The sequence below is a fragment of the Ustilaginoidea virens genome, chromosome 5 (genome assembly GCF_000687475.1).
Source record: "Ustilaginoidea virens chromosome 5, complete sequence".
Lineage (NCBI taxonomy): Eukaryota > Fungi > Ascomycota > Sordariomycetes > Hypocreales > Clavicipitaceae > Ustilaginoidea > Ustilaginoidea virens.
Window position 1 is genome coordinate 1,425,488 of NC_057320.1, and position 71,790 is coordinate 1,497,277.

Sequence of the window (71,790 nt, forward strand, 5' to 3'; positions counted from 1 at the left end):
TAATTAAGACCTCTTATAGCCCTCGAAAATAACCTTAATTAGATATATAGGATAACAATCGGGCGTATAGATATGCCAATATGTAACCGATATAAATATAGTATAGACTAGAGTCGGTATACTTTAGGCAGACATAATAGAATCTTATCGAAGCCGGTCGTAGTGCTATCAGCTAGAAGGAATTATATCGCAGCTATTATAGAGTAGAAAAATTTTATCGCTAGCCATCGGTCAGGAATCTATCTGCATTAAGGCTTCTTCCTTTATCTATTTCTCTTTTATATTTCTTCCTCTCTCTCTCTATCCTTATGCCTACCGTTATTAAGGCTATTATTCCTAATAGTAAGTCTATAGCATTACTACCATCATAAGAATCGTCCCTACTAATAGAGTTATACTATCGAAAGTTCCTAGATCGTTTATATTAGGTCTGCATAATAAATCGTCCGGTACTAATAGGTATTTAGGTCCCCCCCCCGTTTGCTATTACGTTAGATTTATCGCTATATCATCCAGAGGACCAGTAAATAGGAATACGCCTATCGCCTAGGGCCCTCTTATAACCCCATTAGGTCTATCCCTAGTATCTACTAAAGACCTTAGAAGTGCTAGGCACAGAGGAGGTTCCTAGCTAGAAACGCTATTACAGCCGCTACAATCTATACCCTCCTTAGGATAGTTATATATTTCCCCCCCTAGCTCTAAGCTTATTATTATTTCCGACGATAATAAGAGTTCGGCAAAGCCCTTATCGCCTAATGCGGGGGCCCTATCATCCCCCTTACATTCTTCCGCCCCTTTTTATATAAGAGTCCTATTATCAATAGAGATAATACTAATAAAAACTTCTTCTTCGATAGCCGTTACGCCTAAGACCCTATTTAGAGCACTATTAGCTCCCTCCTCGTCTATACTTATGCCCCGGATATCTTCGCGCGCGAGGAAAATACTACCCTCGCCTACTACTAAATCGTTATATCGGCGGTTACGAAAGAAGCGTACTATAGGAGAGTTCTTTATTTAGGGGGATTCTAAGGGATTAAGTGCTAACGATATTAAGGAGGTAGAGTATGCCTATATCGCCTGTATGCAGCATACTATAGACACCAGAGAATATATCGTCTGCATATAGTCCGGTCGCTCCTAGGCTTATATTCGATACCATTAGAAACATAAGATGTATATCTAGTGCGAGTATATGATATCGATAAACCCCCAACTGCGGCAGGTAATAAAGCGCATCGTCTGTATGGCATAAAAGAAATAAAGTATTAAGGAGGCCGCCTATCCGAAGGTAAGAGATATCCTAGGCCAAAAGGCCTGTCTTCGCCCTGAGTTTAATATGCTATATCGTCAATAGGATAAACTATAGGCTATAGCGCAAGAGTATACTATAACGGCCCTTTCCGCATACGCCCCGGCTGCTAACATCGGCGGGTCGACTCCCGCTGCGCCTATAACGACTATTATTCCCTCTGCCTCGTCTACCGGGTCCTAATTATTATTTTATCGATCGCGAGAAGGACTAGGGTGGCGCCTAGTGGTTAGGCTAGTCTTAAGGTCAATAGCAATTTAACGATAGCGGTCGACTGCTATATAGTAGTTATTATGGGAGACCCTAAGTCCGATGATCTTATCGGCCATCCTGGTATTTAATGCGGAATAGAGGTATTCAAGTTTTACTTCCTTAGGCCAGCTAATTCCTCCTATAAGCGCTAGTTTTTCTTTAAATTAGACGAAAAAAGTAGCAAAAGGTTCTTTAGGGCCTTAGCGTAAAGAGTGCTTAAGTTTAGTAATCGCGCGGTCCTATCGATACAGGTCCTCAAAGAGATATTAGAGGTATTTAAAGAACTTCACTATATTATAATCGCAGGCCTCGCTATTCTTAAAAAAGGCTGCGACTTATAATTAGACCGTAGAAGATAGGTTTTAGAAGATAAATATCCACTACGTCTTTTCGTCCCTAATAAAATCCTTATCGACCTCAAGCTTATATTGCATAAAGGTTCGCTAGGCGGTAAACATTATCTTTTTGCCATTAAAAGGGTCCCCTATTGGGATCGGCTTACGCTTAAGTTAGGTATAAGCCGCATCGAGAGTGGTAGGGGGGATGGGTCCGCCCTATTGTATTACTAGGACCGGTTAGTATTCCGGTTAGGGTTTGCTTGCCTATTCTACGAGATAAGCCTATAAAGAGTTCATCTGCGATTGAATCTATTGCATGCCTTTAGAAAGTTACTGCATTTAGGTGTGTGTATTACGTCGGGGGCGCTACTGCCCCGTGCCGTCTGCCCCCGTCTTATTGGGCGCGCTTATTTCGATATTGTGTAATGCTTACATCATTGGTTCTATAATATAGAGTTATAATAGCAAGGCTGAGAGAGTCTATTTAAATATAAAGGACTGGCCCTAGGGCGACTGCAAATAGGCGTTAATGATATATATTAAATAGACTAAAGAGGAAAGAAAAGGATCTAAGTAGGAACCTTCTATCTAGTCTATTTATATCCCGATTATAATACGTATCAGAGTCCTAGTATAGTCCCGTGACTCCGTCTGTTGCCCTTTTTAGGCTAGACGCGGGCGCAGCCCGAGTCCTAGCCACATTGTGGCGCGGGCGTAGCCCGAGCCCGTGACACTAATTATTAAAATAGAACCCCTTTCTTTATTAATTTAATTAAAGGGTCGATAAGGCAGGAGAAGTTTAGAATAAAATCGCAGTAGAAGTTAGTAAAGCTAAAGAAACTATAAATGCCTTTTAATTTTATAAGTGCTTCCTAGATCTAAATAGCTTTAATCTTTTTAGGGTTTAAATAGATTTCCTTTCCGGCTATTACGATATATCTTAGGTATTAGACCTTTTTTACTATAAAGTTATATTTATTAAGATCTGTTGAAATCAGCGCCTTTTTAGCTGTATTTTGGTACTGGTCTCGCCACCATACGACGTTTCTGCGTTGAGATATCGCGGTGGCTATACCAGGCGCTATGGTGGGGCACAGCGCCCCACAACGCCGATTACAGTGGGCCGCAGCGCCGGTCACGGCACCGGCACAGCGCCCCACAGCCGGCCACAGCGGCCGGTCACAGCGGGCCACAGGGCCCACAACAGGCGGCGCATTTCTACAGGATTACCAAATAGGCAAACCTTGCTAATACCAGCACTTTCGGCCTTCTACATACAGTCACCCGCTACACCGGTCATTTACGGCAGACCGATATAGGGCTTCCGGCCCGTACGGCAGGCTGTTATAGGGCATCCGGCACACCGCTATAAGCCACTGGGCTTGGTTGGGTAGGCATTGGGTAGGATATTGGGCACAATTAGGCAGACCGACTTTTCGTCGGGTTTTTCGCTATTTTTGCGGTTTTTCATTATTTTCAACCACTTTTTCAAGATGGTAGAAATATACCCAAAATTCCCTCTTTCTAGCTAGAATAGTCACCAACAATTAGAATCAGATTTCCCTGACATCTTTGCTCTGGTCAACCTCTTATGCGCTTTAAATCTTTAACCAGCTCTTTGTTTTATTCTGCAACGCCTTGTACGCCACTGTCGGTATCCAGTACATTTCCAATAGTGTTCTGAATCACCATTTTGCAATAGGTTATGAGCCCGGTGTCTTAAGGCTTCCAGCTTAAGACTTTTTTACGCTAACTTAGGATTTTAACGCATTTAGCAGCTAACCTTCCAGAAATCTACTAATAAGGGACTGATCATCCTAGATTTAGGAACCCAGCTACCACACCAAGCTGCAATACATCCTTTTTGCAATAGGATTTTCTAAGGTTATTCCTTAATGCAGCTTTCTTCTAGATTTTTTTTATCTAGATTTTTAGTCTTGATTTTCTTCGCATTTTTAAGACTTTCCGGCACCTTTTCTCTTCCTATAATGGCCAGTCAGAACGTTCCTACCGCTAATAACCTAGGCTACTAAGTCCCTGATACGGCAGAGGTAGAAGAATCTAATAATGATTAGGAAATTGCCCAGCTTAAGGAAGACCAATAGGAAATAAGAAAAGAATTTAGTTATAAATTTAATCGAATGAACTCTAAAATCGATTTTTTGGCTGATAAGGTGGGCACCTTAGTAGACAGACTAATCAAGCCTGCTGCTAGCCTACCATCCTAGGATATAATGGATGTGGATACCTTCCAAACCCCTATGGGTAAAGGAAATAACCCACTATTACCACCCAAAGCCTAGTAATAACCCCTGCCGGTTCCATCCAGTATTAGCAGCCAAATTAGCGCTATAGCTATTAAGGAACTAGCTAAAACAGCCAACGGATTCTAGGAATCCTAAAAGCTAAGGGGGGCATCTAACTTCGACTAATAGAAATAGGCCCTTATGATTCAACTTAGGGCACTTAATATCGCTAAATTTATTAAAGATCCTTCTATTACTAGTAAATTTAACGACTTAGAGTAAGCACTTTTACTATTACTTATCAAGAATAATTGCACAGAAGGACTAGCTGCCGCTATTAACTGGTGTACTAACCTAGAGTCAGCCTTTATATTACTCACCAAATAGTATTCTCACTTATCAGACGTATAGCGGACCCACCTATACCCTGCCTTCCATTAATTAAATTTTATAGGCTATAAAGGTACCTTAGAATCTTTCAACGCCTCCTTTAATAGCTACCTATCTAGGCTGCAAATTTTAGGCTCCTATATACAACCTTTCGACCAAATCAGCCAATATTTATATGCTATAGAAGGGGTCTTTTTTCAGTGGGCAGAATAGCACCGCATAATAATAAGAATCGCCTATACTTAGGGAAATATATTAAATATTAACCTGCAATTTTATATAGTTGATTTACTGGAAGAATAACGCATTAAAGGATCATCAGTAGTAAGGGCTACCACCCACCTCGCAAAGGTCAAGGGTGCCGCTACTAACGCTAACAATAGTAGCAAGCCGGCTAGTAACAATACTAGTAAGGGTAGTAAAAACACTACCACTAATGCTAATAAAAAGAAATAGGGGTCTTCTTCTACCTAACAATAAGGGTCTTCTTCAGCTATATAAGGCAAGCCGGAAAATAAAAAGAAGAAAGAAAAGAAAGATTCAGCTAATAAAGCAAATACCCTATAAAAGACTGAGGAAAAGACTATTGATTCCTTCGTACTAAGGAATTATAATACTCTAAGTCTTACACCCAGTAAGATAGCCTATTCTTCCTTCCAGGACCGCAAATATATGCAATTTCTAGCTACCAGCTATAGTATACAATCCGGTGGGAAAACGCTAATAGATTCTTTACTCTACGATACTAGTTCTACGGTGCATATTATTAACGATAAAAAGCACTTCACCTACTTCCAATACTATACCGGAAACAGACCAGTCATTAGCACAAATAGTGGCCCAATTAAGCCCAATGGGTAAGGCATAGCGCGTTTTACCGTACTACAGGCCACCAACCCACCTTAGTGGGGCACTTTAGAACTTACTAACGCCCTCTTTATACCAGCTTTTAATATTAATATCTTTAGCGGCATTAAATACTATCTAAATCATAGCAGTATTCAAGGCCAAAGCCTAGTTAATAGTAATAATAAGTACATTAGGCTTCTTAATTTTAAGAAGTATGGCTTCTTTTTACAATAGAAAGGGATAGATTCGCCGTTTTTATACTATTCCAGCCAAAATCACCTAGCTACACACAATATCTCGGTCGAAATACCTACCCTAGCTAACCCAGAAGAATACAAGGAATATCCCCTACTAGAGGATTTACCTACCCTACCAGCTGATTCGGACCTTCTACTTCTACTAGCTAATTCGCAAGAAATCCTACTAGCTGACCTACCAGTTAGTCCTGGTTTTTCGGTGGTACCAATAGAGGCTGCTATTCCTAATATAGCTTAACCACTATAAAGGGCCCCGGTCGCCCTTAACCCTACCCTAATACTAGCTGCTGATATAGAATATCAAAAGCTGCTATTATTAGCCGGACTTTAGTATATCCGGCTTAGGCACATCGGAATCTAACTTTTAAAGAAAACCTATGCATCAACCATAGGGTTACCTAATCTCAGTAAGGTAAAAGATTCTGACTTTAACTGCATCGCCTATAAAAGGGCAAAGTCAATTCGGCGTTTTACATTAGGGGCTATACCAGACCCTATGCATTATTTGGATATTATAGAGGGCGATATCTTCCAAATCAACCCTCTACTATATAATAAACGCCCCATTTGCCTTATCTTAGTTGACCGGAAATTACGCTTCTGTTAGGTGTATTTACTACCTAATAAAGAAAGACCCACGGTATTCCTAGTATTATAGGGGTTCTTCCAAAGTCTTAGGAATCACTACGGTAAATCAGCTATTGAATTCTACTATAATAGTGGCAAGGAAATCAACGATATCATTATAGCCTAGCTAGCTCTTAAGGGTATAGATTTTTTAACCTCTTCCCCTTATATTTATAAGCAAAATGGGTTAGCAGAACGCTCTATATGGGTCATTATTGACCGACTTAAAGCTACTATACTTTAGTCTCGGTTACCTTCTTACCTTTAGTCTATAGTAATTCTTAGTATTACTACCTTAGTAAATCTAATAGTAGTCATAAACCGTTCCTCGTCACCTTTCGAGGAATTAAAGAAGGATTTTCCGGAAATTACATATTACTACCTACCCGACCTTACTAGCTTTAGGGCTATTAGTGCGGCTATAGAGGTGCTAATCCCTCCAGAAAAACGGGTTATTAGCTATAAGCTAGCCCCCCAGACCGAGTCAGGTAGGTTACTAGCTATGCTAGGTAATGGCACCTACCTCGTCTACATCCTATATCGCCGGGTCGTCACTAAGACCTCTTTCATTACTTTCACCTATTAAAATAAAGGTATAGGCCCTATTTTAAGTAGCCTAGAGGGCACTTTTGATTTCCAACCGCCTTCTAATTTAGAAGGGGTAAATATCGACCAAATTACTCTAGAAGAGCCTATCTAGAAGTCGCCTCGCCTAAATATGCCTATTTCAGGCTTAGCCGAGGGCATAAGCCTACCATAGGCCACAGATCCAACACAGCCCACAGGCCTACCATAAATAGGCCTAATACAGCATACAGATCCACCACAACCAGTGGGCCTACCAATTGGCCTACCATAGCACTCTGTAATATTTCCTAGCAATTCGCCGTCTTTCGATTCCAAATCGCTTCAGCCTAACTCAGCTTTTTAGCTTAGGCAAGACAGTCCTTTTTTACCGGCTAAAGAAAATACAGCCTTTTCCCATATAAAAAGGCTGCAAATACTAGGAAATACAGAAAGCTCTCGTCACTAGGAATCTTAATCACTGAGATTTTCCGAATCCATCATAAAAGTGGGTATACCCCGCACATATGAAAATTCTGACTCGCCCCACATAGTAAATTTTCAGTAGTCCGAATCTTAAAGCCCCATACACACTAATTTTCTACGACTTTCCGACATAATAGATTCTGCCTTTTCGCCCGGCTTCCTAGTAAATGCAGTATTTCGCTATAGTAAAACGCTGCCTATACTAGAATATCTGAAATTCGAGAGTCTAGATATCGCCTCAAATAAGAGACTATAGGAGAAAATATTTCGAGTATCAGAAAAAGTGCCTATTCAGCCATACCAGGTTAGGGCTACTAGGGGTAGAATTCGAGGAAGAATGCAGCCATAGATATAAGACGTATAAGGTATCCTAGGTTATAGATACTATAGGTCACTTTTGGACCTATAGGCTGACTAATAGCCTAACCTACAGACTGACCAACAGTCTAACCAATAGTCTGACCCATAGACTGACTAATGGGGTGCTTTCCTACCCACCTAGCCGAAAAACGACTAGATTTTCGGATACCTAGGCAGCCCCCCAGAGGCTCCCACATAGGATTTCCCCCCTTCCTATGCTTTTTACCAGCAAATATACGATATTTGCTGTGCAGTAAAGATTAAGGCTGCAAAACGGGCCCTAAAAGGTGTGCCTAATAGCTGGAAGGAAGTCTTATACAGCCCACAAAAGGATAGCTAGGTTAAGGCCTTATTTTTAGAATTCGAGCAATTAATCGATTTAAATATCTTCCAATTTATTCCTAAGACTAGTGTTCCTACTAGTAGGAAAATATTACGTAACCGGCCTGTTTTTTGCGTTAAGAAAGATGCGAATAATAACCCGGTTAAATATAAGGCACGATTAGTTATCAAAGGCTTTATGCAGGTATCTAGGCAAGACTTTACGGAGACCTATGCCTCTACTTCGATCCCACTAATATAGAGGATTATCCTTGCTCTTACTGCTGCAAATAATTAGGAAATAAAGCAGATCGACTTTATTAGTGCCTTTCTAAATAGTGAACTACTGGAGACGATTTATATAGAGATTCTAGCTGGTTTTCTAGAATTTGCAGAAAGCCTACTCTTACCTAACCCAGCCTTATAATCTGACCAGCAGCATCGTCGATTTCTAGCCTTACTTACTAAAGTTGGATATAACCCCTCTGCATCACAAGTTATACTATTAAAGAAAGCCTTATATAGGCTAAAATAAGGCCCTCGCAAGTAGCAGTTACGGTTAAAAGACCTTCTAGTGCAAGAGGGTTTTAAGCCATTACTTTCTAATGCTGCCGTCTTCTATAATAAAGGAACGCATACCTTTATTATGACCTATATGGATGACTGTTTGATTGTCGGTCCGGACCTTAGCTATATTGACCAGCTTAAGGCTAAGTTCCATAAGGTTTATACTATAGAAGACTGAGGACCTGCCTCTTTCTTTCTAGGAGTACAGATTATTAGGAATAGAGAAAAGGGCCTATTATAGCTGTACTAATCGCAATTTATTGCAGAAGTCCTTGAGAAATTCAACCTTAAGGACGCATAACCGCATCTAATTCTACTATAGCCCGGTATACTCGCTAAGTCTAAGGCTGATAATACGCCGCTAGATACTAGTAATCAATACTTATTCCAGCAGCTGGTAGGGACATCGATATGGTTAATAATGATGTCAAGACCTGACCTTGCCTTTCCAACGCAATACCTATCACGATATATGCAACAGGCTTCCACTACACAGCTTAATGCTGCTAAGGGCGCTTTTCGCTACTTAGCTGGTATGGCAAATACAGCCATTTATTACTGAGCCGCTAAAGCTACCGTAGTATTAGCTGTATTTTCTGATAGCGATTTTGCTGGATGCCGGCTGACTTCTAAGTCTACTGGTGGTTATCTTACTACCTTGAATGGTAGGCCTATTAGCTAGAGGTCAAAATAGTCTTCGACTGTGGTTTTATCAACGCTTAAAGCCGAGTCTGATGCAATACTTAAAGCGATTCGCGAAGTGGAGTGGATATCTAATTTATTTAAAGAAATCCAGGTCGATATTTAACGCCCGATACCACTATACTGCGATAACTAAGGGTCTATTTCTAATGCAAATGACCCAAATCAGCATGCCCGCACTAAGCATACCTTGCTTAAATTCCGGTATATACGTAAGAAGGCCTACGGTGGCCTGGTAAAAATATCTTATTTACCCACGATAGATATGCCTGCGGATGGACTTATTAAACTACTCCTAAGCCCGAAATTCCCTATATTTCGGCAATTATTAGGGCTGCAATCCCTATAATTTTTTCTTCTTTTTTACGGGACTTCTTTCTTTTATTCTAACGCTAGGATTAGCTATATTGCTAATCAGAGGGGGTGTTGAAATCAGCGCCTTTTTAGCTATATTTTGGTACTGGTCTCGCCACTATACGACGTTTCTGCGTTAAGATATCGCGGTGGCTATACCAGGCGCTATAGTGGGGCACAGCGCCCTACAACGCCGATTACAGTGGGCCGCAGCGCCGGTCACGGCACCGGCACAGCGCCCCACAGCCGGCCACAGCGGCCGGTCACAGCGGGCCACAGGGCCCACAATAGGCGGCGCATTTCTACAGGATTACCAAATGGGCAAACCTTGCTAATACCAGCACTTTCGGCCTTCTACATACAGTCACCCGCTACACCGGTCATTTACGGCAGACCGATATAGGGCTTCCGGCCCGTACGGCAGGCTATTATAGGGCATCCGGCACACCGCTATAAGCCACTGGGCTTGGTTGGGTAGGCATTGGGTAGGATATTGGGCACGATTGGGCAGACCGACTTTTCGTCGGGTTTTTCGCTATTTTTGCGGTTTTTCATTATTTTCAACCACTTTTTCAAGATGGTAGAAATATGCCCAAAATTCCCTCTTTCTAGCTAGAATAGTCACCAACAATTAGAATCAGATTTCCCTGACATCTTTGCTCTGGTCAACCTCTTGTGCACTTTAAATCTTTAACCAGCTCTTTGTTTTATTCTGCAACGCCTTATACGCCACTGTCGGTATCCAGTACATTTCCAACAGTGTTCTGAATCACCATTTTGCAATAAGATCTAAATTTAAGCCGGCCTTTTATAGTTATCGAAAGACTTTTTTAATACGCCCTATATAGTCCGCCTTTAATCCCTTAATATAGATTAAAATATTATTAAAGTAGGTAATTATAAAGTCTCTTAGTGTATTCTCTAAGGCCTTATTAATATATCTTTAAAAGGTCGTAAAGGCCTTAATTAGGCCAAATAGTATAATAAGCTATTTAAATAATCCGAATCGTATATAGAATATAGTTAAATATTTATCGCCCTCTATAATATATATCTTATGGAATACTATACATATATCAACCTTAGTAAACTATTTTGCCTAAGATAGGGATTATAATATCTCTTTAATTAAAGGGAGGGGGTATTAGTCTTAAGCCGTAACCTTATTAAAGGCCTGGTAGTTAATGCAAAAATACTACCTACTATTCCCCTTTTTAGCTAGTAGGATTAATACTACTACTAATAAGGAGCTCGTTTAGATTTATTTTTTATCTATTAGATTAATTACTTATCTCCAAACCTTAAGTAATTAATCTTATAGTATATTATATAATAGGCCCTAAGGTAGGTCTAGCTAGCTTCTATCTATAGTCTTTTTAAGCCGGATATAGTAGTCTAATATACCTTAGTGCAAAGGGAGATTAAAAGCCTTCTCCTTATTAAAAAGATCGGCAAATTCCTATAATTCTATTAGGAGTACTTATAGCTTTTACGATTATAAGGCGGAGTCTTAATAAGGTAATAATATAATACAGAGGATATATATTATCTCCTATAAGCTTATTGCAATAAAAGAAGTCGATTGGTCCTTAGAGTATTTTGCCTACTTTAATATACTATAGAAGATAGAGCTAAAGATATTTACTATAGTTAGACCCTATCGTTTTCTTATTGATTCCTTAATAATAAGGCTACTTATTAATCTAATCTTTAATTAGTACCGTTTCGCCTATAGTATAATATTATAGTATTTTATCTAAGGCATCCTAAAGATAATATCGCAGGTAAAGCCTAAGATAACGTAAAGTATAACTATAAACGGCTATCTATTAATATTAATCGCTATATAAATAATATAGGTGATAGAGGAATATATTACCTTATATTCTCCTAAACGGCTTTAAATATCTACTACCGTTCTAATTTCCCTATATTATAGTAGGCAGATAGATTAGAGGCCTAACTATTATATTATCTTTTCGCTTATAGTGCTATAGCAGTTATATCTTAAGTCGATTAAGGTATTAATAAAAGTATAGGATTTATATAAGATTAGTATTAAAAAGGGGTATTTATTTATTCGTTTTATAATCTCTTTTAATTCTTTCTATAATTAGGCTAGGGTCTATATATATATCTTAAGCCTTCTAACGAGATTAAGTTTAAAGGCTATTCTTTTTTTTAATCTTTATTACTACTTTTAATCTTTACGATTTATAAGTCTAGTAAAGCCACCTTAATTATATTTAGCTAGATTATTAATAATAGGTAGTATATATTCCTCTAATGCTTAGAAGAGCCGTATTAAAGATAAAGACTTTTCTTTTTGCGTTCTTTATATTATTCTATAGAGACCTATATTGCTTTAGGCGAATTACTTTTTGAGTTTAGCTTATTAATACCCGATATTTATATATCGCCTTTAGAATCCTAGGCGTAGGTTAGTTAAGAATAGGCTAAGCCCGGTTAATAGTTAATAGTTAGGCTGGTCTCGATATTAATAATAATTTATTAGTAACAGTCTACTATTGAGTAGTAATCGTAACGGGAGACTCTAAGGCTAATAATCTTATTAGCTATATAAATATTAAGCGCCAATTAGAGATATTCTAGCTTAACTTTCTTAAGCTAATTAAAACTGCTAATAAGCATAAGTTTTTCCTTAAATCGCATAAAAAAGGCGGCAAAAGGTTCCTTAGGGCCTTAATATAAAGAATACTTAAGCTCGGTAATAATGCGATCCTACTAATATAGGTCCTTAAAGAGATATTAAAAGTATTTAAAGAACTTTATTATATTATAATTATAAGCTATACTATTCTCGAAGAAGGCTGCGACCTATAATTAGACTATAGACGATAGGTTCTAAAAGATAAATATCTATTAAGTCTTTTTATCTCTAATAAAGTCCCTATCGACCTTAAGCTTATATTATATAAAGGTCCGCCAGGCTATAAATATAGCCTTTTTGCTATTAAAGGGGTCCCCTATTGGGATCGGCTTATGCTTTAGCTAGGTATCTTAAGCAATAGGGAGGGGGTCGTTTTATTATACGATTAAAGCCGGTTAAATAGTATTTTAAGAGCTATTTAATTAGTTCGCAAAGAGGGTCTATAATAAGGCGGCAATAGTAGTAAGGTATTATATATTAATCTGTATCTACGCCTCTATCTATTATAACCCTAATACGAGCTGCTCTACTCGGGTATATATATTACATCGGGGGCGTTATAGTCTTAGGTTGTCTATACCTATTTCTCTAGGTGTACTTATCTCGATATCTTATATAGCCTGCATTATCGGCTCTATAATGTGAGGTTATAATAGTAAGGCTGAGAGAGTCTATTTAAATGTAAAGGACTGGCCCTAGGGCTACTGCGAATAGGCGTCGAATAAATATATTAAATAGACTAAGGAGGAAGAGAGAGGACCCGAATAGGGGGCTCTCAATAATCTATTTAACTATGCGTTAGTACGGGTCGGGGTCCTGGCGTAGTCCTATGACCCTGTGCCGCTGACTCATATAACCCTACCTAGGCTAGGCATAGGCGCAGCCCGAGTCCTAGCCATATTATGGCGCGGGCGTAGCCCGAGCCCGTGACATATATTAGGGTTCTAATAGGGGTATAAATATTTTTTAAGTTAGTCTCCTATTAGGCGGTTTCTATTATAAAATTTATAGCCTTTTATATTCTTCCTAATACTATTAGGGGGATATAGTCCTATAGCTCTTTTATAAAGTCTTTAATAATATTAGCTATAGGTTATATCCACCTTTAGGTAGGCTCGGCCTCGGTCTAATAATACTATATGCTATTTATGATCGTAATAATCGGGTTATAGTAGCTATATATAATACTGCCTCTATTCCCTCTATCGATATCTATTATTTTATTTGCGCCTGCCGCGCTTACTCCCTAAATGCAATACGCTATAGGCGAGGGGGATAAATAGACGAGAAAAAGCGATTAGAAATATTAGAATTGATTTTAGAGGCGGTTCTATGCCGCTACCTAGGTGCGGGCGAAATCGCGAAAGTTTTTTTTTACGTATGCTATAGAGCACTATATATAGGAGTAAAACTCGCTCTTATTAGATAGTGATTAAGAACTGTTATGCACCTTCGCTAGTGAGCCCCGCACACCGCGATATAAGGTACCTCCTAGGTACCTTCCTCCTGGTTGAGCGACTGCTTACCCACACAGCCACTTCTCCCTGTGCCCGTCTCCTTATCCTGCACCTCCTTATTCCCATTTTGCTTCTTCCCTTACACACCCTCTTCTTCTCTAAGTCAAAGGAACAAGAAATCGTAAGACTTGCGTTGTTGTCGGCAGGCGCTATATCTTGTCACTCTCTTTTATTTTCCTTCGAGAGCTTTACCTCTCGCTACCATTTTCCCATTTAATGCTCTCTTGTTTCATCCTTTCAGTGTGACCAGAAGGAAATCAGGTCAGATTTGCTCTCTGTCCGACCAAGTTGTCCACATACGCAGACTCCTACTTCCGCTTCTGAAGTTTTCGAACACAGTCCACAATTCGCACTCTGACGACTTCACATGGCTATTTCCGATCGAATTGACTAAGGTTGGGCAATAATGTCGGGCTATCCAGGTGGTCAAAATGACCACTATGATGATGGCTACGGCCACCCTGGTGAAAACCATGGTAATGCTGATGCATACTATCAAGACGATCAGTATTATGACAATGGATATGATACTCGTGGCGGTCAGGGTGCGCAAGGGGCACACGGAGGAGAAGGCTACTATGATGAATCGTAGGAATATTTTCTCTGTCCAGCAATTAACTTCGTCTAACGATCTCTGTTGTCAGGGGCTATTATAACGCGGATCCTAATAACCCGTATCACCAAGACGGCGGCTACTACGATGGACATGACCAGTACCAAGATGAATACTACAACGGTCAAGGCGGCTACTATGAACAAGACTATAATCAAGGTTATGGTGGTCGTAGTGGCCGCCAAGGCTCAGAAGAAGACTCGGAGACTTTCAGCGACTTTACAATGAGGTCAGACATGGCTCGTGCAGCTGAGATGGACTATTATGGCCGCGGCGATGAACGGTATAACAGCTACGGAGATGGGCAACGCGGCTATCGCCCTCCTTCTTCCCAAATTTCGTACGGTGCCAATCGCTCATCTGGTGCTTCAACCCCGAATTATGGCATGGACTACGGCAATGCCCTCCCAGCAGGACAGCGATCAAAAGAACCGTACCCTGCCTGGACCTCCGATGCACAAATTCCGTTGTCGAAAGAAGAGATTGAGGATATCTTTCTTGATTTGACCGGAAAATTTGGCTTTCAGCGGGACAGCATGAGGAATATGTACGATCATCTTATGACCCTTCTAGATTCCCGTGCTTCTCGCATGACGCCAAATCAGGCTTTACTTTCCCTCCATGCCGATTATATCGGAGGTGACAATGCCAACTACCGGAAATGGTATTTCGCTGCTCATCTGGATCTAGACGATGCTGTTGGATTCGCCAATCGCAAGACCAAGGGCTTGCGACGCAAAGCGAAAAATAAGAAAAAGAAGAAGAATGCGGATGAAACGACTGAAGCAGAGGCTCTTCAAGACTTAGAAGGCGATGACAGCCTCGAGGCTGCAGAGTTTCGCTGGAAGACGCGCATGAACCGAATGTCTCAGCACGATCGACTGCGCCAAATTGCACTGTACCTACTGTGCTGGGGCGAGGCAAACCAAGTGCGGTTCATGCCAGAGTGCTTGTGTTTCATATTCAAATGTGCTGATGACTATCTCAACTCTCCAGCGTGTCAGGCACTTGTTGACCCCGTCGACGAGTTCACGTACTTGAACAATGTCATCACACCTCTCTACCAATATGTTCGTGACCAGGGATATGAGATTCTCAACGGTGTATACGTTCGTCGTGAGCGTGACCACAAGCATATTATCGGATACGACGATTGCAATCAACTCTTCTGGTATCCGGAAGGTATTGAACGAATCGTCCTGCAAGATAAGAGCAAGCTGGTCGACGTTCCTCCCGCTGAGCGTTACATGAAGTTGAAGGACATCAACTGGAAGAAGTGTTTTTTCAAAACATACAAGGAGTCGAGATCATGGTTTCACCTTCTCGTGAATTTCAATCGAATTTGGATCATTCATCTTACGATGTTCTGGTTTTACACCTCCCATAATTCACCATCGCTACTGTACGGCCCCTCGTACCAACAGCAACTCAATCAACAACCTCCCGTTTCCAAGCACCTTGCTGCTGTCTCCATAGGCGGCGGCATAGCCTCGCTTATTCAAGTTCTGGCTACACTTGCTGAATGGGCCTATGTCCCTCGTCGATGGGCTGGCGCGCAACATTTGACCAAGCGGCTTCTATTCATCATTCTCATATTGGCAATTAATATTGCTCCTGCTGCCAAGGTACTCATGTTTCCTACCAAGACCAGCGCCTCTGGAGGCGTGGATATTGACTACATCATTGGCATCGTCAACTTTATCATTGCGATATTTACCTTCATTTTTTTCTCGGTGATGCCTCTTGGAGGCCTCTTTGGCAGTTACCTAACCAAAAATTCCCGGCAATATGTTGCTAGCCAAACATTCACGGCTAGCTGGCCGCGATTGAAAGGCAATGATATGGCCATGTCGTTTGGCTTGTGGCTAACTGTCTTCGGCGCAAAATTCGGAGAGTCGTACGTGTACCTGACGCTTTCATTTCGAGATGTTATTCTATATTTATCCATTTTTCACCCTGTATGTCTCGGCGACTCAATTATTGGTCAGATCCTTTGCAAGAACCAGAACTACGTTCTTTTGGGTTTGATGGCGTTCACGGACTTGATCTTCTTCTTCCTGGATACCTATCTCTTCTACGTCCTTCTGAACACGATTTTCTCCATCGCTCGATCATTCTATATTGGTTCTTCAATCTGGACTCCATGGAGAAACATCTTCTCACGCCTACCCAAGCGTATCTATTCCAAAGTCCTGGCCACCACCGATATGGAGATAAAGTATAAACCAAAGGTTCTAATTTCGCAAGTTTGGAATGCTATAGTCATCTCGATGTATCGAGAGCACCTGTTGGCGATTGATCATGTACAGAAACTCCTCTACCATCAAGTTCCATCTGAGCAAGAAGGCAAGCGGACACTACGGGCTCCAACTTTCTTCGTTTCCCAAGAGGACCATTCTTTCAAGACTGAGTTTTTTCCGAGTCAAAGTGAGGCAGAACGTCGAATCTCGTTCTTCGCTCAGTCATTGTCGACCCCTATACCGGAACCGCTTCCTGTCGACAACATGCCAACATTTACAGTCATGATTCCTCATTATAGCGAGAAGATCCTTCTTTCTTTGCGTGAGATTATTCGCGAAGATGAGCCGTATTCGCGTGTAACCCTCCTGGAATATCTGAAACAGTTGCATCCACATGAGTGGGATTGCTTCGTGAAGGACACTAAAATTCTGGCCGACGAAACTGCACAGATGAACGGAGAGCCCGAGAAGAACGAGAAAGATACTGCAAAAAGTAAGATCGATGACTTGCCGTTTTATTGTATTGGGTTCAAATCATCTGCCCCGGAATATACTTTGCGGACCCGAATCTGGGCGTCACTTCGCTCACAGACTCTATACCGCACCATCTCTGGCTTCATGAACTACAGCCGAGCGATCAAGCTTCTTTACAGAGTCGAGAATCCGGAAGTTGTACAGATGTTCGGCGGAAATTCTGACAAGCTAGAACGAGAGTTGGAGCGAATGGCTCGGCGCAAATTCAAGATTGTTGTGTCAATGCAACGTTACTCGAAGTTTAAAAAGGAGGAGATGGAAAACGCTGAGTTTCTGCTTCGAGCTTATCCCGACCTTCAAATTGCTTACTTGGACGAAGAACCTCCTTTAGCGGAAGGTGAAGAACCCAGACTCTACTCGGCTCTCATTGATGGACATTCCGAGATAATGGAGAATGGAATGCGGCGCCCCAAATTTAGAATCCAGCTTTCTGGCAACCCTGTTCTTGGTGATGGCAAATCCGATAACCAAAACCATGCTCTGATATTCTATCGTGGCGAGTACATTCAACTCGTTGATGCTAATCAAGACAATTATCTTGAAGAGTGTCTGAAAATTCGCAGCGTCCTTGCCGAATTTGAGGAAATGAAAACAGATAACATCTCGCCATATACGCCCGGTGTGAAAAATGAAACACCCACCCCTGTTGCCATTCTTGGTGCTAGAGAGTATATCTTCTCCGAGAACATTGGCATTCTAGGTGACGTTGCTGCCGGGAAAGAACAGACTTTCGGCACCTTGTTTGCAAGAACGTTAGCACAGATCGGAGGCAAGCTTCATTATGGCCACCCTGATTTTTTAAACGGAATTTTCATGACCACGCGTGGTGGAGTTTCCAAAGCCCAGAAAGGACTGCACTTAAATGAGGATATTTTTGCCGGAATGAACGCTATTCTCCGCGGAGGTCGTATCAAACACTGCGAATACTATCAATGTGGAAAGGGTCGCGATCTTGGTTTTGGCTCTATTCTCAACTTCACTACAAAAATCGGAACTGGTATGGGTGAGCAGATGCTTTCTCGCGAATATTACTATCTTGGAACCCAATTGCCTCTGGATAGGTTTTTGTCGTTTTACTATGCACACCCTGGCTTCCACGTCAACAATATGTTTATCATGTTGTCGGTGCAACTTTTCATGTTGTGTTTGCTCAATTTTGGCGCATTCAGGCATGAGACAATTCCTTGCGACTACAACAACCAGAAGCCCTCAACAGATCCTCTCTATCCCACGGGATGTGCAAACACAGACGCAGTTATGCAATGGGTGCAACGCAGTGTTCTTTCCATCTTCTTCGTTTTCTTCTTGTCATTTGTACCCCTTATTGTGCAGGAGTTAACCGAGAGAGGTGTATGGCGTGCCCTCGTACGCTTTATGAAGCAATTCTGTTCGTTGTCTCCGTTTTTTGAAGTCTTCGTTTGCCAGATTTACGCGAACTCTGTGCAGCAGGATCTTTCATTTGGCGGCGCCCGCTATATCGGTACCGGACGTGGTTTTGCAACTGCTCGCATTCCATTTGGAGTCTTGTACTCCCGCTTCGCTGGCCCCTCAATATACTTCGGCGCACGGTTGTTAATGATGCTGCTTTTCGCCACAGTTACTGCTTGGCAGGCAGCGTTGACATATTTTTGGATTACTCTATTGGGACTTACTATATCACCTTTCCTTTATAACCCACATCAATTTGCCTGGAATGATTTTTTTATCGACTACCGCGATTTTCTTCGTTGGCTGTCCCGAGGTAATTCTCGAAGCCACGGTCAATCCTGGATTGCTTTCTGTCGCCTCTCACGCACGAGAATCACTGGATACAAACGCAAAACTCTCGGCGAAGCTTCAGCCAAAATGTCTGCCGATGTCCCTCGCGCTGCTATAGCCAACATCTTCTTCACCGAGATTCTTGCACCTCTCTTGCAAGTCGTTGTAACCTTGATTCCATATCTGTTCATCAATGCCCAAACTGGTGTTAACGAGACGAACAACCCCGATGTCGCCAAAAAGTACCTAAAGCCAACCTCTTCTCTTATCCGAGTTCTCGTTCTTGCGATAGCACCCATTGGCGTAAATGCTGGAGTTCTTGCTGCCATGTTCGGCATGGCGTGCTTCATGGGCCCTGTGTTGAGCATGTGCTGCAAAAAGTTTGGCAGCGTCTTAGCTGCTATAGCTCACGCTGTAGCTGCTGTCTTTATGCTCATATCATTCGAAGGCATGTTCTTTTTGGAAGGCTTAAATTTCGCGCGTACACTAGCAGGCATCATCGCTATAATTTCTATTCAGCGATTCATCGTGAAGCTCATTGTCTCGGTGGCACTGACCCGTGAAATGAAGACTGACCAGTCCAATATTGCATTTTGGACAGGCAAGTGGTATTCTATGGGTTGGCACTCGATATCGCAGCCAGGCCGCGAGTTTCTTTGCAAGATCACTGAACTCAGCATGTTCGGTGCCGACTTTATTCTGGGACACTGGCTGTTGTTCATGATGCTGCCAGTCATTCTAATCCCACAGGTGGATAAGCTCCATTCAATGATGCTCTTTTGGCTTAAACCAAGGTACGATACTTGCTATGCCTCTGCTCCACGTGATCGAAATGCATTCGGGTGTCGACTGACCATTGAATAGCCAGCAAATACGACCCCCGATTTATTCTATGAAGCAGTCAAAGCTACGACGTCGGCGGGTGGTTCGATATGCCGTCTTATACTTTGTCCTACTAGTAGTTTTCATTGGACTCATTGCTGGTCCTGTGGCCCTGAAGAAGGTTCTCAGCACAAAGCAACTTGAACAATTTTACGACAAGGCTATTATTGGAAATTTCGTGCTGATGCAACCGAATTTCCTAAACCACGACGACACGCAGGCCAGCTCTGCAACTGGCACAGGCGCTGAAGGGTACACATATCCATCAGGATATGGACCCTCATCTTCATCAGGTTCGGCAGCCGGGGCGACATAGTAAGCTCCCAAGTCCTCAGCAAATCTGAAAGCGGAAGATGTCGGGGGAATCAATTGGCGTGGTTTTCATGCTGCTTGGTACCTGGGATAAGCCGTGACTCGTGGCTTAACGAACGCTATTAGGCGATCTTCTAGTTATCTTGTTGTCTTTCTCGTTGACGCTCTTTGTACAAGCGTTTTAGAATGTATGAGATGGGAAACTTCGCACTCAGGGAACAGTTTAGTTTACTTGTTTTTGAGGTCGAGTAGATGACGTACTTACGTGACGTACTTATGGCACTGTTTAACTGTATTCATATTTGCATAAGCTGCCGCCAGAATTCTGATCCTGAGAGTGAAATAAGCTTATCGCCCTTTGCCATTATCACCCCGAAATCAGAGTATCGCCGCTGGGGACTTGAATTTGTTCTGCTGGTCCTTAAGGCGGACTGATTAAGTAATATTGGGCCAATCAGAGCCCGTATGAGATCTACGCTTCTTTAAATGGTTTAGCGTAAGCTTTCCGGTTTTCGGATGGGCATTTGGATCTGACTGATAATCTGACCCAAACACAATCACCGCGAAGAGACGACAAACAAGGGTGCTCTTGATTCGAAGTCCGCGATAGGTCCGAGAGATACATAAATTGAAATGTCGCCGTTCGCCCTGGGCGAAGCCATTCCCTCGGACACGGCACACGTAAGCTCACCTATATATACCATAGACCTACAGAGCCATCAGTTGACACAACACAGGCTGTAAGCGTATCGCTACCTACATGGCAAGCCAATGTTGGTTACGAAGAGGGAGAAAAATGGGTATTGAATCAAATGGCTACTGGTTATCCCAGGTGCGAGCATACGAACAACATATCGTTCCATCTTCTAACGATCGATCTATCAACTAACAAGATCTACGGTCTCAGATTTTTCATCCATAAAAGCATACAACTGTTCGCCCTCGATATCACATCTACTTTTGGGAAAAATGGACTACAGGCCATGCTATTTCCGACGCGACTGGCAGCCAAGCGTTGTGTCGAATTTGTCACAAATGCCCAGAGCAATCTTTGCGATGCAATGGACGTTATTGAGTTGAAGTTGGATACATCAAAGATATCAAATATCTTAATTAAGAACCTTTCACCAACGTTATCTGCTGTATTAATGCCGGATAGTGCATTTATCATTGCCAAACAATACTGGCAGCACACCGGAGATGGTATTTCGAGCCGCCAAGCTGAATTCTGTCATAGCTTATTCAGGGATGGACTTCTTGTCACCGCAACCGAGGCAGACTGCCTGAACGCATCAGCGGGAGCTAAAAGGATGGTGATACGGGGGCCTAAACGGTATCACCGGTCTGGTTTCAATATCACGGCTCATACTAGACCGACCTTGAACGCGCAAACAGCGAACAAAAGCGAAGAGTCGCAGGAAAGCCTTCGTTTTTTAGAAGAAAGATTTGGTCGAAATCTGGACCTGGCGTTTGTGGAATGCGCCAAGTCTGCCATCCGTAGACGAATCGCAGGGTCTATAGTTCAGGATTTGAACATGCGAAACGAGGCACTGGCAACAAATTCAAGGGGCCGGCTTGTCCTACGTGAGAATGACATTTACCTGTTTCCAGCAGGGATGAACGCCATTTTTAATGCTCATCGTGTGCTGCTTTCAGCCAGAGGACAGCTCAAAAGCATCAGCTTTGGTTTTCCATATGTCGATACGCTCAAAATTCTTCAAAAATTCGGTCCGGGATGCGAATTTTATGGCCACGCTTCATCGGCTGATCTTGACCACCTTGAAAGCCTCCTAAAATCCGGGCAACGGTTCCTTGCACTTTTCTGCGAGTTTCCAGGCAATCCGCTTCTCATATGCCCAGACCTCAAGAGAATTCGCCGGCTTGCTGACGAATTTGATTTTGCGGTTGTGGTTGATGAAACGATTGGAACTTTCGCAAATATCAACGTGCTATCGGATGCTGATATAGTTGTGAGTAGCCTGACGAAATTCTTCTCCGGTGACTCCAACGTCATGGGGGGGAGTATAGTATTCAACTCGAATAGCAAGTACTACAAGGACTTGAAAGACGCCGTGGACCATATATATGAGGACACTTATTGGCCTGAAGATGCTGTTTTTATGGAGCGAAATAGCAGGGATTTCCAGAACCGGTTGAAGCGCATCAACACGAATGCAGAGGCTATTTGTGCAATCTTGCAGAAGCAACCCACCGTTAATAGTATTTTTTATCCCAAGCTGAACACCTCCAAGCATTACTACGATGATTATAGATTGCCGAATGGAGGGTATGGAGGATTGCTTTCAATAGTCTTCCATGATAAGAAGCAAGCACAAGCCTTCTATGACGCGATGGAAATCGCAAAGGGACCAAGTCTTGGGACAAATTTTACACTCTGTAGTCCCTATGTCTTGCTTGCTCACTATCAGGAGCTTTCATGGGCTGCACAGTTTGGAGTAACCGAAGATCTGGTTCGTGTGAGCGTCGGCTTGGAGGATACGGTCTCCCTCCAAAAGACCTTTTTAGAAGCGTTGAAGGCAGCCGAATCAAGTATAAATCAGAACTGAATATTGAGTTATGATGGCTCTTCGGTAGCTACGGTTTTACTTCTTGTCATAGATACAGTGCATTGGGTTATTCAGAGCTTCATTGGGCTATCGCTCTATTGTACGGTCGCTGGATATGGGCTATTTTCTAATGAGCAATACTGCAGAATAATCGACTTACCCTCGTCTCTATAGGCCCTTTGAAGGTGTCGTCCGGAGAAAAAACCGAGCAAGACTTTCGGAAAGGTGAGGCTGAGTTTTTTGGATGCGGGTCGAATGTCCTGTGTTGTTAATACACAATAAAACAAGACTCTCCCACGTGCGTGAGTCAACACCATACCAGTCATCTTTATGATTCAATGAAAAAACTTCTTAAAATACTAAGCCATGTATTACATGATGACACAGTCATGATGGGTATATCCGGGACCGTAGTCCTCAACACCTCGTTCTATTTCGTTGGATCGTTTCTTTTCCTTTACTTCTCGGGCGAAATATTTTTTCAAGTATTTTTCAAGTACATGGTCTAGATTGTCTGGCTACTATCAGTAAAAGAGGATGCAGAGGTTGTGCGCTATGAGAGAGTGTGGTATACCTGCTGATGCGGTCATAATAACATCGGCACGACACAACGGACAATGTCTTTCGTTCTGCCGCTGTATCTTGACTACGCATCTAATGCAAAACACATGCTGGCAATCTAATCGCACAGGGCGATAAGCCACAGAAAAACACACAGGACAGAGGTAGTCATTCAGTTGAGGCACCACTGCGACGAGCTCTTGCGACATCTGAGCACACACATCCTTCGCAACGTCTCTTGACAGAAAGTTATCGGATGGCATGGCAGAGCGGAATGTTTGCGATACACCCAGAGACGTTCTCTTATCAAATTCTTGAGGCCTCTTGGTTAGAAATGGTTACAACAATATGAAAGTATATTATGTGTGCTGACTTACTTTTCAGAATTTTGACAATTGCAAGCCTGTTCAGTTCTTGGAATTGCACAGTTTTTAATAGGCTTAGGTTCAGATTGACGAACTTCGAGAAAGCCGCCTGGCTCTCTCGAAGTTTGAACTCCTTCACAAGGTGTCTTTTCTCCACTTCAGCCTGGAACCACTGAAGCTGCTTCAGCGCTATTTGGCTTGATCTTGCACCACTGTCTCTCTCGTGGGTGCCGAAAAAAACCTCGGCATCAAGGTACAACTCAAAGACGCGACGCCATCGAGCAAGGTCGCTCTTTGACAATCGACTGGGCCGGCAAACGAGTGAGACTTCTTTCCCAAGCGCTATCACATCTGCAGTCAGTCTCCGCTGTTCCAGAACCTGGAGAGCAGCAAGGTCGTTTACATCACTCTGTAGCATGTCAAAAAACTCGCCATCAAAGACCAAGGGTACTTCAACTTTTTCATATATATCCTGGATAGACTTTTCGCCCTGGTGTGAAGAACCTTGTGTAAACGATGGTGGGACAGATTCAGATGGACGTGTCGTGTTCACCTGCTCGTCGAGTTTCAATATGTCAGTGAGACGATGTTCTGAGGCGAGTCGCTCAAAGAACCTTCTAGATGTCGGTGTGAGGGATGCATCAACGGCAACACCATCTTGCATGTGGACGTAGACAGTAAGCTTTGGGCGGACAAAATTAGAGCCATTTGCAGCTGTGTGGGGGGATCCCAGTCAGCATGGCATGTTTAGATGCCTCGTTGTTGAGGACAACGCATAGAATGATTTTCGGGCTGCATACTTTTTAGCTTATACTGAAGGGCGACTGGTGATGTCGTGGTCGGGTCCAACAACGCCCGGAGCGTGTCAGGATCGAGACCTAAGTCCTGTAGCTCTCGTTGCACCTTCTTTAGACATTTTTTTAGCTGACCGTATGGAATTGCCCTTTCAATCCAATGAGTTGGAAAGTCTATAATGCGAAATGGTGTCAGCGCATGATACGCATCAAATAAGCAATATCAATTTGCTGCAATGGGGCGAAATGGATGCGCAACGGAGTTGACAAACTTTGGCTGGCGAGGGTCACTCTGAAGTCTCGGGCGAACTTCATAGTGACGGCTCCCCATGATATGGCGATGGCTAGATTTAATATTTAGCCATGTTCTAGAGTTGCTACGTGATGTTTTAGCTGTGATTTTTAATCAGAGGCCAGGAAGAGCCCGCTAGAAAAAGATTGACTTCACACACCAAGAAGTCCTGACTGGCCGCCCCACATCCTGCAGCAGTGCAAGTGCAGAATGAAGGTGACTGAGAAATATTGGGGCTTTGTCTTGTTCAGCCCCTTCTCTGACACGGCATAGCCTCAGTACTACTGAATTAAATAGACAAGTATCGGCTGAAGACAGCTAATCCCTTGTCGTTAGATTGCAGCTCAGGTCCCTTGAAATATGGGTGCCGGCCAGTCCGCGCCAGCAACACTGACGACTAAAAGATGTTATTACGAACTGATAGGAGTGGGCAGGGATGCTACTGATGTTGAGTACGTATGATGACCAATGGAACCCCCAGAGCTTCTCGCCAAGTATTGACCTTCACAAGAATAAAGAGAGCCTATCGGAAAAAGGCTCTGGAACTACACCCAGATCGAAATCTCAACGATATACAGGACGCAACGACAAGATTTGCGGAAATTCAAGCAGCATATGAGATCCTGTCCGATCCCCAGGAACGAGCCTGGTATGACTCCCATCGCGATGCTATCCTAGCAGGACAAGACGATCCTGGCGATAGCCCGGAGCCCAGGACCTTCCACAATGTCAGACTGACCTCAGCTGAGGAAATTTCAAATTTGATACGAAGATTTAATTCCGCTATACCATTTAACGACGAACCTACAGGATTCTTTGGGGTTGTGAGGGAAACATTTGAACACTTAGCACTCGAAGAACAAGCGGCGGCGGCATATGGACAGACGACGGACTACGCCACATTTGGATCTTCCGAAGATGACTACGATTCAGTCGTCAAGTTGTTCTATACCTCTTGGTCTGGATTTTCCACCCAGAAATCATTCTCGTGGAAGGATAAATATCGCGTATCTGAAGCCCCCGACCGTCGCGTCCGTCGGCTAATGGAAAGAGAGAACAAGAAGCGCCGAGAAGACGCTATTCGTGAATTTAATGATTCTGTTCGGTTCTTGCTCACCTTTGTTCGGAAAAGGGATCCGCGGTATCTCCCGAATATACAATCCGAGGCAGAGCGGCAACAGTTCTTGCGAAATGCAGCTGCATCACAAGCTGCTAGGTCACGGGCAGCCAATCAGGAGAAATTTGGGACGTACGAGCGTCCTGATTGGACACACCAACACCATGACGAGGAACTTGAAGGTTTCTTTTCCGAAGACGAAGAGGAATGTGAAGTTGAGATTCTCAACTGCATTGTTTGCAGTAAATCTTTCAAAAGCAGCCAACAACTAGAGGCTCATGAGCGCAGCAAGAAGCACATCAAGGCTACTCAAAACTTTTGCAGACAATTGGAGAACGAGAGCATCAGTTTTGAATTGAATAATAAAGCTGTCCAGAATCAGGACGCCGGGCAAGCTCAAAAGTCGTCCATTAGTCAGGAGACGCAATGGATCGAAACTAAGAGCGTCATAAAGTCTTTAGCCTTTGATGACGAACCCGAGCTGAGCCATAAATTGAATCAGTACGCAGGTGCAGATGAACTAGGACAATATGGTGGGCAATCATCCAACTTGCCTACTAAACAGGTCGACAATGAAAAGAATGGCAAAGAAGACTCGCCCAGGGGAGAGGCAGAAGTTTGCCTTGCTAGCGAAACTTTGACGGATCACCCTGTCTCGCATGCTAAATATGAGTCAACTTCTCTCGTCGACGGTTTCAAGCCTCAACCTCTGTCTACGCAACCAAAGATAGGAATGGCCAAGTTGAAGCGACAAAAGAAAGCCGCCAGTCAGCTATTGAAGGCCAACGGAGAGGTAAAGTTTTGATGTGCAAATATGGATTGTCCTCGTACACTAATGACACCTCACTAGTCAACTTGTAAGGTCTGTCATGCTGCTTTTGTCTCCAGATCAAAGCTGTTTGATCATATCAGACAGAAAAACCACGCAGCTTCAGGTCTGGAATCAACAGAGTCATGGAGTAGTGGTTTGAAAAAATCCTAAAAGAAAATTTCAGGGCCTGACATCATATCTGTCATCTTAAAAGTCGCGTTAGAAGTAATTCATCCTCACTTCCTTTTCACACATCTTGTCAGTATAAAGGAAAGGGATGGCAATCCCACGATAAAAGCAAATAGATCAGGATACATGTGAGTTTCGTGAAAATGCGGATGTCTATGTAGCATCACCGGTGTATAGATCTTCGTCGTCACTCAAAGGTTCAACTTCGTCAATTGCGGACCTCCCAGTAGCGTCCCGCACTTCATGTGCAGGATAAGAATCAGCCACATGAATTATTGTTTTTCCCTGGACATGTTTCACACGCCTCTTCCACTCTATCCAGTCTTCCTGGGATTTTATCAAAAAGCCAATCAGCATGCTCGGATCCATTTCTCGAACGTGAATCCTCCTTAGACGTGTCGTGTGGCATGTATCGATATCTTCTACACCATAGTGCGATATATCCGAGTGAAATGGCAGTGCGTTGCAAGTGTGATGGGGGTCTAAATAGAAGAGAAAATGACCTTGAGACCCAACAAAATAATGTGACGAAGACGGTCGGCCACTTTCCTCATGGTCAGTCTGAGTTTGACACTCCAGTGCATAGACATAGGTCAAGAGTGAAAGAATACTTAGTACATACCCAGCTATCCCTACAGATTGCGCCATTTGTAGGGATGCTATGACTGCCTCCCAATACACGGGTGTTATCTTATCGATTCCTAGTCTTGTTCCTACCAGGATTAAGGTCGGATGGAAGCATTTTCCATCGAGATTTGCAATCTTCATGAAACAATCTTCGTACACATCAGGGCTATCACCCGTGGAGTAAACTCGTAGAGGCAGTCCTCGTGAATTGACTAATTCTCTATACAACGCGAGTCAGCTGCGCTCAGACTAAAGGACTTTGAGTAATTACTGAATGCACCGGGCGGTAGCAGATGGGCCGAACCACTCGCCCGGATATTTGCCACATATAGCTTCGCCACAGCGAACGAAATTGTGAATAGAGTAAGGAGCTCGACTGTCATCGGCAAATTGAGAGATGAGGCGTCGCTCTTCATCCGGGAGCTTTCCCCGGCGCCAGTCTGCAAGGTCAATAAGTATTCACGAATATAGCGCCAGCAGAAATTTCAACTAACCTCTCCCCAAGTCCATGATAGACATTGTATTTGCGAGTAAGCTCTGTCCAGACCGAATCATACATCCCCAGCCACTGTCCGAAGTAAAACCGTTCTGCTCTTTTAATTGCCCTTTGATCCTCATAGACAAAGATAAACTTGAAGCAGCTCTTGGATTATCGGACTTGTGTATTATTCCAAAACTTGAACGATAAGTCATTCCGAACCTCGCTTTGAAATCTTCCATAAAGGCAACAGGCCAGCCCGAAGCAGTAGCGTTTTGACTTTCGTACATGAATGAAGATGATAAACTTTCCAGAGAAGAGTGAATTTCTCTTTCTTGTGCTTCAGTATCTGTCGATGTAGTGGTAGTTGTTTCTTTCTGCGGGTTTGGATTTGGAAGGATTCGTTCGATGGAAAAATCTTGAAAAGGCTGATCGCTTGGCGACGAAGCCCTTTGTAATGACCCTGTATCGCGTTTCTCAGAAAGAGAATACGCACGGCCTAGGCACCAAACAGGCTGGTCCAAAGCCGTGTCGTTGATAGGTTCAGGGTCCCAAAATATTTGAACGAAGCGACGATATTTGCCGAGATCTACATTTGCCATAGCGGATTCCATGCTTAAAAAACGCCAGTGTATTCAACCAATAGGAAGGTGAAGTTAAAAAGAGTTAGAGTCGATAGCGTGATCGGAGGGCTGAGTATTCGCGGTGTGCAGTCTATTAGCCCAAAGATTCGTGTTATATTCGCATGTGAAGAGAAGTACAACAATAGGGTCCTACTTGGGGATGTCAACGGAGCCAGATGCATTCATTCACTCCTCAGTTTCTCGAAGTCTTTGAAAAAGTGAAAAACAAAATGGATGAGAGGACCTTGATTTTGAGTCTGACAGAGGAGCTTGATGGGATAAGGAACACGATGTTGCAAAGAGTGCGTGCGATGTCTTCCAGGCCAGTACATCCACCAGGACGATCACGATCCTACTTAGAATGGGGGGAGGATCTAGTGAAGAACAGAAGGTTTCAGATAAGTGAAATGGATTAAAAGTAGTCAGTGTTGTAGGAGGATTTGCAAAAGTTATCTTTCAAAGTGCGCATCGAATCTTTTGTTAAAGAAGAGTTAGAGTGCTGGGTTGCTGATAACCACATGACGTGAGAACATGACGGTCTAATAAAGCGGGGCTATTAAGCACCACCACCTACTGCACATTTGGTTCTTATCGATAAACCATAACAATCAGCAGTAGTGGGCTATTACCTCAGAGTTTCAAACCTCGCCCATATCCGGATTTCGCTGTCTTATATTTGTCTTGATTGATATGCAGAAGTTCCGGACAAAATCATGGCAAAACGGAAGAAAGGACTGTCAGCTAGGAACCAGAAAAAGGGCGGCTTTTTCGTGTACCCAGGCTCTCATGTTCAACCGAAGCTCAGTAGAGATAGCGCAACGTATTTGTCCTCTTCCCTCGGTATGTTGTTACATCTTTGTTGTATTGTAGTAATGCTGCCTATATCGATATCGCCAAATTCTGACATTCGCTTTCAAGCTGAGTTCACCTTGGTTGATGAAGCACAGCAAACATCTTCGCATTCACTTTTTTCTTCGAACGAGCATACCAAACTCCGAAACAATCCAGTGCAATTCACTAGCGCCGGCCAAACCGAGCCTTTGAAAGGTGACTGTATAACTAGAGAAATTGCCACCAACGGCGATTTATCACCAACAAGCCTGACTGGTCGCCAAATTCAGTCAGAGATGAGATGCCAAGCGAGCGGACCACTGCTCAATAAGTGTACCAAGTCAATTAACAGCCATGATACTTGCGGGTTTCGTTCATTTGCATCATATGAGTCTTCGGACCATTTTGATAGGGTCGATGACAGGAAGTCACGCGCTTTCCATCGAGATGCACCGTCTGGTTTACCACGGCGGCAAGCGTCTGTGTGCAGCGCATCAAGCGAAGAAATCATTTTATTCCGCGGAAGAAACTCAAGAAGGAGCTGCCCATCGGCGGCAGGTTCTTCAGCAGAAGGAAACACATCTTATGCAAGATTCGAAGCGAAACCGAAAAATTCACGAATACAAGTCGACAGTTCCGTATGCCAACCGACTAATCAAAATTCTCTTATTTCGTCGGCACGCCAAATGCTGAACACACGACGCATCAGACGAGCACATGATGAAGATTACTTGGATGATTATATCAGTAATATGCAAGAGACCGGAGAGCTAGATTATCTTCTTGGTCGAGTAGACCAGAAGCACCGGAATCTGATTGTCAGCGATGAAGATTCTTGTTTGGTCTCCTCGCGGCCAAACCACAGAAACGATTATATTGATCATGTGAGTAAAACTCGTGACGTAAACCCTCGAGCACATGGCATTAGTAGCTCATCGCCCACCCAGGCAGCCGATGCTGGCAATGAACGTCCAAGATCCCGCAGTCGTTATGACGAAGACATGACCGTGCATCCTATTCTAGCACCAAGTACGAGTTCCAGTTCCTCGACAGGCATTCTTCAGCAACAATCCACTGAATCAAGCGGCTCAGGTGGTCATTTGTATAAATTCCCGTTATTCCGTGGACAAGTTGACTTTGAATCCCCAAATTGGGAGCAGCCAATCATATGTCGTCCGAAACGAGGTAAAGGAACGCAGCAACAGAAGAGAGTGTTGTATCGCAATTGCGATTCAGACTTAGAAACACAGTTGCAGACGTCTTGGGAAAATGACCGGCTGAAAAAAAAAGAACGGAAAAAACAGCGAGAGGAGCTCCGCGCATTAGGCATACTGGGGAAGAATGCTACGTTAAACGATCTCAGTGTGAAGTATTCTTCAGGTATGAATATGGAAGAAATCGGAGAGGAACTAAGAACATTTTTTCAAAATGGCGACGAATTGTAAGTCTATTCTGATATGCTTTGCACCACCTTCCGCAGCAGAGTACACGGCTTAATTTAAACTCGCCTAGGATATCTTTTCCACCTATGGACCTACATGCTCGCAAGATTATTCACGAACTGGCCAATAGATTTAATCTGAAATCGAAATCAATCGGTAAAGCAGACCAGCGTCGCCCTGTGTTATATCGAACGATTCGGACATTGCCGTACGCAGAGGGTGCATTTAACCAGGCATTGGGCCGAATTCAGCGTCGCTTCATACCACGGCTGGATACAAAGGGTAAGAGAAACAAGAAGTCACAAGTCAGCGGGGGATCAAACAAAACGGTCGCAAATTATCAGGAGGGCGAAATTGTTGGGGCGGCAGCACCAGAGTTGGGCACCGAAAATCGAGGAAGAGCAATGTTGGAAAGGATGGGGTGGAGTAGTGGTACTGCCCTGGGCACAGTGAACAACAAAGGCATTTTGCAGCCAGTTACTCACACGATGAAGAGATCCAAAGCTGGTTTGCAATAGCGCAAAAATCATCTTTAGTCACAAAATACTTATTTGACTAGATGCAGTCACTTGCTTTTGTATCAAGCATCATGCGCACGAATTCATTGCCTCGACACCCTATTCTCGATGTTTATTGTACAGCCGCAAAACCCCAATTGACCGTGAAGACATTGCCCCCATAAAGCAAAACCATCCGTAACGCATTAAGAAATCCCAAAAGTGAAGGCATACTCTGCCTGTAGGATCTCGATATCATGACACCCAAATGCCACGCAAAATACTGAAGACCAAAATGACCCAAAACACGCAAGCAGTGCACGAATTTTCATTTCGTGGATGAAGAGTACTTGGTAACAGCCTTTGTACCCTCGGACACGGCATGCTTTGCCAGTTCACCTGGCAAAATCAAGCGAACTGAAGTCTGAATTTCGCGGGAAGAGATAGTAGACTTCTTGTTATATGCGGCCAGCTTGGATGCCTCAGTGGCAACTCGCTCGAATATATCTAGTTACGTGTCAGGGGCCGAGTGCATCAATGGAAAATATATGAGAATACTTACCATTTACGAAGGAGTTCAGGATGGACATAGCACGATTGGAAATACCGGTGTCAGGATGAACCTGTTTAAGGACTGTGCGGCATTAGCACAGTTGCGATAGAATCTTGGCTACTTGGCGAGTGACCTACCCTTGTAGATGTAGGAGCTGTAAGTTTCTTTGCGGGTTTTGGAACGCTTCTTTTTTTCGCCCGAGGCGGCGGTCTTCTTGCCAGCATCCTTCTTTTCTGGGGCTTTGCTAGCAGTGGCTGGCGCCTTAGAGGCAGGTTTCTTATCGGCAGCTTTTGGAGGCATTTTGGGTTGATAAAAATCTGCGGTTCTGAAGAATCAAAATGTAATTAAGCAGATGCTACTTCAGAACAATTAAAGACGTTGGTTAGACAGCAGGTGATGAGCAGAGTGAATGGCAGAGAATGAAAGACTGGGGGTGGGCTGGGCTTTTGTAGCTGAACGCGAAGCGATGCGAGTGGGTTACTGATTGCTCTAGCAGATAACTGCTTTCAAGCGCGCCACGGTCGCGTGTATTTGTAGGGGAATGTGCATGTCTGGTGGCCTAAGTGGTGGGTGAGTGATCTTGATCGGGTCATCACGGGACAAAAAACATGGGTCGGTAGTGCCGGATTGACACTAGCTGTTGATAAAATAGGTACGTACCTACGTACCTAGTTTAGTCAGCAGTAACCATAGCTCTCCCCTCTTCTCATGCTTAGGCGAGCAGATCAGGGGCTCTGTTTACCACGCGTACTAGTCCAGATATTACACATAATCTTCATTTATTATCGGTTACAACTTCACAGGACAGCCTTTAATTATATTTTCCGACGGCATACAAGTCCATGACTGCTCTGGGATCCAGATTAATTAGTTGATGGCTAATCCTTGATTAGTAATCCACCGTATCCAACTTTCAATCTTCAATATAGATCTATTTTTCTCGTGACGAGGCCAGATCAAAAAGCCAGTGCTCAACAGGTATCTATCATTTTCCATTAACTGGGCATACGTCTGATGTGCGCATTCTTGGTAACAATTACTTACTATATGTCTACCTATGTAATTTTTTCAATATTTCAATGCGCTGCAACGTAATAGAACCTATTCTGCTGGATGAGTTGATGTACGACCCCCCCTGGTCCAGATGACCTGACGAGAACCGACATACTCGACCACAACTACCAAGTAAACTGAACACCTAAAGTAGATAGAACATGATCGCGAAGTACACAGTAATTGTAGGACCGTGTTCACGTTCTGGACTACCAAGGTAGGTGAATGACGACTATAATAGTACTGGTCTTTGGGCGACTTATATCGTTCCCACATAAAGATATCGGTGCAGCTTCGAAAGTTAATAGACATCTACTATACTACGCACAGGTACGTTTATATTCATCATATTTGGTCCTGCGTCTGGAAGCTTTATACCGTTAGTAATGAATATCTACCTACTAACCTAAGGTAGGTACCTACCGTACCTGAATAATACCAATAATCTATTCGGTGGTAGTAACTACAGAAAGTGCCTCCATGACTACTACAAACAATAGACAGCCTAGGCACAGAGCAATTAGGTTAGTGGGTACCTACAGGTACCCAGGTTCGTAGTTGTTTGCTGAACACAACCTATTTTCCAAATCAGGGCTAGCGTATCCTTTGCTATGCATCTCTTCTAGTGTGACTGATCCAGGATCACGTCAAGTACGCGCCCAAAAGTACTTAACCTCTCTATCCCCGCCAGACCGTAAGACCCTGCTCCCAAATCTCGCATTATCATCTGCGCATCCCACACACACAGCTCTGACCCTGCCAGCCACATTCTCGGCCCTATTTTTGTGCGCTATATTCTTCAAGAACATTCATCATGACCGGCGGCGGAAAATCTGGTGGCAAGGCCTCTGGCTCCAAGAACGCTCAATCGTGAGTACCCACCCTTTCCCAAAGTATTTGCGATTTATTAATGCGACTGAAGGCGTTCTTCGAAAGCTGGCCTAGCATTCCCAGTTGGTCGTGTGCATCGTCTTCTTCGAAAAGGCAACTACGCACAGCGTGTCGGTGCCGGAGCTCCTGTTTACCTGGCAGCTGTTCTGGAGTATCTCGCTGCCGAAATTCTTGAGCTGGCTGGCAATGCCGCCCGTGATAACAAGAAGACGCGTATTATTCCGCGCCACTTGCAGCTGGCCATTCGAAACGATGAGGAGTTGAACAAGCTGCTGGGGCATGTCACTATCGCTCAGGGTGGTGTTTTACCCAACATTCATCAGAGTACGTCATTTGTTCGGACGAGACAAAGCAGTTCATGGCTGACAAAGTTTAGACCTTTTGCCGAAAAAGACTGGCAGCAAGAGTGGCAAGAACGCGAGTCAGGAGTTGTAGATCATAATTGGGTTCTGGTTTGTCTGCACTGGTTTGGTTTGCTACGACAATTGGGGTCATGGTTCGGGGTTCACGGTTGTTTTTATTGCGTGCAATGTACAATAATTCACGTCTATGGTCACGAATGGTATCTTTTTCACCTATCACTTTGCCTGTCGCGTTTTGAACAAGTCAATGGTGGTAGGTAGGTGCATATTTAAGTGCCTTTCCTCTAGTATTTCACACAAGAAGTTTTGGCATCATGCTGCGGTTCAGATATTTGTATGGGGTATGCAACTATGACTGCAGAACTACTTATTATATACATGACCTGTTCTGTGATGCGTTGAAGCCCTGCTCTATCTTCTAGTGCCTGTTTGTTTGATGTGGAGGAGCTACGTTATCGACGTCAGCTAGCTGACTTCTGCAAAGTGTCATATATTGGAAGTACTCACGGTCCAGGATCGGCGACGGCAGGTTGCGCTCATATTTTGAGCCTGTTGGGAACTGTCAGCGGCTTGGTTTCGTTGCTTCTGACTGTTGATCCATACCTCCGGGGGCTGTTGGGGGAATGTAAGGTTCAGGGTGCTTCCAACTATCTAACAGTTTCTCTGTCTCCGACAGAAGAGCCTAGTCTAGTGTGTCAGTATACAGTCTATTGTGTGGGCGTGAAATTAGATATCGTACTCTCTGTTGTCTGGGATCTGATACGTTGCGGTTTGCTTCGAAGAGTGATCGTATGTATAACGCTTGACCACGCCAGAGATGGCGCTGGACAGCCCAGTCCAGCGCGAGTTTAAGTGACCGGCGGTAGAGTGAGCTAGAGAGAGAATTCTTGTTAGACGTCGTTTGGCGTTGCATGTGAGCATCGTTGCCTCTGGTGAATATTTTCTTGGTGATAAATAGTTGGGTATGATGGCTCACAGAGTGGCTTTTCGTGTGGACATATTTGCCGTTGTTTTCATAGGCAGCTGAGAAAACTATTGTTAGCTCTCTAGCAATTGCTTGATGTAGACTGGGCTTTTTGCCTCCGTGATGCGTCAATTGGGGTTATTGCTTCCTGGCAGTTGACCATGGCAGTTCGTTTGTTAGGAATGCGGCACGCCTCCTTGTAGAATATTCATATTCTTCGTGCCTTGCGGCCTGACTCTCACACGACGCCCCACTTTTTAGCACTCTAACTTCTCTCGCACTACTAAAGGTGATGCCTAGATCACTATTATTTTAGCGAGGCTTCGTACTTTTATGCATAGTAGTCTCCTTCATTCAAAGCTCGTGGTATTAAAGAATGCCTCTATAAAGAAAGACTTTGGTCCGCTGTCAAGTCTTCCGCAAGAGTCTAGATACCTTTTCACTTCAGGTGGAGTGGCGTGCTAAAAGGTGGGGCTGCGCTGCGGAGCCCACAGTAGCTTAACTACCTCCTGCCTTAGCCAACTTGGTTAGCCTGGTTTTATTGGACGACGTGTACTTCGTACAAAAGTTTCTCATTTGAATATTGATACTGCTGCCTTGGCAAGCTTTCAAGTAAAATCCCCTTGATCAACATCCACGCGTTTTGCCCGCATTGACACAAACTCCTCAAAGCCACAGGAACCCGACGTCATGTTTTCAAGGAGAATAGCCGCCGCCACCCGGATGGCTCCTTCGTTTTTGATTCGCGATGTTCGGCCAAACCCCCTGATATTGTTGCCCTCTATGCTGCAAAATGGGCGAACATACGCCGACAAAATGATCAAGGTGCCACAGATGGCAGAGTCTATATCAGAGGGAACTTTGAAGCAATTCCTAAAAGGTATTGGCGATTTTGTGGAGCAAGACGAAGAGATTGCCACAATTGAGACGGACAAGGTATATCGGTTTATTATGATGTTCAAGCACAGCAACGAGCACATCTGCGTTGATTCTGACAATATAGGAAGATCGACGTTTCCATAAATGCTCCAGAGTCTGGGACGATCAAGGAGTTATTCGCAAGCGAAGAAGACACCGTCACCGTTGGTCAGAATCTTGTTCGCATTGAACTCGGCAAGGTATCGGCAGCTAGCAGCAAAGATGAGCCAGTCCCACAAAAAGATGAAGGCAAAGATAAACCGAATAGGGAGACGAATCAAATTTTAAAACCAGCTAAAAGCGTCTCCGAACCCGATCAGAAGGAGACAAAATTGACCCGCGAGGCCACAAAAGCTGAAAACCCAACTATCACTAAACCGAAGCCGACAGAGAATCCTTCTCAGGTATCAACGTCTGCCGTCGGCAAGCGTGAAGAACGTCGAGTATGAACAGGACACATAATTTATCGTTCATCTAAATCATTACTTATGCGTTGTACAGGTGAAAATGAACCGAATGCGTCTCCGTATCGCCGAACGTCTCAAACAATCGCAGAACACTGCTGCCTCGCTAACGACATTCAATGAAGTAGACATGTCTAATATCATGGAATTTCGTAAGCTTTATAAGGATAGCGTCTTGAAAAAAACTGGCGTGAAACTCGGCTTCATGAGTGCCTTTTCTCGGGCTGCTGTTCTAGCAATGCGAGATATTCCTGCCGTTAATGCTTCAATCGAGGGTCCCAATGGCGGAGACACTATTGTCTATCGAGACTACGTTGATATCTCCGTGGCGGTTGCCACGGAGAAGGGACTAGTAACACCAGTGGTGCGCAACGTGGAGTCCATGGATATCATAACCATTGAACGTTCTATTGCCGACATGGGCAAGAAGGTAAGCTTTCTTCAAATCCTTTAGTATACCATTCTAACTTGGTACAGGCTCGTGATGGTAAACTCACAATAGAAGACATGGCCGGTGGAACTTTTACTATAAGTAATGGCGGCGTTTTTGGTTCATTGATGGGAACGCCTATTATCAACTTACCACAGAGCGCCGTACTAGGTCTTCATGCCATAAAAGATCGTGTAGTCGCTATAAATGGTAAGGTTGAAATCCGGCCAATGATGTATCTTGCATTAACCTACGATCACCGTTTATTGGATGGCAGAGAAGCAGTACAGTTTCTTGTCAAAGTCAAGGAATATATTGAGGACCCCAGATGCATGTTATTGTAAATATACACACAACACATAAATCGTTTGACTGCATGCATAGCTGCATTGTATAAATACCAGTTCCTTATTTAGAAACTAGTTACTTCCTACAAATTATATTTACACGCAGTAGCGAAGTACCAAGGAATATGCATGCAGCAGATGCAAATTCAGTAAGTGGCGACTTTTAATCTCTTATATTAGTTTTCTTTTTTTTTTCTTACCTGAGTTTCCTGTTATTTAGTGTTTCTGGTAAAGAATACAATGAGCGGGTGTCATTTAGCAGTTCATCATTGCCAAAAAATTGGCTGCTTTGGGCATAAATATTTGACTTAAATTGTAAAATTACAGCGCACTTAACCCGCCATTGTAGTGAAATTGTGACGCACTAAGATAAAATAATTTGCATCTCCTTTTTTTTTTAGCCAATATGCGCCTAATTTTTCACATATACAGACTTGTTCCGCCTAACTTTAGGCAGGATAAGGTTGCAATTGAAGTATTCAGTAGACAGCATTCGCGACATTTGATTTTTACGCTGGAGGCGAATATTTTATTGTCTCTTTATTGAAATTTCCAAAACTCATAGCATTTGCGCGGCATAGCAGCGTCAATATAGCTCGTAGATAGAAACTTAGACTATTATTATAATATTAAACTTGGTTTTTTTAAAAACAAAAAAGAAAGAAATAAACAAAGGAATAGGGAAGCAGACATCTAAGTTAAGCTTTGTATATGGACCTAGTTCACAGAATTTACGCACTCAGCCAATCAATAATAACATGATCGAGGTCCGCGAGAAAGACCTAACTATCGTAGGGTCAGTGGTACGCCTGCGTGGAGAATTGTTATCTGCTTTGCAGACTTATTATCTGGCAGCCGGACTGACAGAGTATAGGGGTATCATTGAGCTAAGCTAGGATATGTGATGAAAAAATCTGCACGCTAGTTCTGGCGCGAATAAAAGTGGCGAGATGAATTCCTTACCTCATGTTACCCGTCCGCTAATAGCGCATTAACATTAGGAGGAAGGCGCGCTAAGGTATGAAAATCAAAGATATAGATAGAGGAAATAGAGGTAGACTTAAGATAAGAAACCTATAACTACTATATTACTATAGCTAACGATAACTAGGTATTATAAAAAATTGCAGATTTTATCTTAAAAATTACGCTAGGAAGCGTATAAGAGGCTATTACTAGTCTTATATATATATATATTACTTTAGCTAAACGACCTAGGGGGGATGGGTCTCCATCTAGCTTAGTGCTAATACCTCTATATCTAATCTATATAGGGAAACTTAAATACCGGGAGGAAAACCTATATACTATCTGTAATCAATAGTATCCCTTCGAATTTAAAGGGGATTTACTATATATTGCGAGGAGGTGTCCTATTGCGTAAGATTAGGTCTAGCGGTAGGGCTAGGAAAGTATAAATAATAGGAGCGCCTCGATAGGCGTAGTAGCTTGCATTAGTGGTTATTAGTTTAGCTCTAGGGTGGGTATACATCGGGTCCGGCGTAAGCAGTTTTATTAGATAGGGGTAGTAATAGTAATAGTAATATCGGGTAGGCGGTAGTAATACAATAAGTCGCGCGTTTTATTATTAATAACGTTTTAGAGTTAGGTCCTAATCTAGCCTAAAAATAGCTATATCGTCCCTATATATGCCGCGATACCGATATAGCCGCTTATTATTATAACTAATAGGGTAAGAGATTCTTTTTAATTATTATCTGCCTTTTACTAATAGTAAGTAGGACTTAGGGATGCTTATTTCGCTTATACTTTAAAGCAGAAGTCTTATTATATTATAAGTGCTAAGTCGTATTATAGTCGATATAGTTCTAAATTAATTAAAATAAAACTAAAGCAAAATACCGCGAACTGCAAACTAATAGAGAGTATACTTATATTATAAAAGGCCTTTGCTTATAGGCAAAAAGTAAGTATAGCAGCTTATTAGTATAAAGGACTAGCCCTAGGGCTACTGCAAATAGGCGTCGAATAAATATATTAAATAGACTAAGGAGGAAAGAGAGAGGACCCGAATAGGGGCCTTTTAATAGTCTATTTAATTATACGTTGGCACGGGTTGAGGTCCTAGCGTAGTCCCGTGACCTCGTGCCGCTGACTTATATGACCCTACCTAGGCTAGGCACAGGCGCAGCCCGAGTCCTAGCCATATTATAGCGCGGGCGTAGCCCGAGCCTGTGATAAGGAGGTATATAAGTCTAGTATAATTAATAGTATCGAATGCCGCAAAGATATCTAATTATAGTAGTAATTCTATTCCTTTATATTGCTAGGTGGCTTTAACTGCTTCTACTAAGATATATAGTATTATATCTATTAATCTATTTGCTCTATTGCCTATTTATATATCTAGTAGCAATATCTATTCTTTTGTAATTATTATTAGTCTCTTTACTATTATAGCTTTAAGGACTTTTCTAAAGAGGTTTAAAAGGGATATTAAATACTAGGCCTTAGCTCTTTAGTATTCTTTAGGTATTTTACTAGGTTTTCTTAATACTACAACTTTAGCTTCCTAGAACTATATTAGGTAGTAATTGGTTTTATATATAGTATTAAAGAGTATTATTAGGGCTTTAATGACCGGTTCTTTATAGGCTTTAAGGAATCCTATTAGTATACTATTAGGGCCTAATACTTTCTAGCTAGCTATATATCGGAAGGCGTTATAGATATCCGCTTTTAAAAATTCATCCTTAGGGGCGAATATTACATTAGTAAAGCAAGGGAATTATAGGTCTAGAATATTATCGAGGATAGCTATTAATATTAGGAAGAATCTTTCTACTAATACTTTTACTTTAGAAGAGTATATTTTTATTTCTTATATTTATACTCTTTAAGGGCGAGACGCCCCCGGCGGGGGACCCCAGCGGCTGAGAAGGCACCAGACTTCTAATCTATAGCAAAAATAACTCGACTGCATAAAGACATATAAAAGCATAAATCGGCAATACTTACCTAACTCTATATAGAAAAAATCGGCCTTAACTCCTTTCTCTGCCTCCAATAAGTACCCTTAATGCTATTACTTCTCTGCCGCTATAGGGAAGGCCTAAAAGACCTCTATTATATTATCCTCCCCTACTTAAAGTACTATAGATAAAGGCGTATACTCTTTAGACTATATCCTAGCCTTAGTCTGCTTCGCGACCGATACAGTATATTTATCGTACTTAATAAATTATACTTTATATAGACGCTCGCCTATTAGATACTTAATATCGACCGACTCAACTAATTCCGGTTTATTTAATCCCTCTAATATAGTATAGCTAAAGGAGCTACCGAATACCCCTATATAGCCCCTATATAATATTTATAGTAATCCTAAAGTATAAACGAGGAGCCCTAAGAATAAATAAATCTTTTAGGCCCTATAGGCTAGAACTAATCGATAGTTATTATCTTAGCATTAGGGGCATCCTCTTTCCCCTCCCCCCCTTTACTCCCCCTATTACCCTCCCCCTCTTTATCCCTATTGTCCTTATCCTGCCCCCCCTCTAAAGCCTCCCCCCCCCCCTCCCGGGCTAAAAGCACTTTTGGTAATACAATAATATCTTTTTACGCTTAAGCTTACTACTCTAAGGCCTCTATCTTATACTCCTCTAGGTTAAGTATCTCCTAAGTCGCCCTAGAAGCGCCTAAGCCCCTTATTGCTATTACTGCTACTGCTACCGCCCGACTATACCCCTATAAGGTAGATGCCTATTTAGCCCTCTACTAAAGGGCCTTATAATTATCTACCTAAAGGTAAAGATAATTAGCCGGTAACCTATATTGTATACGAATTGATAATATACCTTAATCCCCCTAGCTATTATCTCCTATATATTAAAGAGTTCCTATATAGGGACCCGATTCTCGGGGGTCTATTTTAGTAGTATATATATCTTACCCGCTAAGGCGTATAAGTAATATACTATATTAGTCCCTATTTATATTAGCCTCGCTAAAAAGTAGGTACGACCCGGTCTATACCTTATTGACTATAGTATTAATACTTAGGATCCTCTAAGCGTATTAAATATAGCCTATATAGCTATATATATAGTTCTCTAGGCTACTATACGAGGGTTAGTAGTAGTTCTATAATGCATAAGACCTATACTTACCCCCTTATCTAGTATTGCCGACTAATTAGGCATTTTTGCTTTTACTACTGCTATTCTTATTCTTATTATTATTATTATAGCTATTGCTATTACTATTATTACTACTACTGCCGTTCTACTAATAGGGTTAGTATCGGCCTTATACCGCGATAGAGGGGTTATTATATACCTTAGAATTAGCACTATAGAGGAAAAGAAGAAAAAGAAAAAAAAGTATTAAATTAGGGGGCATTGCTAACCTATATACTAATATAGTGCCTAAGGCTAGCCGCTCCTATTTTTAAATCTAGCTTACTTTTGCCTATGCATTATAGACTAATACGCCTAAGATGCGTCTAGGCCCCTATAGGCATATATCCGGCGAGAATACCGCTAATCCTACCCCTTTAACCTTACCTTCCCTTTATTTTATACCTAATAGTACTCCGACCCGGGCCTAATACTCCCGGAACTTATACTCGTACTCTTCCCAAGTAATACCGCTAGATATAGTCTTAAGCGGTTATACACCCTACTCTTTTATGCACTAGATACCCGCCGCCCCTACTGCGGGGCAATATAAAGTAGAAATTATAAATATAAGAAGGGTTTTCCTCCCGGCTATTAGGTTTTTCCTTTCTAAATTATCTCTATAGAAGTACTAGATAGGTTATTTAGCTCTAAATAGTCTCTAGCGTAATTTAATAATAATAATAATTGGTCTAAGGGTAATATATAGTCGAAAGGAGTTATTTAGTCCTAATTAAATTGCAAAGTATAATCTAAAATTATCCTACTTAATTAGACCTTTAATTACTAATAATTTCTTTAGGGAACCTATAGAAATACTATTAGCACTATTAGAACTATTTTATATAGTCTTCTGCTTTTATAAAGTATATTACCTTAAGCTAGATATATTTCGATAGGCGATTAGTAATAATTATAAGGAATTGCGGGTCGGATATATTATATGCGGGAAGATCTATTATAAAGTTGATAGAAATCTATAACTAAAATTAGTCTAAGATAGGCAATAGCTATAGTAGGCCTTAGCGTAATTATCGGCTCTTATATACCCTACGGCATTAGTAATTCTAGATATATCTCGCTACTGCTAAAGATATATTATTAAAGTGATAATCGCGATATAATAACTGAAATATAGTATTCTTTCCTAGATAGCCTGCAATAGGTAATTTATAGTAGCACTATATAACTATAGTGGTTAGGGGTTTAAAAGAAGGGAGCTATATCTACCCCCGGTAAAGAAGCATACTATAGGCATTTAGGGTGTAATCTATAATCTATTCCTTTATTAAAGCCTTAATTAGGAAGTATTTTTTGCCTATTACTACTACCACCTAATATGCCCTATATATTTTATCCTTAGTAATAGCCTAATTCTAAAGTGCCTAGAAGTAGGAGTTAGCGAAAATATATAAGCTATTAGGTAAGCTTAATCCTAAAGGTATAGCTATAGGAACTAATTTAGTAGTTAAGTCTAGGTAGAGTATTAAAATCGATAGCAGTTTTAAGATCTAGCTAATCCTTAGTATTATACTATTAGCTTCCTATTCCTATTGAGATAAAGTATTAAGGCATTAAGTTTATAACCTTAGCCTATTATTATTATTAAATTACGCTAGAGGCTATTTTAAAGCTAAATAACCTATCTAGTACTTCTATAAAGATAATTTAGAAAGGAAAAACCCAATAGCTAGGAGGAAAACCCTTCCTATATTCTTAATTTCTATTTTATATCGCCCCGCAGCAGGGGCGGCAAGTATCCGGTGCATAAGAGAGTAGGGTGCATAACCGCTTAAGACTATATCTAGCGGTATTATATAGGAAGAGTGCGAGCGAGAAGTCCTAGAGTATTAGGTCTAAGCCGGTAGTCTTATTGGGCGAGAAGTAAGGGGAGGGTAAAGCTAAAGGGGTAGGGCTAATAGCATACTCGCAATAGGCATATTCTCGCCGGGTGTATATCTATAGTAGCCCGGGCACTTCTCGGTATGTATTAGTTTTTAGGTCGGAAGAGGAAGTAAACTAATTCTAAAGGTTAAAGCAGGCAGCCTTAGGCACTATATTAGTATATAGGTCAGTAATACCCCCCGATTTAGTACTTTTTTTTCTTTTCTTCTTTTCCTCTATAGTACTAATTTTAAGGTATATAATAACCCCTCTATCGCGGTATAGGGCTAGTGCTAACCCTATTAGCAGAACAGCAGTAGTAGTAGCGATAATAATAGCAGCAATAATAATAACAATAAGAATAATAATAGTAAGAATAAAAATGCCTAAACGGTCGGTAATACTAGATAAAGAGGTAAGTATAGGTCTTATATACGGCGGAACTATAGCTAACCCTCGTATAATAGCCTAAAGAACTATATATATAGCCTTATAGGCTATATCTAATGCGCTTGGAGGATTCTAAGTATAAATAATATAGTCAATAAGGTATAAGCTAGGTTATACCTACTCTTTAGTAAGGCTAATATAAGTAGGGACTAATATAGTATACTATCCTTATGCTTTAGCAGGCAAAATATATATACCCTTAGAAAGGACCCCTAAGAATCGGATCCTAATATAAAAACTCTTTAATATATAGGAGATAATAGCTAGGGGGGTAGAATTATATTTTCGATTCGTATATAATATAGATTACCGGCTAATTATCTTTACCTTTAGGTAGATAACTATAAGGCCCTCTAATAGAGGGCTAAATAGGCATCCGCCTCTTAGGGGTATAATTAGGCAGTAGTAATAGTAGTAGTAGTAATAGGGGGCCTTAGCGCTCTTAGGATAACTTAAGAGATATTAGACCTTAAAGAAAAAAAGGTCCTCGCCTTAAAATAATAGGCTTATACCTAAAAGGATATTACTATATTATTATAGGTTTTTTTAGCCTAAAAGGAGGGAAAAAGGGCTTTAATGGGGGAGTAAATTAAAAATAAAAAAGGGGAGAACGGTAGGGAGAGGAAGGGGGGAGAAGGGGGGAAGAGTACCCCTATTATTAATATAATAATTATTAACTAATTTCGGCCTATAGGGCCTAAGAGATTTACTTATTCTTAATACTCCTTATTCTTACTATAAAATTGCTATAAATATTATATAGGGGTTATATAAGGGTATTTAGTAGCGCTTTTAGCTATACTATATTAGAGGGATTAAATAAGCTAGAATTAGTTAAATTAATCAATATTAAGTATTTAGCAAATAATCGTTTATATGAGGTATAATTTATTAAATATAATATATATATTAAATTAATTACGAAATAAGCTAAAGCCGGGACTAAAGCTAAAGAGTATATATCTTTGTCTATAGTATTTTAGGCAAAAAAAGATAATATAATAGAGGTCTTTTAGGCCTTCCCTATAATAGTAAAAAGGTAATAGCATTAAGGGAACTTATTAGAGGTAAGGGAAAAAATTAAGGCCGATTTTTTCTATATAGAGTTAGGTAAGTATTACCAATTTATACTTTTATAAGCCTTTATATAGTTAAGTTATTTTCGCTATGGAATAAAAGTCTAATGCCCTTTCGGCTATTAGGGTCTTATACTAAAAGTATCTCGCTTTTACTACTACCTAATTATTTTACTATTAGTTATATTAGTCTTTTATTAGTCTTTCTTCGGCTAAAAGCTAATAAAAGTTAAAATCGGGAAATGGGGTATAAGCTAGGGGTTTTTAGTTACCCTTCCTTTATTAGCATTAGAGTATTACTGCTATTACTATTAATATATAATTAATCCTATTAGTTATTATTATTATTATTATTAAATTACGCTAGAGGCTATTTAGAGCTAAATAACCTATCTAGTACTTCTATAAAGATAATTCGTAAAGGAAAAACCCGGTAGCCGGGAGGAAAACCCTTCCTGCATTCTTAAATTCTACTTTTTATCGCCCTATAGCGGGGGCGGCGGGTATCTGGTGTGTGAGAGGGTAGGGTGCGTAACCGCTTAGGACTATATCTAGCGGTATTGCATAGGAAGAGTGCGAGTGAGAAGTCCCGGAATATCGGGTCCGGGTCGGTGGTCTTATTGGGTGAGAAGTGAGGGGAGGGTGAAGCCGGGGGGGTAGGGCCAGCGGCGCGCTCGCGACGGGCGTATTCTCGCCGGGCGCGCGTCTGTAGTAATCCTATTAGTTATACCTATCTTAGCTATTCTTTTAAGGAACCGCTAATAAATATAATTAAAATAGAGGTCAATTAGGGGTATAGCTGCCTCGGTTTTAAGGGTATCTAATAGTATAGCCTTAAAGGCTTTAGTAATTATATAAAGGTAGGCTAATTATTCTATAGCTAGGGATTTTATAATACCTTTCGCTGCCCCTCTAGGGGTAGTAAGGGTATACTATACCCTTATGCTAAAAGCGATAGAGGTTTAGATAACCTATATATAGATTAGGCATACTTCTTAATATTAATAGCCTTAGGTAGAGGCTACTATTACTATAAGTATAAATCGCTATCGTTTCAATTTCTTTACGATCTTAATATAGTATTCCCTTTATTTTAGCTTATAGTAAATTTCGACCCCTAAGAATCTAGTATACTATTTCAGCTATATTATAGCGGTTTTAAGCTATATTAGGGTCTCGTCTGCCTTATGCGTATAGGTAAAATAAATAAGCTCGCTTTTACTAAAATTAAAATTTAGTCCTATTTATTTAGACTAGTTATTATAGATAGCCTATACTTTCTGAAGTAATGCTTTAGTCTCCCTTATATCTTTCCTATATGCTATAATATTAGTATCGTTAGCAAAGCCTAGTATAATAGTTAATATAACCTTTTATAGTCTCTTATAGAGTAGCATAATATAAATAAGAAAAAGGATAAAGGAGAAAAGGGACCTTTAAGGGACCCTAATAGTAATCGGCAGTTTATTTATAAATTGCCTTTTAAAATAAATTTATATTAATCGCAAATCGGTAAAGCTATATACCTATACTACTAGTTATAGTAGGAGCCCTTTTTCTAATAGTAAATAGATAAGGCGGGTATAATTAACTATATTGAATGCAGCTAAGATATTTAATTAAAGTAGCGAGGCGATCCTATTATAGTACTAAATTGTATATATAATTTCGATTAGTATACTTAATACTATATTAGTTAACCGATTTGCCCTATTGCCTATTTAAAGGTCTAAAAAGAGATTACCCTTTTTAAGAGTAATAATAAGCTACTATACGACTATAGCTTTTATAACCTTTCCTACTAAATTAAATAGTAATATTAATCTCTATCCTTTTGCCTTAGAGTATTCCTCTAGCTTTTTCCTTAGTTTCTATAAAACTATTATTTTAGCCTCCTAGTATTAGGCTAGGTAATATCAAGGATTCGGGCTACGCCCGTATCATGCTAAGGGCAAGCTCAGGCGCGCAGCATAGTGCCAAAGGGATATAGGTGTCAATTGTACTAAGTATGGTAACTTAGTACAATACGTACTCTTTTGGCCGTATAGTCAAGAGGGTAGGTTTTTACCTGGCGATATGCGCAGACACCCGCTTAGGGCCCAATTAGGCCACTTCGTTATAGGCAATACCTAATATAGTATATCTTATTTAAAAGGTATATAAGAGCGGTAATAAGTAAAGGGCTATATACTTTAAGGAATCCTATTAGGAGCCTATTAGGGCCTAATACTTTCTAGCCTACTATATTATATAGTGCGATATATACCTTTTTATAGGTAAAAGAGTTAGTAGGGGGGAATATAGTATTAATAAGCTAAGGGAATATTAAGTTAGGAATATTATTATAGGTGGCCTATAAGGTAGGGAAGAATCGTTTAGTAAGGATTTACGCCTTTTCCTTATATATTATTGCCTTTTGTAAAGGACTGGCCCTAGGGCTACTGCGAATAGGCGTCGAATGAATATATTAAATAGACTAAGGAGGAAAGAGAGAGGACCCAAATAGGGGCCTCTAGATAGTCTATTTATATCTATGCGTAGCGCGGGTCGAGGCCCTAGCATAGTCCCGTGACCCTATACCGTTAGCCCATCTAACCCTGCCTAGGCTAGGCACAGGCGCAGCCCGAGTCCTAGCCATATTATAGCGCGGGCGTAGCCTGAGCCTATAACATACCCCCCTCCTCTGCATCGCAATCGGATTAATTATATCCTATAACCCCCCCGTCCTCCGCGCAAACTAATAAGGTCGCCGGGATTTTCATCGCAATACCCTTAAGTTATAGAAGCAGTATGCATCTATATAAGTATCGGGCTTAGCTCGTATAATTAGAAGATTCGTAGAGTAGTTAACCTGGATATAATATAGTAGAAATATATAGAAGTCCGGCGTTATATTGCTAGCTAGAGACCGCCTGCGGCAGCTAGAAGTATCGTGAAAATTTTTTTCGCTAGCTATTAGCCAGGGATCCTCTTAGGCGAAGGTGTTTTTCCCCTTATGCCTATTCTTCCTGCCTCTTTTTCTTCCCTCTTCCTTCCTATAGCCGCTATAATTATTATTGGTATCGTAATTATAAGTATTGTCCTCCGCCTAAGGTTAGAATATTAGAGCTAATTGTCGATAGGCTATACCCTATTCCTATTTTTTATAAGCCTATATATCGATTCTAATCCGATCCGACTCTATAGATTCTCTCAATTGACTATATTAAGACCTAATTATATCCGACTCGAACCCTAGTAGTAGTTCTACTATAGGCGGTATTAATACCCCTATAGATCCTAATATTATAGAGATCCTGCAACCTATAAATAGACTATCTTTTATATATTTTAACCTATTAGAGAATAGGCTGAAGCTATAATATACTATAGGCGATTACCTACTTAAGGGTAATTTATCTAATAAGGAGTATAAATATGCCTACGATAAAGAGTTCCTATATAAATAATACAATAAGAAAATATAGTCGACTAGGGTTTTCCCTATATACGAGTAAAGAGGTAAAAGTAAGGTATATACTTGCTACTAGAGTGCGTATAGCTTATATATATAGCTAGACTTTAAGCTAACTAGTATTACGGGCTCGGGCTACGCCCGCGCCACAATATGGCTAGGACTCGGGCTGCGCCCGCAACTAGCCTTAGGAGTATCGGCACGGGGTCATAAGGGCTTGCTAAGGACTCGGCCCGTGCTACGTACGGGCATAAATAGGCTACTTAGAGGCCCCTATTCGGGCCCTCTCTCTTTCCTCCTTAGTCTATTTAATATATTTATTCGATGCCTATTCGCAGTAGCCCTAGGGCTAGTCTTTTATATTTAAATAGACTCTCTCAGCCTTACTATTATAACCTCACATTATGGAGCTAATAATGCAGGCTATATAAGATATCGAGATAAGCACACCCGGAGAACCAAATAGAGAGAACCTAAAGCTATAATACCCCCAACGTAATATATATACCCGAGTAAAGCAGCTTGCAGTAGGATTACAGTAGATAGAGGCGCAGATGCAGACTAACATATAGTACCTTGCTGCTATTACCGCCTCGCTGTAGATCTTTCTTGCGAATTAGTTAAATAGCTCCTAAAACGCTACCTAACTGGCTCTAGTCGTATAATAGAACGCCCCCCTCCCTACTGCTTAGGATACCTAGCTAAAGCGTAAGCCGATCCTAATAGGGGACCCCTTTAATAGCAAAAAGGCTATATTTATAGCCTAGCGGACCTTTATGCAATATAAGCTTAAGGTCGATAGGGAGTTTATCGGAAATAAGAAGATTTAATAGATATTTATCCTTTAGAACCTTTCGTCTATAGTCTAATTATAGGTTATAGCCTTTTTTAAGAATAATACGGCTTACGATTATAATATAATAAGGTTCTTTAAATACCTCTAATATCTCTTTAAGGACCTATATCGGTAGGATCGCATTATTACTAAGCTTAAGCACTCTTTACGCTAGAAACCTTTTACTGCTTTCTTCGTTTAATTTAAAGAAAAACTTATACTTATTAGTAGTCTTAATTGGCCTAAAGAAGTTAAATTAGAATACCTTTAATTAGTGCTTAACGCTCGTATTGTCACGGGCTCGGGCTACGCCCGTGCTATAATGTGGCTAGGACACGGGCTGCGCCCGCGTCTAGCCTAAGAAGGGCAATAGACAGAGTCATAGGACTATATTAGGACTCCGATATGTATTATAATCGGGATATAAATAGACTAGATAGAAGGTTCCTATTTAGATCCTTTTCCTTCCTCTTTAGTCTATTTAATATATATTACTGACGCCTATTCGCAGCCGCCCTAAAGCTAGTCTATTATATTTAAATAGACTCTCTCAGCCTTGCTATTATAACCCCGTATTATAAAACTAATGATACAAGCGTTACACGATATCGAAATGAGTACGCCTAATGAGATAGGGGCAAACGGCACGGGGCAATAGCGCCCCCGACGTAATACACACACCTAAATGCAGCAACTTTCCGAGGGAATACAATAGATTTAATCGCAGATAAACTCTTTATAGGCCTATCTCGTAAAGTAGGCGAGCAAACCCTAACCAGAATACTAACCGGTCTTAATAATACAATAGGGCGGACCTATCCCCCCTACTACTCTCGATACGGCTTATACCTAACCTAAGCGTAAGCTGATCCCGATAGGGGACCTTTTTAACGGCAAAAAGACAATATTTACAGCTTAGCGAACCTTTATGCAATATAAACTTAATGTAAAGGACTGGCCCTAGGGCTACTGCGAATAGGCGTCGAATAAATATATTAAATAGACTAAGGAGGAAAGAGAGAGGACCCGAATAGGGGCCTCTCGATGGTCTATTTAACTATGCGTTAGCACGGGTCGGGGTCCTAGCGTAATCTTATAACCCCGTACTACTGACTCATATGACCCTACCTAGGCTAGGCACGGGCGCAGCCCGAGTCCTAGCCATATTGTGGCGCGGGCGTAGCCCGAGCCTATAATATACCCCCCTCCTTCGCCTCGCAAGCGAATTAATTGCATTTAAAAACCCGCCCCTCTTTTGCGTAGGCCCAATTAGGTCGCCTAGGTTTTTATCGCGATAACCTTAAGTCTATTCGTTAGGTCCGATTCGTGCGAATAGGGGGTGTTATAGAGTGGCTAATTCGATAGTAGTATAGTAGAAGCGTATAGAAGGCCAGCGTCGTATTGCTAGTTGGAAGCTATCTATAGCAGCTATTAATATTATGAAAAATTTTTCGCTAGCTATTAGTAGGTGATCCCCTTAGGTAAAGGTGTATTTTCTCTCGCACCCTTTTTATTACCTTTTTCTTCCCTTCCTTTTCCTTCCTATAGCCGATTTAATTATCGTCGGCATTTTACTATAAGTATTATCCCCTTTGCCTGGGGTCGTAATAGATGCTAATATTAATAGTCTAGTTACCTATATATTCTCTAAAAGGCTATGCCCTATCTCCGCCCGCATTTAATATATATATCGGTTCGAGCCTAATGCGACTTTATATTCCCCTGATTGACTATATTAGGACCCTAAATATATCTAAGCCGAACCCTAGTGGCGGCTAAGCTGTAGGCGGCGTGATAACCCCTATAGAACCTAATATTATAGAAATCTTATGATCTGCGAGCGGTCTAACCGCCCTATCTATTAAGCGCTTTAGCCCTTTAGAGTATAGATGCAAGCTATAGTGTGCTATAGGCGATTACTTATTAGAGGGTGACTCTTTTAATAAGGAGTATAAATATGCCTATAATAAAGAGTTTTTATACGAGCGATATAACCGAAAAATATAGGCAATTAGTATTCTCCCTATCTGTATATAGAAAGGTAAGAGTAAGGGCTGCTCTTACTACTAAGATATATATAGCTTATATATATGGCTCGACTTTAAGCTTACTAATAATCTTAGACTCTAGTGGATCTATTAGGTATAGGTTAAGGCTTATAAAGATAGCACTACTATTATTAAACCTATATATCTTGCAACCGAGATAACTAAGGCCTAGGCTATTATTCTTTCGCCTTCTTTTCGGGCCTTTAATAACTAGTAGCGGTATACTATAGCTGCCGACTAAATAACTCCCTATATCCTGCATCTTGCTTTTAGTCCCTATAGTGCCGCCGGTAAAGTATTAACCGATATCTTTTAGGCTATAACTCCCTCCTACTGTTAAGCTAGGTCGGTTGTCGATCTAGCCCCTATATTAAGCGTAATACGGGATATATAACGAGAGGCCTGGGAGTACTATGCCCGGATAGAGTAGTACCTAGCGGCTTTTATTTGGCCCTATTTGGCCCCCCCTTCTGCCTGCCTTTTGCTAACCTATTATGCTAGGGAACCGCCTACCTATAAGTAGGGTGTATAGGTTCCCCTAAAGGCCTAGACGTACTACCTGCTGTAGAATGCCTTAGCGCTATAGTAGCCTTAGCCGGCACTGCTGCGTCCCCTGCTGCTGCTATTGCAGACCTTATAGCGTCTTTATCGGGCCCTATTATAGCCCCCCTTATATTCCCTATATGGTATGTCCCCTAGAATGCTATTATGTTGGGGTCGTATAGGCAACCATCCGCGCTAGGCCTACTCGCTATATGCATGCCTGATCCCCTATAGATACTATTATAGGGGTTATATATAGCCGCCCCTACTACTACCGCCCCCGCAGTAGCAGCCGCTATAGGGGTACGCCGATCCCAATAATGCTAAAGAGGGTCTATATAACGATAAGTATAGTAGTTATAATATAAGAGAGGGGGGAAGATAATATTAGCCCGAGAGAGAGGGGCATATAAGCTTAGTATTTTTTTTTTTGATATTTTAAGGGTTTTTTTTTTTTTTTATAAGTAGGTATTTAGGCGTTGTTTATAGGTTTAGTAGACCTCGTTTTAATAGCCTAGAGGGCCTATTATATATATAAATATCACCTTATTTGGCTTTAAATGCCTCTTATACCGCTAAATCTTCGAAGTTTTCTAGGGGTTCCTATATAGGTAAGTTATATCTTTACTATTTAACTAATATATTACGGTTCCTGCTTTGGCCCTAAGCGTTTTTCGCCGCTAATATCGCCTTAACCTTATATTCTTTATATAGCTAATTAGAGTCTTATAGGAGAATAAATAGGGGCCCTAGCTTAGTATTAGTTATAGTCTATATTAAGAGCGGATTAGAAGTAGCCTATTCGATAAAATCGATATAAAAAACCAGGTAAATACCCTTAGGGATATTAAGTCGGACCCTCAACCTAGGGCTACCAATACCAGGAAGCACGCCTGGTCTATACGCAGGTTATCCGGACCTCTATTGCCTTTAGCGCGGGGGTATAGCATACCCCCACCGCCCCCAGAGGGGTAGCGAAAGGCATCGTAAAATCCCTAGCTACAGAATAGTCAGCCTGCCTCCGTATAATTACCGGGGCCTTTAAGGCTATACTATTAGACACCCTCGAGATTAAGGCAGCTACGCCCCCAATTAACCTCTATCTCAACTATATCTGCCAGCAGTTCCTTAAAAGAATAGAAAAGATAGGTATAACCGATAGGATTAACCGCACATTAGCAGCGGTAGCGGCAATACTCTAATACCATCGAAGGAAGGGTTACTAAAGACCCCTAGCCTATATACTATTCCCTAATCCCGATCCCGGCTAGCTCTTAGCTAAAGAGCGACTAGCAAAAGATTAGTATAACTAATAGCAGAGCAATTAGGCAGCAGTAAAGGCAAAACGCCCCTAGCGTAAGACCCTAATAGCCGAAAGGGCACCAGACTTCTAATCTATAGCAAAAATAACCTAACTATACGAAGGTCTATAAAAGTATAAATCGGCGATACTTACCTAACTCTATACGGAAAAAATCGGCCTTAACTCCTTCCTCTGCCTCTAATGAGTTCCCTTAATACTATTACCTCTCTACTACTATAGGGAAGGCCCAGAAGACCTTTACTATATTATCCTCTCTTATCTAAAGTACTATAGATAAAGGTATATACTCCTCGGGCCTAGTCCTAGCCCTAGCTTACTTCACGACTAATATAATATATTTATTATATTTGATAAACTATACTTTATATAAACAATCGCTTGCTAGATGCTTAGTATCGACCGATTTAACTAATTCCGGCTTGCTTAATCCCTCTAATATAATATAGCCAGAGGCGCCACTAAATACCCCTATATAGCCCCCGCATAATATTTATAATAATTCTATAGTAGGAACGAGGTGCACTAGGAATAAGTAAATCTTTTAGGCCCTGCGGGCCGAAACTAGTTAATAGTTATTATATTAGCAATAGGGGCACTCTCCCCCCCCTCCCCCCCCCCGCCCTCCCTACTACTCTCCCCCCCCTTATCCCTAATCTACTCCCCCTCTAAAGCCCCCTCCCCCCCCTCTTAGGCTAGGAAAACCTATAATAATATAGCAATATCCTTTTAGGCGCGGGCCTATTATTCTAAGGTAAAGACCTTCCTCTCTTTAAGGTCTAATATCTCCCGGGTTGCCCTAGGAGTGCTAAGGCCCCCTATTACTGCCGCTACTGCTACTACCGCCGCCCGACTATACCCCTGAGAGGCAGATGCCTATTTAGCCCTCTACTAAAGGGCCTTATAGTCGTCTACCTAAAGCCAAAGATAGTCAGCTAGTAGCCTATACCGCATATAAATCGAAAACGCACCTCTATCCCCCTAGTAATAGTCTCTTATGCATCTAAGAGCTTTTATACCGGGACCCGGTTCCTAAAGGTCCTCTCTAGGGGTATATATATCTTGCCTATAAGGGTATAGGGATAGTAGGCCGTACCGGTCCCTACCTATATCAGCTTCGCTAGAGAGCGGGTATAATCCGGTCTATACCTTATTGATTGCGGTATTAATACTCGGGATCCTCTAAGCGTATTAGATATAGCCTATAAGGCCATATATATAGTTCTCCGGGCTATATTATAAAGGTCAGCTATAATCCCACTGCATATAAGACCTATACTCACCCCTTTATCTAGTATCGCCGACCGCTTAGGCATTTTCGCTATTATTATTTTTATTATTGCTAGTATTATTATTATTGCTATTGTCGCTACTACTGCTGCCGTACTACTAATAGGGTTAGCACTAGCCTTATACTGCAATAGAGGGGTTATTATATACCTTAAAATTAGCGCTATAAAGGAAAAGAAGAAAAGAAGAAAAGACACTAAATTAAAGGGTATTACTAACCTATATACTAATATAATACTTAAGGCCGCCCGCTTTAACCTTTAGAATTAGCTTACTTCCTCTTCCGACCTAAAAATTGATATATACCGAGAAGCGCCTAGGCCACTATAGATATACGCCTAGCGAGAATACGCCTGCTATAAGCGTATTGCTAGCCCTACCCCCCTGGCTTTACCCTCCTCTCACTTCTCACCCGATAAGATTACTAACCTAGACCTAATATTCTAGGACTTCTCGCTCGCACTCTTCCTATATAATACCGCTAGATATAGTCCTAAGCGGTTATGCACCCTATTCTTTTACATACTAGATACCCGCCGCCCCTAATGTAGGGCGATAAAAAGTAGAAATCAAAAAAGTAAGAAGGGTTTTCCTCCTAGCTACTAGGTTTTTCCCTTTCCGAATTATCTATATAGAAGTACTAAATAGGTTATTTAGCTTTAAATAGCCTCTAGCGTAATTTAATAATAATATTAAGTCGGATAGTAAGTAGGGATAGGATAGTAATAATAGTATATTTAATAGAGATTTAGTTAAGCTTTTTATAAAGGCGGTTTATTTTAATATTCTTTAGGCTAAGCTATATACGGTTTCTAACCTGGAAATACTCCGCTAGGCAGTATAAATAGTTTATTGCATCCTATTATCGTTATTATGCGAAAGTAATAGTAGCTTAGGCTAATTCCCCTCCCTTTTGGAGGTTAGCTAGGAAGAGAGCTGCCTGCCCTTTTAGTATCTTTAAGCTTAATATTACTTCTAAGGCCGGTATAATAGTTAGTATATCGAACCTATTAAAGAGTCGGTTTAGGCTAAACCTTATTACTAATAATGTCTGGTTATTTAGGGCGAATTGGTATACTATAAGGTGCTTAGGCTAATTGTATTAGTTAAAGGAGACTATAATACGGAGGATAGCTTAAACCTTTTAGTTTATTCGTTCTATATTACTATTAGTTTAAGGGTAGTATATAGTCGAGAGGAGTTATTTAGTCCTAATTGCCTTATAAAGTATCGTTTAGAATTATCCTACCTAATCCAAGCCTCTATCGCTAATAATCTCGTTAGGGAATCTATAGAAGCGCTATTAGTATTATTAGAATCGCTCTATATACTCTTCGGCTATTATAAAGTATATCGCCTCTAGCTAAATATACTTCAATAAGCGGTCGGTAATTACTATAAGGAAGCATAGGTTAGAAGAGTTATAGGTAGGGAGGTCTATTATAAAGTCTACTAATATTTGCGACTAGAAACGGTCTAGGATCGGTAAAGGCTATAGTAGACCCTATTATAGCTAACGGCTTTTATATACCCTATAGTATCGATAGTTCCGAATAAACCTTACTACCTTAGATAATATATTATCGAAATAATAATCCTATTATAGCAATTAGAAGGTAGTATTCTTCCCTAGGTGACCTACTGTAGGCGAGTTATAGCACCGTTGAATTACCGTTATAGTTAGGGGCTCGAACGATAGGAGCTATAATTATCCCCGGTAAAGTAGTATATTATATGCATTTAGGGTATAATCTATAATTTATTCCTATATTGCTGCCTCTATAGGGAATTATCGCTCTTTATTTGCTACTACTATTTATTATACTTAATATATACTATTTTTGGATATCGCTTAATCCTAAAGAGCCTAAAGGTAAGTATTAGTAAAGATATGCAGGCCATAAGGTAGAGTAACCTCTAAATCTAAAGTTAGGGTCTTAATGCCTTCTATCTTATCTATATCGAGTGCTAAAATAGATAGTAGTTTTAGGATCTAGCCGATTTATAGCTCTGCCCTATCTGCCTTTTATTCCTATTAAGAAAGCGTATTAAGGCATTAGGCTTATAATCCTAGCTTATACTAAAGATAGAAATTAAAAAGCGCTAAAGTCTTAGTCTATTAGGCTTATCACTTAGATATTTCTTATAGTCTAGCGAAGTACTTTAAGTTTTTATAATCGATAAGGATAATAAAGGGGGAGGCTATTAAGCGGAGTTCTACTAACTACGCCTTAAGGCAAAAGATAATAGCGAGGAGTTCCTTATTATATATAATATAGTTCCATTCCGCATCTAATAAGTAAGCGGAATAGTATATAATAGGGTAGAATATGCTATCCTCCCCAACTTACGATAGATAGCTACTAAAGGCTATATTAGAACTATCTGCCTTAAGGACCGTCTCCTTATTAGGGTCCTATTAGGTAAAAACTAGAGATAATATAAAGCACTGCTTAAGCGCTTAGAATACTACTTTTTTTTTATCTGACTATTAGAATAGAACCCCTTTCTTTATTAATTTAACTAAAGGGTTGATAAGGCAGGAGAAGTCTAGGATAAAGTCGCAGTAGAAATTAGCAAAACTAAGAAAACTATAAACGCCTTTTAATTTCGTAGGTGCTTTTTAGTTCTAGATAGCCTTAATCTTTTTAAGGTTTAGATAGATTTCTTTTCTGGCTATTACGATATATCCTAAGTACCAGACCTCCTTTATTATGAAGTTATACTTATTAAGATCTAAATTTAAGCTAGCCTTTTATAATTATCGAAAGACTTTCTTAATGCGCCTTATATAGTCCGCCTTTAATCCCCTAATATAAATTAAAATGTCGTCGAAATATGCAGTTATAAAGTCTCTTAGTATATTCCCTAAGGCCTTATTAATATATCTTTAAAAGATCGTAGGGGCCCCAGTTAGGCTAAATAGTATAATAAGCTATTTAAATAGTCTAAATCGTATATAGAATACAGTTAAGTATTCATCGCCTTTATTGCAATTCTTAAGGTCACTATAAAGCAAAGCCTTACTAGCTAGCTAGATGGCACAAGACTGTCTGCGACCTGTGAACTAATCTTAGTATAAATACTAGATTTTTCACCAAGTCCTAAGACTATACAAGTGCTATAAAGCAGGGCAAGTGTAAAGGCAAGGCAAATATAAGATAACCAGAAACGCAGGGAAGGTGGAAGTTAAGAGGCATATAGTGCATTAACAGACTCGATTGTGCTACCCTTCTGCTATCTAGAAAGAAGGGGGAAAGCTATCCTATATATACACGAAGGAGGGGTGGGCCCAGGCATCCAGGGAAGCCAGTAAGAGGGCTCCCCGTAATGCTCGCTATAATACGTCAGCAACCCCGCTATATCCGACCTTTCCAACCACCCTAACCACCGCACTAGTAATTAGTCACCACGCTAGTGACTAACTACCACACTAGTGGACTAGCCACCACGCTAGTAGGCCGCCACCACGCTAGTAGGCAACCACGCTAATTTAGCAATGCCACACCACGCTAGTAGGCCGCCACCACGCTAGTAGGCAACCACGCTAATTTAGCAATGCCACACCACGCTAGTAGGCCGCCACCACGCTAGTAGGCAACCACGCTAATTTAGCAATGCCACACCTTTTCAACAAGGCCTACCTTACTTGATATACAGTAAATAATCCACTGAAAATCCTTAAGGTAAAAGGCAAAGGCCTAAGGTAATACTACCATAAGTCCAAGAGGCGGTATAAGGGCCAGAAGGTTAGTAGGCCAGTAGGGCATAAGGCCAGCAGCCTAGTAGGCTACTATAGGATTTTAACACCCCCTCTGATTAGCTACTGTAATAGCAAGCTAATCGTCGTATAAAGGATAGTGAAAGAAAATGCAATAAAAGTGCTAAGGAAAAACATAGGAAAAACCTTAGTAAGTTAATATAAGTTAGTATAAGTTAGCAGGCCCTAAGACCTAGTAACTCGCGGAACCTAGTAAATTTAGGGCCCGGCAGTGGCTTCGTAAGACCATCAGCAGGCATACTATTAGTAGGTAAGTAGGTAATTTTAACCAAGCCCAGCTGTGCTTGCTCCCTAATATACCGGAATTTTAATAGTGTATGCTTAGTGCGAGCATGCTGGTTAGGGTCATTAGAATTCGAAATAGAGCCCTGATTATCGCAGTATAACGGTATAGGGCGTAAAATATCGATTTCCAGCTCCTTATAAAGGTTAGAAAGCCACTGTACCTCACGGATAGTCTCAAGTAATGCATCAGATTCAGCTTCTAAAGTAGATAATACTACTAAAGAGGCTCGCTTGGAACGCTAGCTAATAGGACCACTATTAATAGTAGTTAAGAAGCCTCTAGTAGATTTAAAGGTTTCTTTACAGCCAGCAAAATCGCTATCAGAATAAGCGGTTATAATAGGCTGTTGATTGCTTTTAGTAAAGCAAATAGCTAGGTTCTCAGTGCCTTTAAGGTAGCTAAAGCTGCCTTTCGCAGCATTTAAATGCACATTAGTTGCCTTAGACATAAACCGAGAAAGGTATTGGGTAGGAAATGCTAGGTCGGGCCTAGTCATCATTATAAGCCACATTATAGTGCCAGTAAGGCTCTGATAAAGGCTCTGATCAGTAGGGCTAAGGTCTTTTCCACTAGATTTATTTAGAATCCCTAGTTGAAGTGGAATTAGCTGAGGTTTAGTATCCTGTAGACCGAATTTAGCTAGGACCTCTGCTATAAATTGGGCTTGGTGTAGCCACAATAGACCTTCCTTCTTATTTCGTATAATTTGTACGCCTAGGAAAAAGGAAGCCGGACCGCGGTCTTCTATAGTATAGATCTTATAAAATTTCCTTTTTAGCTGGTTAATATAAGTTATATTTGGACCAACTAATAGGCAATCGTCAACATAGGTGACGATAAAGGTGCTGGTTTGCTTATTATAAAAGACGGCAGCATCAAAAGCTAAAGGTAAAAAACCTTTACTAGAAATCAGGTCTTTTAGCCGGTGTTGCCATTTGCGGGGTGCTTATTTTAGCCCGTATAGGGCCTTCTTTAGTAAGATAGCTTGCTTAATAGAAGGGTTAAATCCAGCTTCTTTAAGCAAAGTTAGTAGCCGTTGGCGCTGTATATTAGACCAAAGCTTGCTATCAGTTAGTAAACTTTCCGTAAATTCAAGGAATCCATCAGGAATATCTATATAAATAGTCTCAGAAAGTTCGCTATTTAGAAAGGCGCCTATAAAGTCTTCTGACTTAGGAAGGTAATCCACGGTGGCATTAGTATTAGTAATATTATCCGGGGTAGCATTAGTAATGCTAGTAAAATTAGTAGGGTCCGGCATGCTTTCTAGGTCATCCGGTATAGCATTAGTGCTAGTAATGCTAGTAAGGTTAGCAGAGTTAGTAGGGTCAGGAATGCTTTCTAGGTCATCTAGTAAAATAGCAGGTTCTTTACTGCTAAATACCCCCGCTGAACCTGTATTTTGCCCTTTGTGAAAGTCTCCTTCTAGGCCACTAGAAATAGGGCCTATACCTTCATTTTGATGGATAAAGGTAATAAAGGTTGTTTTAGTAATAACCTTCTTCTTTAGAAGGTAGATAAGGTAGGTATTAGCATAGGTCTTTTTAAGTAGCTGAATACCTATATGCCCTAGCCGTATATGCCAAATGCCGGCTAATTGTAATAGCTTCTGATATTCTGTATCAGCAGCTATAAGGGCAGGAGTAGGGCTAGTAGCCACTACAGGATTTTCGCTAGTCGTAATAGCGGGATTTTCGCTAGTTGTAATAGCGGGATTTTCGCTAGTCGTAATAGCGGGAGAGTTAGTAGTAGGGCTGGTAGCCTCTATAGGGTCTTCGCTAGTTGTGGTAGCGGGCTGGTTAGTAGTAGGGCTAGTAGCCTCTATAGGTTCCTTACTAGTCGCAGTAGTAGGAACGGGGGTAATAGTAGTATCCTCAGGATTACTATAATCAGCAGGGTTAGTAGGGCTGGGGACCTCTACTGATATACTATTAGTAATAGTATAATGGCTGCAAGGTTGATGCAGTAGTGATGTGTCTATTCCTTTCTGTAGAAGGAAAAAGCCGTATTTTTCAAAATTAAAAATGCCGATGCATTTACGGCTTGCTGACTAAAGCTGATTTCTAATTAGTACCCCTTTAGCGGCATAGTGCTTTACACCGCTAATAATGTTAATATCCAAGGTAGGAATATATAGTGCATTCTTGAGCTCTATAATACCCCATTTGGTGGGATTAACGCCCTGTAGCACAGTAAATCGTGCTGTGCCCCAACCAGTAGGGGAAATAGGGCTACCACCAGTAGTAATTACCGGCTTATCATCCTTCTCAAAATACTGAAAAGTGGTGAAATACTTCTTATCATTTACAATATGATAAGTAGAGCCTATATCGTAAAGGAGGGCATCCTTAGGGGTCCTACCGCCTGATTTAGCACTATAGCTTATATCAGTGGATATAGTGGTAGAAGAAGAGGAATAGGATATATTAGTATCCTGGGTATTATAATTGCCTATAATAAAGGACTCGATATTTTGCTATTTGCTGCTATTATTAGAGTCCTGTTCCTTCTTCTTTTGCTGCTTCTTTTTCCTATTATTAGTAGAATTATTCTTGCTATTATTAATAGAAGCGGCATTAATAGTAGTAGGGCTAGTAGCCTCTACAGGGTCCTTGCTGTTCATATTAGTAGGACCGGAGATAGTAGGGCTAGTAGCCTCTACTAGTTCCTTGCTAATTGTAATAGTAGGAACGTTACTATTTTGCCTACTAACTAAGCCTTGTATAAGGGTAGTTAGGGTATTCATCTGGGACTTTATATAGTCCATATCTAGCTGTAGTCGTGCAGTAAGATCAGCTTTAGAGTTGGAATCCAAAGTGGCCTTATAAGTAGAAGGCCTAGACTGTGCCATTATAGTGGTTAAAAGTCGTTAAAAATGGTGCCAATAGCTGTAGGAACAGATGAATAACCAGCTAAATAGCTGGCAAAATAGTCGAGTAACTAGCTGGACAGCTAGTAAATATAGTGGCTAGTAGCCTACTATAAAAAGATAACCGCAGAGTATAGCGGCAGGTCTCAATATAAAAGCACAAATGCCGTAGGCGTTGTGCAAGTCCAGAATATAGCGTTAGTATATAAGGTGCTTATGTGGTGCCGTAATATAAAGGTGCCGTAAGTGCCGTAGGTGCCGTAGGTGCCGTAGGTGCCGTAGGTGCCGTAGGTGCTATAGGTGCCGTAATATAAAAGGTGCTGTAAGTGCCGTACCAAAAGTGCTATAAGTGGAAGAGTATAACAGGTGCCGTATAGTGCAGTAGGTGTCGTGCACTAGGTGTAAAGATGTTATACAGTGGTATAGTGTGATAGATATCACACTATAAAATCCGTAGGTGCCGTAGGTTACGCCGAAAAATAACGTAAGGTTACGCTAAAAGTGCCGTGAGGTTACGCCGTAAATTGCCGTTAGGTATGCCGTTGATTGCCGCAGGGTAATACCGTAGGTAACAAAGGGTAAGCCAAAGGTAATAAGGGTAAGCCAAGGATACCAAAGGATAGCTATATTAGTAGTACTAATAAGCAAGAGAGACCAAGGGGTGAACACAAAAGAGGTAGGGTAAAAACAAAGAAGTAAGAACCCGGGCTCATAACCTATTGCAATTCTTAAGGTCACTATAAAGCAAAGCCTTACTAGCTAGCTAGATGGCACAAGACTGTCTGCGACCTGTGAACTAATCTTAGTATAAATACTAGATTTTTCACCAAGTCCTAAGACTATACAAGTGCTATAAAGCAGGGCAAGTGTAAAGGCAAGGCAAATATAAGATAACCAGAAACGCAGGGAAGGTGGAAGTTAAGAGGCATATAGTGCATTAACAGACTCGATTGTGCTACCCTTCTGCTATCTAGAAAGAAGGGGGAAAGCTATCCTATATATACACGAAGGAGGGGTGGGCCCAGGCATCCAGGGAAGCCAGTAAGAGGGCTCCCCGTAATGCTCGCTATAATACGTCAGCAACCCCGCTATATCCGACCTTTCCAACCACCCTAACCACCGCACTAGTAATTAGTCACCACGCTAGTGACTAACTACCACACTAGTGGACTAGCCACCACGCTAGTAGGCCACCATGCTAATTTAGCAATGCCACACCACGCTAGTAGGCCGCCACCACGCTAGTAGGCAACCACGCTAATTTAGCAATGCCACACCACGCTAGTAGGCCGCCACCACGCTAGTAGGCAACCACGCTAATTTAGCAATGCCACACCTTTTCAACAAGGCCTACCTTACTTGATATACAGTAAATAATCCACTGAAAATCCTTAAGGTAAAAGGCAAAGGCCTAAGGTAATACTACCATAAGTCCAAGAGGCGGTATAAGGGCCAGAAGGTTAGTAGGCCAGTAGGGCATAAGGCCAGCAGCCTAGTAGGCTACTATAGGATTTTAACAGCCTTCTATAATATATATCTTATAGAACGCTATATATATATTAACTTTAGTAAACTATTTCGCCTAGGATAGGGATCGTAAGGTCTCTTTAATTAAGGGGAGGGGGTATTAGTCTTAGGCTATAACTTTATTAAGGGCCCGATAATCGATATAAAAACGCTACCTATTATTCCCTTTTTTAGCTAATAGGACTAATACTGCTACCGATAAGGAGCTTACTTAAATCTATCTTTTATTTATTAGGTTAATTACTTATCTCTAAACTTTAAGTAATTAGTCTCGTGGTATATTATATAATAAGCCCTAAGGTAGGTCTGGCTAGCTCTTATCTATAGTCTTTTTGAGCCGGATATAGTAGTCTAATATACCCTAGTATAAAGGGAGATTAAAAGCCTTCTCCTTATTAAAAAGGTTGGCGAATTCCTATAATTTTATTAAGAGTACCTATGGCTCCTATAGTTATAGGGCGGAGTCTTAATAAGGTAGTAGTATAACGCAGAGGATACATATTATCTCCTATAAGTTTATCGCAATAAAAGAAATCGACTAGTCCCTAGAGTATTTTGCCTATTTTAGTATACTATAGAAGATTAAGCTAAAGATATTTATCGCAGTTAGACCCTATCGTCTTTTTATTAATTCCTTAACGATAAGGCTACCTATTAATCCGATCTTTAATTAGTGCCGCTTTGCCTATAGTATAATATTATAGTGCTTTATTTAAGGCATCCTAAGGATAATATCGCAGGTAAGGCCCGGGATAATGTAAAGTATAACTATAGATAGCTATCTATCGATATCAATCGCTATATAGATAATATAGATAATAAAGGAATATATCACCTTATATTCTCCTAAACGGCTCTAAATATCTACTGCTATTCCGATTTCCCTATATTATAGTAGGCGGATAGGTTAGAGGCCTAACTATTATACTATCTTTTCGCTTATAGCGCTATAGCAGTTATATCCCAAATCAATTAAGGTATTAATAAAGGTATAGGATTTATATAAGATTAGTACTAAAAAAGGGTATTTATCTATTTATTCTATAATTTCTTTTAATTCCTTTTATAATCGGGCCGGGGTTTATATATATATTTTAAGCCCTCTAATAAGATTAGGTTTAAAGGCTATTCTTTTTCCTAATCTTTATCGCTATTTTTAACCTCTATGACTCGTAAGTCTAATAAGGCCACTTTAACTATATCTAGCTAAATTACTAATAATAGGTGGTATATATTCTTCTGATACTTAGAAAAGCCGCATTAAAGATAAAGACCTTTCTTCCTATATTTTTTATATCGTTCTATAGAGACCTATATCGCTCTAAATGGATTACCTTTTAAGTCTAACTTATTAATGCCTAATATTTATATATCGCCTTCAGAATCCTAGGTATAGGTTAATTAGGAATAGGCCAAGCCCGGTTAGTAGTTAATAGTTAGGCTAGTCTTAATATCGATAGTAATTTATTGGTAGCAGTCTACCGCTAAGTAGTAATTATAACAGGAGACCCTAAGGCTAATAATTTTATTAGCTATATAAGTATTAAGCACTAATTGGAGATATTCTAGCTTAACTTCCTTAGGCTAACCAAAACCGCCTATAAGCGTAAGTTTTTCCTTAAATCGTATAAAGAAGGCGGTAAAAGGTTCCTTCGGGCGTTAGCATAAAGAGTGCTTAAGCTTAATAATAGTGCGATCCTGCTGGTATAAGTCCTTAAAGAGACGTTAAAGGTACTTAAAGAACTTTATTATATTATAATCGCAAGCTGCACTATTCTTAAAGAAGGCCGCGACCTATAATTAGACTATAGACGATAGGTTCTAGAAGATAAATATCTATTAGGTCTTCTCGTCTCTAATAAAATCCCTATCGACCTTAAGCTTATATTGCATAAAGGTCTACTAGGCTATAAATATAGCCTTTTTGCTATTAAAGGGGTCCCCTATCGGGATCGGCTTATACTTTAGCTAGGTATCTTAAGTAATAGGGAGGGGGTTATTCTATTATACGATTAGGGCTGGTTAAGTAGCATTTTAGGAGCTATTTAACTAGTTCGCAAGAAGGGTCTATAGCGAGGCGGTAATAGCAGTAAGGTATTACGCATTAGTCTATATCTGCGCCTCTATATATTATAACCCTATTGCGAGCTGCTCTACTCGGGTATATATATTATATCAGGGGTATTATAGTCTCGGGTTATCTGGGCCCGTTTCTCTAGGTGTACTTATCTCGATATCTTATATAGCCTGTATTATTAGCTCTATAATGTGAGGTTATAATAGCAAGGCTGAGATACGTCTCGTATTAGGACTAAACTTTCGCGATTTCGCCCGCACCCAGATAGCAGCACAGAACCGCCTCTAAAATCAATTCTAATAATCCCAATCGCTTCCTCTTATCTGTTTACCCCCCTCGCCTATGGCGCATCACATCTAGGGAGTAGGCGCGGCGGGCGCGAATAAAGTAATAGATATCGATAGAGGGAATAGGGGCGGCATTATATACAGCCGCTATAACCCTACTACTACGATCGCAAATAGCATATAGTATAACCAAACTGAAACCGAGCCTGCCTAGGAGCGGAAGTGACCTACTGCTATTATAATTAAAAAATCGATAAAAGAGCTTTAGGATTATATCCCCCTAGCGGTATTAGGATAAGTGCAAGAAATCATAGAAACCGTGGCTAATATAGCCCGCAATAAGGCCACCCTAGACCCTATCGGCACCCTTACTAATATAATTTTAAAGACTATTGAAAAAGCTATTAAATCAGCCCTCTAAGATATCCTAAAATAGGCGCCGGCTACTATTTAGGCAAATATCGCGGCATAAGGATATACAGCCGCTGCTATACTACCTTAATATACCGTCGCTCCCCTTCCGGTCCCGCTATATATCTATAGGGAAATTTTAATTAAAGGCAATAGTATTAGCGAGGTCTTATATAACTAAATACTAGTCGAGATTGTTAATACTATTAATAGAGCTACTACTAGGAATACTATAGTTGCGGCGTATAGGCTATAAAGTAGCGATATTATTGTTACCTTTATAGAAAAAGCAGCAAAAAGTCTTATTACTAATACGACTTAGGTCTGACCCGCCTTTGGGTAAAAGGTAGAACTAAACCGATGCTTATTTAGCTTTATTATTAAGAATTTCCCTACTAGCTACTTAGCGAATATTATAACTAAAGAAATCTGCCGAAACCTTACTAAAGCGAATAAAGAAGGCTTTATTAGAGCCTCCCTCTGCCGCCTATATAGGACCGCTATGTATATGCCCCTAATTATAAGCGTAAATTCTATCGACTTTACTAATAAGCTCTATAAGTCTAATATTATCTACTAGGTAGAGATATTCGAAGCTAAACCTTATAATAACGCCTTATACCCTAAATAGTGCTATAACTGCTTTAAGTTTAGATATATTGCGGCCTACTATATAGCGGCCCTATAGTACGGCTAATGCGGCGCGAAAAAGCACCTAAAAGGGGAGTAGGCCTGCCTAATAGTCTCTTATAGATAAAAGGAGTCATACCTTAACTATAAAAGCCTGCATTTAGTATAATCCTGCCTCTATAGAACCTCGAATAAGTAATAGGAGTTAGCTAGAAATTCTTATATTAGCCGACCTAGGCTCTTTATAGCGCCTCCTATAATATCTATAAATACTATTCTTATTATAGAATAGAACTAATATAAAGTAGCTAGTGCTTTGCCTCTAAGGGAATTAATTGAGTGTATTATCTTAAGAAGATCCTCTCTATATAAATATAGCCGCTGCTTTAGCCAAAGGGGCTTTATCTCTAGAGGAATATTTAACGCTAGACTAAATTATACCCTTATTGCATTCCTATAACTAATCTTAATGCTAGGATAGACTAGGACTTTATTGGCCCTAGAGCTTGCATCTACTCTAGCCCTAACCTTTGCCTTTACTATAACTATTAATATACCGCCGCTACCGACCTTTATACGCCTATCTATATAATATTAGTCCTTTACTAGAATATATAAAAGAAAACCTCCCTTATATAAATAGCACTCTACTACTAAAGTAAACCTAATATTATAGCGATCTAAGAACCTGCCGTGCCTAGCTGCGCCCTATTAAGCCTAAGCTTTAGTAAATATACATTAGCAGCCTATAGTAGATAAGCGGCAATATATATCTATAAGCGGTACGATCCTAGCATATAGACTACCGAAAAAAGACCTAACTAATATAAGATCCACCTCTTTAAAACTAATATTTACTCTATCTACTCCCTAGGCTATAAATATAATTAGACCACCCCCCTTATAGACCTTATAAGGCTCCCGCCCTAACCCTAAAGTATATTTATTGGGGACTTTAATATATACTATCCCTTATAGGATAGCCTAAATAGAACCTTACTTAATATTAATACCCTCTTTAACCTTACGATATAGTAGAGACTCAACCTAGCGACCCCCTATAGCGAAATTATATAGCAAGCGCTAAGTAAAAGAAATAGTACTATAGACTACGCCTAAATTATATAAGACCTTACTATTAAGTACCTTAGTAGTATAGACCTTGCTAGGTCCGACTATATCTTATAGCTTATCTATATCGATATTAGCAACCTATAAGCCGCTAAAGCCTACCTAAAAAATAGCTAGAAATCTCTCGACTGATACCTCGCTTAGGTAGAAGCTAAAAACCGCTTTACGCCTACTGCTATTACGGCCCTACTTAACTCCCCTAAAGAAATAGATATATATACTAAATAGCTTACTTATTAACTTTAGGAAATTGCAGATATTACGGCTCTAAAGAAAACCCCTAAAGCCCCTATTATAGAACTATAGTAGAATAACCGTATAAAAATAGCTATTATTACTATGAAGAAAGCGTACTAGAAGTAAGTAGTATACTATACCCCCGAAAACTATAGGGCCGCCTAAAATATAGGAGCTATTTAAATCTAGGTCGTATAAAAAAAGCGATAATACTCCTAGAGAGAGGCATTAAGGAAAGCTATAGTATAGAATACAGACCTTTAGTCCCTAGAACGATAGGCTAGATTATATAGCGGCCTCCCCCCTAAATCTAGGGAGATCTTACTATTTAAATATATTAGCCCTGGCCACCCTTTAGTAACTATATATAGCAAAAAAGTATAGGTCCTCGCTTAATATTTCTTCCTTTAGTCTTATATAATATTTAAGGATATACCAGACCTAACCTTCCCCTAACTCGCTAATATAAAGTTCCTGCAGTATAAAAGATTTATATATGAAGAGGTCTATACCACCCTTTACTATATAGCCAGCTAGAAGGCCCTTAGACTAAATAGGCTATTTATAGGATTCCTTAAGGTATATAGCCCCCCCCTAATTATAATTCTTACCTACCTTTTTAATAAGTCCTACTATACTAAATACTACCCGGCCTAGTTCTGGGAGGCCTATATAATTATACTAAGAAAGTTAGGAAAGAAATTAAAGGAATACTCTAAAGTAGGAGGCTAGAGACCGATATCCCTATTTAACCTAACTAGTAAAGTCCTAGAAGCTATAATAGCGCGTTAGCTTACTACCGCCCTTAAGGAGGGCAACTTATTCCCGGACCTTTAGATAAGAAATAAAGCTAATTATTCTATAGATATAGCCCTTAATACTCTTATAAAAATAATTTATATAGTATAGTACTATAGTAAGATCGCCTTACTCTTTTAGCTCGATATATCTATAGCCTTTAATATAGTAAATTATATTCGACTTACCTACCTACTTTTAAAAAAGGGACTACTGCTATAGATCGCAGTATAGGTCTATAGCTTTACCGACTCTTATATAGCGTAAATCTACTTTAAGGGCAAATTAACTAATAACCTACCTATTACCGCTAAGGTCTTATAAAGGTCCCCTTTCTCCTTAATCTTCTTTTTAATCTATATTATACTACTCTATAAAAGGCTTAAAGAAGTAGCCTTTATTATTACCCTAAAGTTTGCAGATAATATTAATATTATAGTATATAAAAAGAGTATAAAGGAGACCTAGACCCTACTCGAAAAAATATAGATAATCTATAATAAATAGTCTAAATAAGCTAAGCTTAATTTTAACCTAAGGAAGAATAAGCTTATCTATTTTATATATACCTATAAGGCGGACGAGACGCTAGTCCGACTTAAGACTGCAATAATATAGCTAAAGCAATATGCCTGCTTCTTAGGGGTTAAAATCCACTATAAACTTTAATAGTGTGAATACCGCATAAAGATAGCTAAAAAGCTTAAGCGGTAGCGATTCGCCCTTATAGTAATAGCGGCCTCTATATAGGGATATTAATACTAGGAGGCCCAACTAGTCTATATATAGGTTATTCGTACTACTATTACCTTTAGTATAGGAGTATAGTATACCCCTACCGCCCCTAGCGGGATAGCGAAAGGTATTGCAAAATCGTTAACTATAGAATAATTATCTTGCCTTTAAACTATTACTAGGGCCTTTAAGGTTATACCAATAGATATCTTTAAGATTAAGGCAGCTATATTACCTATCGACTTATACCTAAACTATATCTACTAGCGATTTTTAGAAAGGATAATAAAAACCGAAATAGCTAAGCGAATTAACCGCGCCTTTATTATGGTAGTAGCAATACTCTAATACTAATAATAGAGCGACTATAAAAGACCTTAGGTATATACCCTATTCCTAGAACTTAACCTATAATAGTTAATAGCTAAAGAATGCCTAGTAAAAGAATAGCTTATTAAATAGTTTAAATACCAAACCGCTATAAGAGTAAGACGGCAGCGATATAAGCCTATAGCGGCAAAAAAGGGCTTAGACTTTTAATCTATAGCTATAATAATTAAGCTCTATAATAGCCTCCTTAAATATAAATTGGCTATATTTACCTAGCTTCGTATAGAAAAGATCAGATTAAACTCCTTCCTCTATTAGCACTAAATCCCTATTATACTTTCGCCCTTCTGCTAATATAAGGAGGCCTCTAAAGACTATTACTACCTAATCCTCTCTTGCCCGAAATATAGACGATAGCGCTAATAGTTATATAGGATTAACCTAAGCCTTTTCCGAGACTATTAAAAGATTTCTATTACCTTTAATAAGCTTAGCCTCGCCTGCCGACTTATATATTAGATCTTTAGCTTTAACCGCCTTAATTAGTTCTAATTTACTTAATCGCTCTAACGATCTGCCCCTATAGAGGCCCTAGGTCGATCCCGACTGCTTAATACCGCCCCCGATATCTAGTAATAATACCTTAATATAGGAGAGATAAGATATAATAGGCAGATAAATACGATTAATTCTTAGCTACTCTAAAGCTATAATATTAATATTAGAGCCCCCCTCCCCCCCCCCTTCCCCCTCCCTTACTGGCCCCTATAGTAGCCCCCCTTTTTTCTCCCCCCTCTCCTTCTCCCCCTCTGCCGCCCTCTTCTGCCCCTAAGAGATAAGTAGCTTTAATACGGCCTAGATGCCCTTTAATACTTCTACCTTATGCTCCTTAAGGTCTAGCGCCTCCTAGGTCACCCTAAAAGTAATACTCCCCCCTATTATTACTATTGCTACCGCTACCTTCCCCCTGCCGTAGGCAATTAATACCTATTGCGCCCTTAACTAGAGGGCGTAGTAGTTATCGACCTATCTATATTAGTACCTATTCTATATAGTCCCTATACCTTATATATACCTCCCCCCTTGCGGCTAGCACCTTTTAGGCACCTAAGAGGGCGTAAATAGATTCCTAGTTCTTAGGAGTCTATTTAAAAGGTCGGCAGATCTTTCCTATTATAGTATACGCAAAATACGCCGCCTTAGGCCTTATACGGCATTATACTATATTATTATCGTTCGAATATTAATCGGATTAAAGATCGGCCGATTAGGTCCTACCTTATTAAAAGTAGTATTAATATTTAGGGTCTTTAGCTTATATTAGATAAAGGTCATAAGGCCAGCCTTATAGCTCGCTAGGCTAGCAAAAATAGGTTAGTAACGCTAGTATAGCGGGAGCAGGCAGTACCTACCCCTTTATCTAAAGATACCGACTTTTTTAGCATACTACTACTATTGCTATTATTATTATTGCTATAGCTATTACTACTACTGCTATTACTGCTATTAATGCTATTGCTACTATTGCCGCTAGTGCTGCCGCTAGTGCTGCTGCTATTACTATTGCTACCGCCCTACTATACGGGTTAGTATTATCCCTATAGCATTAGAAATCGGGGCTTAAGGGGATTATATACGGAAAAAAATAATAGCTATATAGAAAAGAAGAAAAAAGGATTAAAAAGTCGGGGGGCACCTATACCTTTATATCTTCGCCCGATTAGAGGCCCCTATACCCTCCCTTTATATTCGGCTCACCCTAACCCCCGACTCGATACCGCTTGCCTTCTACTAAATACCCCCTTTACAGCCGATTCGCTATCGATATAGCCCTAATAATAGAAAACTCCCCCACCCTTATTCTAATGCCCCTACGCGATATATATGCCGTATAGCCGGCGCGTATGCCGCATAACTAGCGTATATACTGCGCAGCCGGCGCTGCCCCGCTTATATAACCTCTACCTTACTTTTGATTTATAGAGTACCGACCTGGGATTACTTCTCCTCTATAGATACTAGACCTACCTTTTTCCGGACCTACTTTTCTCGGATCGCTCTCGCACTCTTCCTAGTACTACTGCTAGGTACGATCCTAAGCGATAGCGTATCTACCTTTCCTACGTGCTGGTAACCCGTTGGCCCCCTTAGGGGCCCGACTTACTAGTCGTTATAATTGCACTAGTAGGAAGGGTTTTCCCCCCGGACCTCGGGTTTTTCCCTTCCGGATTATCTGCCGGAGTACTAAATAGGCATTTCTAGCTTAGAATAGCCCCCTAGAGTAATTTAATAATAATAGCAAGGCTGAGAGAGTTTA

At 40.8% G+C, this 71,790-nt stretch overlaps 10 protein-coding genes across 10 annotated transcripts; 6 read left to right on the forward strand and 4 right to left on the reverse strand.

The window, feature by feature from the left end:
- Positions 1-14,222: 14,222 nt before the first annotated feature.
- On the forward strand, positions 14,223-20,159 carry UV8b_06341 (uncharacterized protein; the record flags this gene model as incomplete). The annotated part of the gene is made up of 3 exons (XM_043143838.1): positions 14,223-14,404; positions 14,461-19,755; positions 19,826-20,159. 3 exons carry the CDS (start codon positions 14,223-14,225, stop codon positions 20,157-20,159), a joined length of 5,811 nt encoding a protein of 1,936 aa, XP_042999773.1.
- A 629-nt stretch (positions 20,160-20,788) lies between these two features.
- On the forward strand, positions 20,789-22,722 carry UV8b_06342 (uncharacterized protein; the record flags this gene model as incomplete). Its single annotated transcript, XM_043143839.1, has 3 exons — positions 20,789-20,836; positions 20,893-20,987; positions 21,063-22,722. 3 exons carry the CDS (start codon positions 20,789-20,791, stop codon positions 22,720-22,722), a joined length of 1,803 nt encoding a protein of 600 aa, XP_042999774.1.
- Positions 22,723-23,093: 371 nt separating this feature from the next.
- On the reverse strand, positions 23,094-24,757 carry UV8b_06343 (uncharacterized protein; the record flags this gene model as incomplete). The annotated part of the gene is made up of 5 exons (XM_043143840.1): positions 23,094-23,236; positions 23,297-23,596; positions 23,661-24,362; positions 24,449-24,616; positions 24,715-24,757. The coding sequence occupies 5 exons, from the start codon at positions 24,755-24,757 to the stop codon at positions 23,094-23,096; spliced, it is 1,356 nt and encodes a 451-aa protein (XP_042999775.1).
- A 337-nt stretch (positions 24,758-25,094) lies between these two features.
- UV8b_06344 (uncharacterized protein) lies at positions 25,095-26,833 on the forward strand (the record flags this gene model as incomplete). The annotated part of the gene is made up of 3 exons (XM_043143841.1): positions 25,095-25,186; positions 25,246-26,644; positions 26,702-26,833. 3 exons carry the CDS (start codon positions 25,095-25,097, stop codon positions 26,831-26,833), a joined length of 1,623 nt encoding a protein of 540 aa, XP_042999776.1.
- Positions 26,834-27,004: 171 nt separating this feature from the next.
- On the reverse strand, positions 27,005-28,570 carry UV8b_06345 (uncharacterized protein; the record flags this gene model as incomplete). Its single annotated transcript, XM_043143842.1, has 4 exons — positions 27,005-27,395; positions 27,474-27,698; positions 27,750-27,918; positions 27,973-28,570. The coding sequence occupies 4 exons, from the start codon at positions 28,568-28,570 to the stop codon at positions 27,005-27,007; spliced, it is 1,383 nt and encodes a 460-aa protein (XP_042999777.1).
- A 185-nt stretch (positions 28,571-28,755) lies between these two features.
- On the forward strand, positions 28,756-31,551 carry UV8b_06346 (uncharacterized protein; the record flags this gene model as incomplete). Its single annotated transcript, XM_043143843.1, has 10 exons — positions 28,756-28,981; positions 29,276-29,419; positions 29,498-29,626; positions 29,823-30,048; positions 30,120-30,294; positions 30,358-30,439; positions 30,503-30,595; positions 30,737-30,851; positions 30,923-31,008; positions 31,418-31,551. 10 exons carry the CDS (start codon positions 28,756-28,758, stop codon positions 31,549-31,551), a joined length of 1,410 nt encoding a protein of 469 aa, XP_042999778.1.
- A 126-nt stretch (positions 31,552-31,677) lies between these two features.
- UV8b_06347 (uncharacterized protein) lies at positions 31,678-32,202 on the reverse strand (the record flags this gene model as incomplete). Its single annotated transcript, XM_043143844.1, has 3 exons — positions 31,678-31,856; positions 31,912-31,983; positions 32,040-32,202. 3 exons carry the CDS (start codon positions 32,200-32,202, stop codon positions 31,678-31,680), a joined length of 414 nt encoding a protein of 137 aa, XP_042999779.1.
- Positions 32,203-33,769: 1,567 nt separating this feature from the next.
- On the forward strand, positions 33,770-34,281 carry UV8b_06348 (uncharacterized protein; the record flags this gene model as incomplete). Its single annotated transcript, XM_043143845.1, has 3 exons — positions 33,770-33,825; positions 33,878-34,170; positions 34,223-34,281. 3 exons carry the CDS (start codon positions 33,770-33,772, stop codon positions 34,279-34,281), a joined length of 408 nt encoding a protein of 135 aa, XP_042999780.1.
- Positions 34,282-34,626: 345 nt separating this feature from the next.
- UV8b_06349 (uncharacterized protein) lies at positions 34,627-35,207 on the reverse strand (the record flags this gene model as incomplete). The annotated part of the gene is made up of 5 exons (XM_043143846.1): positions 34,627-34,655; positions 34,716-34,757; positions 34,812-34,890; positions 34,948-35,080; positions 35,185-35,207. The coding sequence occupies 5 exons, from the start codon at positions 35,205-35,207 to the stop codon at positions 34,627-34,629; spliced, it is 306 nt and encodes a 101-aa protein (XP_042999781.1).
- A 655-nt stretch (positions 35,208-35,862) lies between these two features.
- On the forward strand, positions 35,863-37,328 carry UV8b_06350 (uncharacterized protein; the record flags this gene model as incomplete). The annotated part of the gene is made up of 4 exons (XM_043143847.1): positions 35,863-36,108; positions 36,180-36,533; positions 36,592-36,984; positions 37,032-37,328. 4 exons carry the CDS (start codon positions 35,863-35,865, stop codon positions 37,326-37,328), a joined length of 1,290 nt encoding a protein of 429 aa, XP_042999782.1.
- Between the last annotated feature and the right edge of the window lie 34,462 nt (positions 37,329-71,790).